Source organism: Ornithodoros turicata, unplaced genomic scaffold (genome assembly GCF_037126465.1).
Source record: "Ornithodoros turicata isolate Travis unplaced genomic scaffold, ASM3712646v1 ctg00000961.1, whole genome shotgun sequence".
Taxonomy (NCBI): Eukaryota; Metazoa; Arthropoda; class Arachnida; order Ixodida; family Argasidae; genus Ornithodoros; species Ornithodoros turicata.
In genome coordinates, this window is record NW_026999429.1 from 328,810 (window position 1) to 399,057 (window position 70,248).

General features: G+C 44.2%; 6 protein-coding genes, 2 long non-coding RNA genes and 1 other non-coding gene across 9 annotated transcripts in view; 5 read left to right on the forward strand and 4 right to left on the reverse strand.

Annotated features, from left to right (window-relative positions):
* Nucleotides 1-26,397: 26,397 nt before the first annotated feature.
* Nucleotides 26,398-29,274, forward strand: LOC135375976 (uncharacterized). Its single transcript, XM_064608608.1, has 7 exons — nucleotides 26,398-26,422; nucleotides 26,772-26,832; nucleotides 27,358-27,577; nucleotides 27,695-28,064; nucleotides 28,126-28,299; nucleotides 28,449-28,524; nucleotides 29,159-29,274. Exons 2-7 carry the CDS (start codon nucleotides 26,793-26,795, stop codon nucleotides 29,272-29,274), a joined length of 996 nt encoding a protein of 331 aa, XP_064464678.1. The 5' UTR covers nucleotides 26,398-26,422; nucleotides 26,772-26,792.
* Nucleotides 29,275-29,296: 22 nt separating this feature from the next.
* Nucleotides 29,297-30,787, forward strand: LOC135375977 (uncharacterized). Its single transcript, XM_064608609.1, has 5 exons — nucleotides 29,297-29,564; nucleotides 29,672-29,843; nucleotides 29,907-30,055; nucleotides 30,125-30,377; nucleotides 30,497-30,787. The coding sequence occupies exons 1-4, from the start codon at nucleotides 29,297-29,299 to the stop codon at nucleotides 30,298-30,300; spliced, it is 765 nt and encodes a 254-aa protein (XP_064464679.1). The 3' UTR covers nucleotides 30,301-30,377; nucleotides 30,497-30,787.
* A 1,129-nt stretch (nucleotides 30,788-31,916) lies between these two features.
* Nucleotides 31,917-33,112, reverse strand: LOC135375970 (uncharacterized). The gene is made up of 3 exons (XR_010417461.1): nucleotides 33,020-33,112; nucleotides 32,549-32,764; nucleotides 31,917-31,980 (listed from the first exon to the last, which is right to left on the reverse strand). It is a non-coding gene; the product is annotated as an uncharacterized LOC135375970 (long non-coding RNA).
* A 4,576-nt stretch (nucleotides 33,113-37,688) lies between these two features.
* LOC135375978 (gastrula zinc finger protein XlCGF26.1-like) lies at nucleotides 37,689-38,347 on the forward strand. The gene is made up of 2 exons (XM_064608610.1): nucleotides 37,689-37,791; nucleotides 37,947-38,347. Exons 1-2 carry the CDS (start codon nucleotides 37,689-37,691, stop codon nucleotides 38,345-38,347), a joined length of 504 nt encoding a protein of 167 aa, XP_064464680.1.
* A 4,677-nt stretch (nucleotides 38,348-43,024) lies between these two features.
* Nucleotides 43,025-43,127, forward strand: LOC135375985 (U6 spliceosomal RNA). Its single transcript, XR_010417467.1, has one exon. It is a non-coding gene; the product is annotated as a U6 spliceosomal RNA (small nuclear RNA).
* A 3,704-nt stretch (nucleotides 43,128-46,831) lies between these two features.
* On the forward strand, nucleotides 46,832-52,122 carry LOC135375979 (uncharacterized). Its single transcript, XM_064608611.1, has 12 exons — nucleotides 46,832-46,857; nucleotides 47,530-47,595; nucleotides 47,654-47,710; nucleotides 47,774-48,050; nucleotides 48,120-48,188; nucleotides 48,330-48,494; nucleotides 48,923-49,109; nucleotides 49,177-49,422; nucleotides 50,521-50,692; nucleotides 50,765-50,907; nucleotides 51,668-51,815; nucleotides 51,899-52,122. Exons 1-12 carry the CDS (start codon nucleotides 46,832-46,834, stop codon nucleotides 51,915-51,917), a joined length of 1,575 nt encoding a protein of 524 aa, XP_064464681.1. The 3' UTR covers nucleotides 51,918-52,122.
* An 843-nt stretch (nucleotides 52,123-52,965) lies between these two features.
* On the reverse strand, nucleotides 52,966-53,837 carry LOC135375980 (P2X purinoceptor 7-like). Its single transcript, XM_064608612.1, has 3 exons — nucleotides 53,662-53,837; nucleotides 53,353-53,574; nucleotides 52,966-53,113 (listed from the first exon to the last, which is right to left on the reverse strand). Exons 1-3 carry the CDS (start codon nucleotides 53,835-53,837, stop codon nucleotides 52,966-52,968), a joined length of 546 nt encoding a protein of 181 aa, XP_064464682.1.
* A 10,849-nt stretch (nucleotides 53,838-64,686) lies between these two features.
* Nucleotides 64,687-67,403, reverse strand: LOC135375971 (uncharacterized). Its single transcript, XM_064608605.1, has 2 exons — nucleotides 67,025-67,403; nucleotides 64,687-66,657 (listed from the first exon to the last, which is right to left on the reverse strand). Exon 2 carries the CDS (start codon nucleotides 65,959-65,961, stop codon nucleotides 64,804-64,806), a length of 1,158 nt encoding a protein of 385 aa, XP_064464675.1. The 5' UTR covers nucleotides 65,962-66,657; nucleotides 67,025-67,403; the 3' UTR covers nucleotides 64,687-64,803.
* Nucleotides 67,404-67,410: 7 nt separating this feature from the next.
* The window catches only part of LOC135375972 (uncharacterized), an 11,749-nt gene continuing 8,911 nt past the window's right edge, over nucleotides 67,411-70,248 (reverse strand). Inside the window, exon 6 of the long non-coding RNA XR_010417462.1 lies at nucleotides 67,411-67,448. This is a non-coding gene — a long non-coding RNA (uncharacterized LOC135375972). The remainder of the gene's footprint in view (nucleotides 67,449-70,248) is intronic.

Sequence of the window (70,248 nt, forward strand, 5' to 3'; positions counted from 1 at the left end):
GGTAATGACACTGAGCTGTAAATGCCCCATTGAGTCACAGTCCATGAGTCACAGTGCACCATCTTGGCGAGAAGTGTTTTGTGGCTTCCAAAAACCAAGCTCTGGGTCAACATTGCTCAGTATAGACGGGAGGAAAATTTCAGTTGTCCATTGACAGGAAGACTATTTATACAATCCATTAATGTGTTGGTGAACGAGATCTGCTGTCTACATGACAACTAACAGTCCTTTGCTATCTTTCACTGATTTAATTAAACACCTCCCTCATGTGACGGTATTCCCGGCACAGTTTTACCTTGCTGAACCACTTTTCGCGGCTCTTATTAAACATAACATTAGCGGTTCTTCGTAGGCTGAGGCCGAGGAACGCAAAAAACGTTTACATGATGTTCACGTTTACCGTCGTGACAAATGGTCGATCGACCATTTGTCACGACGGTAACCACGTAAGCACTCTCTCTCTCTCTCTCTTAAGCACTGATTTTCTCACGTAAAACCGTGCTTAACGATGGACTGCATAGGCCCATTGTGCTTTATTTTGACAGCTTGAATTCCAAAGGATTAGAATTTGAAGGGTGGATTTCTTAGCCTGGATTTCAAAAGTTATTATTAAGAGTGGGTAACAGGGTACACCTGGGGTGCGCTCGAACTCGGACTGTGTACGGCGCTGCCCCGTCATCCTTGTGAACTTGATGTTCGCATGCCGCGTCGCCCTGAGGACTCTCCTGAAGATCGAAGTGCGGGCTCTGGGTCGCGAGGAATTTCGTCGTCGGTGGACGAACCACCAAAACGTCTTCCTGCTCGCGCGGGATGAAGTCGTGGTCAAGTTCTGAACAGGCAGTGGCTTAATGACAGCTGCGGCGATGTAAATGTGTGCACAGCAGAGGTGTAGAGCAGAGGATCGTATGAAGGCCTGTCTTCATACGATTATCTTTTGAACAATGTGTGATACCATGTTCATATTCTTGTAACCTGAAGAAGTGCAGTCTTGTGCACGAGAGTCTCGTCATCATGTGTAAATAAGCAAGTTGCTTCTACCGTTTAATATCACTCTTTGAGTTACTCAAAACCGGCAACTTGACATCGCCTATTTTTCTGCTTTCGTATCTACTATTCCGCTGGTAAGCTTCTATGTAGCGAACAATGACTTTCATATTTCGTGGGACTTCTCCTGTCGTTATGCACTAAGTCACGCAGCAATCAGAACGTTAGTTTTCTCTGACCTTTATTTTCGTGGGAATGATTAGAAGTTGGACTGTTCATTACACCATTCTACGTGGAAAATCCCGTACGTCATTCATGGTTCCTGACGTCCAAGTAAATTATCTATTAAGCGGGAAAGAAAAAAAAAAGATATTTTTACAAGTGGCAGACGCATGGCAAAATGTAATTGCAAATGCCAGAACGGAGTAAATCTTCCTTTTGGTTCTATCGTTGTACAGAGTCGTAGCGCAATGTCGAAAACAGAAAACAACAACACAAGTCCACTCCAATTGCCGGGTTACATGCTTGACGCTTGGCTGTCAAAGACGTGGGTCCGTAACGGATACATCAGGGTGGATGCAAGTAATAGTTCGAGAGAATGCTCGAATGACTGCAGGACTTGACAAGTCGAGAAGCTTAAAGGTATCTTTGAGTAGACGAGGAACCTGCTAGTAAACAGAAACTTGTATGAATTCCGTTTAAGCGCCGTATTGCACAACTAAATGGGACGCTCAACTTTCCGCCGCTTTGAGCACGTTGTTGAGGCTGGGACAATGTGTACCCCACAGGGAAGAGGATCATTCTAGTTCCCGCAGTGTAAAGGTAATATAATGATATCTGTGCGTTGCTGAAACAGGGGAAAGTATTAAATTTATCCAAAGGCATACAAGCGAGCGGTTGTCTCCATTTGCAATGCCATTTACGTTGGGAATAAAAAAATATATGAAGTAAAACCCATTTAGTAAGTAAGTAAGTCCCATTTAGTTATGGAGGATGCCTATTGGATGAGTTACAGAATTTTTACCTAAACGCTATAAGAACAACACAGATATCGTTTCTGCATTTGAGTTATACGCCCATGCTGTCATCCTTTCGAAGACAGTATGTAACAACACAAAGAATAGTTGCCTAAAATCCACCAATAAACTATCTGCAAGTCCTGAGCAAGTTTCTGTTGGTCCGCCGAGAGCAAGCTTGTTCTATTGCCAGATTAAGAACAGTACTGAAATCCTCCAATCTGAGCTTTGGAGCGGCCTCCAAGCCAAAGTCGCTGCAAGTAGCAACCCAGACTACTCCACCAAAACAGGCAGATTCAATTGGAGCTATCCGTGACGTACCACTTGTCGCTAGCACTTCCCATCCCCTGTGTCTCCTGCGCTTAAATGGCCGCTTCGCAGAGCATCTCCCACGTGACTGATGTTTAGTCTGAATGGAGAAATGGAGAATGGAGAAGTGAAAGCAAGGACGATGACTGGGAAGTCGCTGTCGCTTGTAAACGTTCCCTGGATGACATGTTTTTCGGTCATTCAGACAGATAGTCATTCACGTGTGTGCAGGTAGCGGGACGAAAAATATTACTTTGTATAGTTTAGCTGCCCATGCAGAATCCCTAAACATATCTGTTTTAAAGATGAAAGATGGAAGTCATTGAAGAGGTTCGCCAGATGTAGGACTCGAACCCACATCTTCCAGGGCTCTGCCAATTGAGCTAAGCTAACACATCTCCATAGCGACTTCCAAGGGCGCGTCATCTGAAGGGACAAATCAATCATCCTCTCTCACTGATCCCCCTTTCAATCTTACATTTTTCTCACTCATACGCACTGTCATACGACGGTATCCACGCAAGCGGCAACTGTTGAACATCAGATAAGTGATGTTCTGAGGCCGGAACACATAGAAAGGACAAACACAAAAGATGAGTTAGAGTCCTACAGCTGGCGAACTTTTCCAGTGACTTCCACCTTCACCGTTAATTTCTTAGGCACTTGAGGCTTCGTGTTCGTCCTTCCTATGTGTTCATGCCTCAGAATATCAGTTCTCTCACGCTTTTGTTTTTCGGACCGCTCCTAGGACATGATGGACATTTTTTTTTCTGAAATAACGGGATGCTCCAGAGTAAAACTCTCTGCCTCCAAAAAGGATGACTGCCTATGACAAATGGAGCATTTATCGTGGAAAGGATGAATCATGGACTCTGTTGCACTGCTTTTGACTTGTGTTACCTGAACCCGTAACAAGGTCGTCGGGGCAGTACCGCTTCCGGTGCTGTTCCGGGAGCATCTTTTCTTAGATCTTACCTGAATGTCTCAACCCTGTTTTTCTTTTTCTTCGCATAATGAAAAGAAGCATTGACAGGTCACCCTTCTTTTTGTGTCTCAGGCGTGCAGGACCTTCGAATTTATGGAAGGACGCGTAATAAGCAATTATCAATTATAAGCAGTAAGCAATTAATAAGCCAAACCAATCAGGTTTGACGCTCCTGGGAATGTTATCTGTGTCCATGCATGACGCTCCTCGGATGTCCCTGGGATGACAGTGTGCTCTTGAGAGCCAATTAGTGCTATGACTCAGATTACTCCCCGACGATGGTCCCTATTACTGTGGTGGATCCTAATTACAACATTTGCATCTCGTTGGCATCTACAGGTCTTTACTCCCAGCAAACCAAAGTTCGTACTTGTGAACCCCGAACTACGCATTCGTTCGCGGAACGGACGCATTGCATTGAGTGTTTCATGAACCCTCGTCAGTAAAATGACGCACGTCAGTACAACACAGAAAAACATAACCAGCAACGGGGTAGACTACCGCACATGGCGACGAAACTTCCCTTCCCAAGTTGTTGCGAACCATTGTGCTGCACGAGAGCATGTAAAGAATAAAGCCTTTTTTTTCAGCACTTATCGTGGAGCAGCTCCCTACGTGTTTTGTGCCTCGACCTCTAATGCATCATGAAAATATTTCTCAGAACATTTAATGCAGATTCAGTTGATATGGAAGTTGCGTCATTTGCCAGGATGCAAACACATTCGTGACAGTGCTGTCCTAGTTCTTTTTCCTGTCCATGTGGTAGCGAAGACAAACGACTACGATATTGGCGTGCTGGGTCGTTAACAGTGATGGCTTCCTTACCTAAGACCACGTTAGCATTTATTTCGAACGCTAATATCACACATCGAACATCTCATATTAAAAGCGCTACAATGACAGTGAACAAAATACAGAGAGAGCAAAGTTGCATCCTCTGTCTGTGCTATACAGTAAAACCCGCACACAACGATCATCTGTCCAGCAATATACCCCGTAGAACGATCGTTCTTACTTTCCCATTAAAATATACATAATCCCTATGGAGGATGGACCCGCGTATAGCGATAAAGTTCGCCGTTTTGAGTGTTCGTACAGGGATAGCTGACGCCCTCACACTAGGTGGCCAACTCTGGCAGCGCCTTGTCCGGCTTTGCACGCTTACCGCGAATCGTAGGACACTGCCGGAACGGCACGTCACGAGCATGCACGATGTACCCTCCCACTTTTTCTGTGCGGATATTCCCTCAGGGGAGACGGAGACGGTCAGGCGTACTGGTGACATTCTAAGAATAAGGAAGGATGGTGCTATTATATAGAGACTGATTTGTTCCCCAAGAGCGATTGTCAGATAGATAATCTTGCTGAACTACATGCAAAATGTATTCCTTCGAGTTACGCATTGATGATGAATATGAGAATATCTTCTTTATTGTGGTCAATCGTGCTAAATAATTGAAAATTAAAAATACGACTGACAATAATTATTAGAATGCGAAGTAGTTAATCTACTAGAGACCAAGCGCAGCCGGTCTTCACAAAGAGGAACGTTGTCAATGTCCACATGGGATATATTGTGTACCCAGTACTCTTGCTCTTGTTGAATTCACAGATCCGGATCGACGTTCCACACGTTACCACCATTGACTTCTTCTTCTGTGCAACGAAAGCCGCTGCACTCTCATCGCCGCATCCTTTGTTTTGTAGTACTCTCGGTACGCACTCCTTACTGTACTCGATGGAACTGGAAAGGATTACATTCAAAGGCATACAAAAAGCCGTTGAATTAAAGTGCGACTGCAGCCCCTGATTTCTTTCCGGACGAGAAGAAGCGCATGGAGCTTTTCACGAGACAGGATACAATTAACAGGTGTAAAGTCAATGACTGAAGTGCCGGTACCCTCGTATCAAACCAGGCTAGAATACATGGTAGCATATATGCCCGAGACTATGGAGATAACGACAACACTATGTCCGTTTCTATCAGTCTTGAGGCTCTACTGCCAACGGACATTTCGTTAGTGCCACATATCAACCACATTGGCATGGCTGCTCGTGTGTTCCAGTGGCTCAAGTGAAGGGTCGTAGAAGTTCATATTCTTTCTATGTCTTTGCCAGTAACTCATCTCCCCGAACACAAGGCGGGTGGCGTCTAATGCAAGGTACTCCATATATACCAAGCTGATTCGCGTATCCTACCAATGACAGGGGTGGGGGCCGAATACAGGTAAGCAGCACATCATCTTGGCAAACCTTGGCCCTTGTATTGCTTTATGGTACGCATAACGTAGGTACCAGAAGAACATCACTCTTAATGTTAACCATCAATAACTTATGAAGCCTTACCCTTCTTCGCACACTGTTTTAATTTTTGCCGCCCTTCAATGGGTCAAGAAATTCACTGAACGCTGTACGCTGGGTGGTCCGCCAAACATGATAAAATTTCAGGCCTCCACGAACGTTCGCCACATATTGACACACTTTCATTTAATTTCAATTGGTTGATTGGTTGATCGAGATTTAATTTCAGAAACTCCAAAATCGCATAAATCAAATTTAGGTTTTTTTTCTTTGCGGAAATGGGTTCCTCATGGCCAGGTGGTTAGTCAGTATAGCCCCTGATAAGGCACATAACGCTACGGCAATTGCTGAAATTAGTTCGAAATTGCGGAAGTCAGCCCTTGGCTCCGCACCTAGATCGGGCACAGACAATTAATTTCCTCCCGTGGCTGTGAAAACGTCGTGGTGGCCTCGCTTTTAATAGGATAGCTACGACCTCACACGACCAATTACCTGGCCTGTTTGCTATGCGGGTTGGGACTCCGACCATCTCCCCGTCGTATGGACTGTCAATGTAACTTCCTTTTGTCCCACTTCGACGCTCGAACTGGAGCGGATGCAAAAGAGGCGGAACTAAGGACTCATTTCTGGAAATTTTTGGCGAATTTATATCAGTGGTCGCGGTAGGGTTGCTATCTTATTGGGTAGTATATTGGGTGAAATGGGCACGGGGAACCCATTTCCGCAAAGAAAACGTTAGGTTAACTTCGGAAAATTCGGAGTTCGATTAAAAAAAAATTCTACTAATTAAACTGAAATAAGAGTGGCACCGATATCTGACAAGTGTTAGTGTTGTTGAAAAAAAAAGCTCCTTGACCGCACGTCCCCCTGTTACTTAGGTTATTTACTACCAATTTCCATCATAGCTGGTGGACAACCCTCTGCTGCTAAAGATGAAAACGCTAGGCTGAGGGAAGTATGTTGCCAGTAGAGGTAGAATATAAGGTACCTCGGCAGGGCATTTGAAAACTGGCTGGCTCGATATCTGTACCCAGTATTGGCCCGTTATCGTCTATATCGGTTTCCAATATCAGTCCAATACCCGTCCAATATCGGTATGGTGCTTGCAAGTTTGGTTTGCGTTCATTATCATGTCTGTGGATCGGTCATCCGCTCATGAGGAAAAGCACTTACCAGCACTGTTGTTCCTTCATCTCGGGGCCCACATCTGCTTGTCCTGACTTTTCATCAGGCCTTGGTGTTGCAAGACTGTGTTCCTGCCTGTATTTTGTGTCGCATTCAGTGTCTGCGGCGGACACTGTTTCCTTGTTGCACTTGGGTGCAACTGGAACATCGCCTGAAAGGAAAATTGATCGCGAGCTTTGCACGAAAGAAAGTAGATATCGGTATCGGTATTACACCGTAGTCTCGGCTATTTTTCATTATACCTAATTAATCAGACGAAATAATTGGAGGATATGTGGATGGGAAAAGTTCCAAAAGCATATTGGGAGCACTTGGCATAAGTTTTTCTTTTTTTTAGTAAGGTACGCGTCATGCATCTTTCTTCTGGCCTTAAGGGAAAGCCAGCGAAGCTAACTAAAATGCCGCACCCTCGCCGTATCGTTACTCTGGACGCATTGCTCACACTACATGAAAACGCGCCAGCTAATTTTTAGCGGCATTTTATTGCAACCTACGGATTGCATCGCCGCACAATTTCTCCGCGTACACAATAATTCAGTACTGTTCCCAGCCTAACGCGCCTAAGCTGTCGCACAGGTAATCTCTCTTTTTTTTCTCTCTCTCTTCTTAAATACAAGTCCGTTCGCACACATGATCTGCCGTGAGACAATTGATGTTCGGTACTGGGTTCGGTACGGGACTGGTAATCCAAAAGATGTGGGTTCGAGTCCTACAACTGGCTAACTGTTTCACTGACTTCCATCTTTCATCAGGATCTACCGTGTTAGTTTTTGCGTTCTGCCTTAACAGCCCATCCTTTTTCTCCCGTGAAGTAGAGCGATGATGTGAAATGGCAGCAGTCATGTATACACAGATTCTAAAATGTGGATACCTTCGTCACCAATGTCACGAAGACACCATGGAGGACGAAGCATGTACTGTTGTATACTCACAGTTCAAGTCCGGTGTTTTACATTCCGCTATTTGCTTGTTCCACAGTCCTGTAACATGTAGAAGAACGAGATAATCGCATCTTTTTTCTCTGAGTCGAAAGGGCATGAAATGGTCGCCGTAAATCAACATACTCGAAAAGATGGTACACAAAACAATCAATTATTTCTAACCGTACAGCCATGACGTCATAGATGGTGTGTATAAGATATAAACGGGCAAAGTGCAAAAGACGCTGCAACGCGTTACAAAACGAACAGTTGGAGACAAGCAGGAACAAGCGCCCTCGGATTATGTTCGTGCCGACCTTAAGGCGTGTCAATTCCTGCTGTACCGATTTTTGCAGTACTGAATTTTTTTGTGAAGAGACAATTGAAACATTGTAGAGTTTCCGCGCTTACACCTCGACCTAGTTTCTACACGCAAACATGCTCGTGCGCGCGGGCGGGTCGTTGGATCAATTTTCTTAGACATCAAACGCGCCTATGATACCATCTCTTGCACTTTTTTTGTGTATCTAGTGCACCCTTCAGCTGTGTTCAAGATTTCCTTTGGGACCCAACAATCTCTGTCCGCACTCCCCCTGCCAAAGCCCTAAACATCCTGTACAGCAAGGTGTACCCCAGAGAAGCATTCTGAGTTATGTGCTGTTTAATGCGGTAATGGCGGGCTTGAAATCGATAATTCCTCGCAAAGTAGCATTCCCTGTGTATGCCGATGAGGTCGCCCTTTGCACAGAAGGCAAGTTTACGACCAACCCTTCAGCGTCGTTAGTTGTCCATCTGTACCTCACGAGACTTGCGTTGGACCTTTCGCTCGAAAAGTGCGTCGAGCTCCCTTTCACTCACAAGGCTATGAGGAAATTTCGCTTCTTGGGTTGCAAAGAAGCTCGAGCCTGTAGGTTTCCAATGCTTCCTTCGTGTGGTCCTGGACTGAGACCTGCGCTTGGCTCGCCACATTAAGCACATTGAAAAAAAAAAGTGCAGCGACGGCTTCCTCTAATTCAACACCTTTCTCACTTAAGATGGGGCTGTGATCAGCTGGCTCTCCGCATGCCTCGCCGAAACTCTCGTCAAGATACCGCATCGGTTCACCGAATGCGCCTGGATTTCGCTTTTATAGCGCAGTGGAGTTGACGCTTTCGACCAGTTGACGCTCCTCTGGTGAGCTGTATTAGATCTAGAGCACAGTCTTCACCACTGCCTACACCACCAACCTTACGACCCGTACTCTCGGAATCCCATAATGAGCTGGACTCTCCCCCCCGCCATCTCCTTCACAAAACTGTTTGGTCCCGGACCATATCAGGTCCACCTACGTTCTGCTCTCAAAGCTCTCAAGGCCTTTCTGGATACCATAGGACTTGGGACCTTATTGCGAAGGTCTCATTATTTCATCACCATGTGCAATGAGGAAGAGCATCCTCCCTGGCAATGGAACTCCCCATTCCTCGTCTTAAAAAGAAATTTGTTTTTTCTACTTGCGAGGGAACTTAGTGCAGGATATGCACCAGTACAAATATCTCGGGGTCACCATCCCTCTAATTTTAGATGCAATTTTCACGTGCGCCTAATAGGCATTACACTCAAGGGAAAAACTCTTCTATCTTAGAAGAACAGTGCACTATGCTACTCCTCAGCTGGGTCTACCGGTATAGAGAACACTCGCGTTACCAATCGTCACCGAAAGGAAACTTGGGACCCCTCTACCGCGATCCTTTTCCAAGTATCTTTCGAATTAACGTCACAATATGGGTGTGCTATATGTGCATGTTCTAATTAATCTACCTTCCCTACTTCTTCCATGGTCCCTTCGGGAACCAGTAGTATTCTAAAATAAACGATTTATTTCTTGCATTTTCGTGCCGTCCTTTCTCGTGTTCCAGAATTTTCCTTCTATACGGTGCTCATAGGTAGACTGTAAGCAGCAACGCTACCGCTTCCGTTGCTTAGTTGCAATTAGCATATATCTCTGTAGTTGTGTATGACGCGATCCAAACAAAGCGCGAGAGTTATCCTTCGTCTGAGTGTCACATTTCACACGGGCTTGGCACTGAGCAAGTTACTTCTAAAAGAGCATGGAAGGACTCGAGGATAAATAACAAGCGAGAGCGAAAAATTACTATGGATAGGACGGATCTAGAATTTGCCGGGGCCGAATTCACGAGTCTTACGAATGCCGAATCTTTGGAACCTTTTTTTAAAAGAAATTGATATTAAAAAGCCAGGGGCAAAATCTCTGCAGAAAAGTCTGTTGGAGTAGAATGTAATACCCAGTCAACACACTATTGTAAATCCGACATAGATCATAGATCGACATAGAGAAAACGTTGGATATCAACAGAATGAATGTTGGATCGACGATGAAAGCGAACGTGAAATCATGATGCCAAATGTCCGCACGAAAACACATTAATATAACAAGGGCCGATCAACGTAAATTTAACCTATGTGAAATTATGTTTATATGTGAATACAACTTACGAGATTGTACGACATGAGAGCATAAAATAAACAGCGCTTTACAATGTTTCTCCAACGCTCTCATGACGATAAAAATTACACGCTCAATGCAATTTTGCATCTATTTTAGTATACCCCCTTAACACTTTAAATGTCCCTTTAGACATCCCAAGTCTGGTATAGAAATAATTTCGCAGGAAGGTGGGGAATAGAATCACTTTATTACCCAACGCACATATGACAAAGGTGTTGACTTGAATGTGCTATAGCACTTGTGTTCATCCTCTGTATTATTGGCTTGTGGTTGTGCTGGGTCCCCTGCTTATCTGTACACGTAGGCACTTGGGCGTTGCATCTGTAAAAAAATCGTAAAGTGCCAACTGATCAGCTGCTCATACCTGTGTCAAGACCACTTAGTGGTTATTTATGTTTGCAAACCACACAGCGTCCGTTTATACAGATCACGATTACAATATCACCGCCATGTTATTATATATTATATTACCATTATATCACCGCTATATGTACACAAGGATCATCGATGTTACTCACCTGCATAATTAGCTGGTGTCCTTCCTGCTAGCGACGCCACTGTAGCCTCTGGCTACTTGTCGCCTTATGAACGGCTACCGGTTTCATTGTTCCTTCGTAGTTTACTATCTCTAACTCACCGGCCAAGTAGAAGTTCCGCCGTCGAAGCACACTGAGAAAAACGACACAGACATGATACAGGCATGTCAGCGTTAGATAATTTTACTATTTACGTAACATTCTTGCCTGTAGCGCATTAGACGGTAAAAGATTCCAAGCTTGCTCAAAGACACACTTTCCGAGTCCTAAAAGAACACGTAAGATGGAATGTAGAGTGAAACGACCACAAATTAAAAGTAGCACACGCACACTAATGTGCCTACAAGCATAGCCACGATCGTCTTCATTTTCATTTCAGCTCGCTGGACTCAACCGACTGGAAGATGATGATGATGATGATTTGGGGTTTTGTGGCGCAGCGACAACACAGGTCATAATGCGCCAACACTGTGATTCAAATGTGACTAGTTAAAAATAGGTGCGATGTTCAAAAAAGAGAGAAAAACAACTGATAAAAAGCAAGCCTAAAACTACAAAAGATTCACAATTCCAATGTCTTTTAAAAAACTGAAAACTCGACTAAAAGGGGTGATAGCCTCATCACCGAGCAATAGTGCTGGATGAAGAGGTAAGAAATATGTATAAAACTCCTTAAAATGACGCTGACGATGAGTTTCGTGATGTGGACATGTGATGAGTATGTGCATAACAGAAAGAAGCTCACCACAATGCGTGCATTGAGGCGGCTCCTCTCTGTGAAGTAAAAACTTGTGTGTAACGTATGTATGACCTATCCGTAATCTTCATTGTAACAGACTACACAGACGATTTTCCAGGTACTCTCCATGACTTTGAATGTGAGGTTTGATCAAGTGGAGTTTGTTGCATGTCTGTGTATCCCAGAAGCTCTGCCACTTAGCGTGAATTGATTTCTTGAGTGTTGAACTAATATCTTGGATGGGGATTTCAAATGGGGTAATGTCACTGGAAGTTGCAGCTGCAGCAGCCTGGTCTCCTAATTCATTACCCAATATACCAGTGTGGCTCGGCACCCAGCACAGGATAACAGAATAACCCCTCTTCTGTGCAGAGCTGGCCAAGGATTGTGCGCGTTGCACAAGGAAATTCTTTTGTTTCTGTCTGCTACAAATGGCATTAATGGAGCTCAAGGAATCACTGTATATGATGGCTGATTTTATGCAACCTTGAAGAATGTAGCTCAGTGGAAGGATAATGGCATACACCTCTGCAGTAAAAATGGAAGCTATATTTTTTATACGATGTGACCTTGTGCATGTTCCAGAAATCATGGCACAAGTCACTCCTGCGCTAGACTTTGACCCATCAGTATAAATTTCAACATGGTTTCCAAAACTTTCTTTCAGGTGTTCGAATTCCTGTTGTAGTGTTGATGTAGCAGTTTCCTGTTTCCTGTACTTTGTCAATGTAGTATCGGACCTTGGAGGTGGTTCCCAAGGTGGGAGTGCCCCGACTGGAAGAACGATAGAGTCTCAAACAAACGCTTATAAACAAAGACACCACGGTCTTTTACCTGTATAGACCGTGGAGGCATGTGGTGCATCCGTTACCTACGAGGGATAATCACTTAAAGCATCACGAACTTTAACCAGTGCTGGAGCTGTTCGCGCTGGAAATTACAGCACTCCTCCAAGACATTGAGACGCCGTCATGTTCCTCAACCCCATCATCCAGCGGCGTCTGGAACAGTTGGAAATTAACCGCTGCAACGGCGCAACAACCCGCGCAACGGGCTAGGGCATCACGTGATTCTCTCTTCCGCGCCTGACGAAAAAATACGCCTTCTGCGCAGATTTCGCCTGTGACCGGCTGGCCTGGCGCCAGGATGGCGGTGGTATGGTGGTGTGAGGGGTCTCAGACGGAAGGGGGGTAGGGTTAAGGGGATGGGGTGAAGGCGGATGCTGAGAAAAGGGGGCTCGAACGCAAAGACTTTTATTTTTCCTTGAAATCAAGGGAATTTGATTATAGGTAGGGTTTTCAAGATGTTCTGAATTTTATAAAATAACCGTGCATGGATTACTGGGAGAGCAGTTACTGGGTTTCCCATCGGCTATAGGTTTCTCATGTATTGAACTACTACCATATTAACATTTTCTTTGTACAACCTCTTGCAATGTTAACAGTAGCAGAAGCACGCAAAAGCACCCTACGTAAAGCGCTGTTGAACGGCTTGCGCACCTCACCCACATTGTTTGAGCGTTTTTGCTAAGGGTATCAGGCAAAATTTTCGCAAAAGCAAAGTTGTATATTCGACGCCTGTCCTTCTGTGACTTTTCATTACAGTTTTCGACGCTGTTTTTACGTATGACAATCTACTGTTAATTTGCGTGCAACAAATCCACGTTATATTCACGTAAAACATTTCACATGCTGAATTTACTACGTAAAAGCAGCGCGGAACCAATGTTCGCAGTTTGCGTTCTGCATTGTTCAGCCATATTCAACGTTATTTCTGAATTCTACCAACAATGTGTGTTGACTGCGACGTTTGTTTAATGAGAAACAAACTAAATCACAATTCACTTTCAGGAGAAAACATACCCATATACTTCTAAAATGTAATATATTTAAGGCGTTCCTCATCTGACTACAGGAAACACATAAACTCACACATACATAAAATTTGACAAAAAAATCAAACGAAACAAAAAAAAAATCGTGGTAGTTTTAAACTGGTAAGGGTTTCTGGCTCAACTCTTCCAGTCGAGAGCAAAGTAAATACAGAAACAAACAAGAAAACACCCGCCAGCCAATGAGGCTTTCGGCGGTCTCCACAGGTGCAAATTTTATAGAGAAAGCAGCCAACAAAAGTGGATGGTGGATTCCAAATATTCTATTCGGAGTTTTGGGCACTCTGATGCGGGTTCCCCAATCTCGAATTCCTGACTAGGATTTGAAGATTCCTGGTTTCGGTTGTTCCATCCCAAGAAATAACGATTAAAGCCGTGGATCATTTCCGTCACATGATTGTTTTATTTATACTAATTTATGTTTAAAAACAGATATCGGATAAGGCTGCCAAGCCTAGCCTGCGATGCTGTCAGCGATTATACATAATATAAAGCAACGAATGTGCGGTGCATATCCCGGGTGAATTATATCAACAGGGCTAGTTCACCAGATAAGACGCTGGATTACCTTGACAAACACGAAATTACTGGGTAGCTTCATTTATAATCCAATGATGCCCGCCGGTCACATTTTTTATTTCTTTTGAAAAAAAAATGTTGTCCCACCCACAGAGAGGTGCAAAAAGTGCCTGACCGCAGATCACTGCGATATTGTCTTCTCCGTCCACTCTGATATGACTAGAGTAGCTTGATGGGCTTGTTGGTACATGACTCGGAGAACAAGGAGCAGTCTAAACAAGGACAACGACACAAGAAGACACACAAACAGAGGCTCCACTATCAACAAGTTTTTACTGAGCAACACAAGCACATTTATAACCAATGGTAAGGACGGGAAAAGGGGGCAAAACGGAAGACACGTGGGGCCATATAAACACGAGGAACAATCAGATCTAACTACTCACTTCCAGCCTTCAGTCTGCATTCCAAGAACCCAAACTCTTCCAAACTCAATATCGCTAACTAGGGAAGAGTTTGGGTTCTTGGAATGCAGACTGAAGGCTGGAAGTGAGTAGTTAGATCTGATTGTTCCTCGTGTTTATATGGCCCCACGTGTCTTCCGTTTTGCCCCCTTTTCCCGTCCTTACCATTGGTTATAAATGTGCTTGTGTTGCTCAGTAAAAACTTGTTGATAGTGGAGCCTCTGTTTGTGTGTCTTCTTGTGTCGTTGTCCTTGTTTAGACTGCTCCTTGTTCTCCGAGACACTCTGATATGCTCCTGTTCACAGTTTGCTCAATTTCGGTGGGGTCACTGAAGTCAGCATCGTCAGGGCTTGAAGCCGGGAGATCTTGTTCACTTGAAGGCCCTGCGTCAGCAACCTGAAGTCGAAAGTAAAATAAGTAAGAAAGAAAGTAAGTATAAGTTCACACATATTTCGTAGGTGTTGTGACTGCCTCCAAGGTGCTCAACGATACCGGCCAGAAGTTCTTGTTCCAGGGTATTTTTTTCTTGTGTCGTTGAATGTAGTCCGGGCAGTATAGTCGACTTCTGGTGTGGCTACGGCTGGCCATGAGGAGCGCAGAAGTACACGTTACGCCGACGACAAAACGAAATCCATACGTAACATCGAGGAAAGCAAGGCCCTTGTCAATGTAGACAGCGGCGGGAACCCCGCAGACGCCTAAGGACCGTCTTTTCCCACGCAGCGCCCCGAGTTTCTCACCCATTGAAAGGCTAACTCCTTCAAATAACATTTCTAAAAGGAGTTCACCTTGAAGAAATAAGGGACCGGACATGTCCTATCATTCCCAGGAAGACCAGGCGACCAGTCCTTGGGCAATCTGTCGTCATCGTGGCAGATCACCTGAGTGTTTGAAATTCTGTCTTTGTTCACAACTGCAAGAACCCAGCAAATAACAAATCAAAATTACAAGAGAATAGACCTCTCGCGCTTCGTTTCGGCAAAGCCGAAGTATTTACAAATACCATTTTCCCATGTCCGATTTCCTTCAAGCACATAACCTTGAAGGGATTAACCGAGTGGGAAAGCCTAAGCAACGAACTTTTGCTTGTCTGCCATGCTTGTCGGACATCACAGTGATATGTGCATATTACTGTAGTCAGCCTTTGGCATGACGGCACCCTCATCGAAAGCAAAAAATAAATATGTAAAAGACAGGGGGTGGGGTAGAAGTCCACTCTTTGTACGCGTGTCTGACCCCTGCGAGCGCTGCCCCATAGGGGTACGGAAAGAAAATTGCGCGCCCTGTGGGACCAAAATAAGCAAACATTTTATTCTATATCCTGAAAGAAATATGTCTCAGCTATGTCAGAACAAAATATCGGAAAATTTGAAGATGTCCTTTTTGTGTAACAACTGTCGCTAAAATGAGAATTTTCCCCTACACTTCCGCGTTTACAGCATTGTTACAGGGTAATGGCAGAAGATAAAGCAATGTATTTAACATCAAACGAAAGAGCAACAAATAAAAAGAAAGATCTTTCAGCCCACGCAAAGAACATCACAGTTGGAGATCTACGGCCTCGGCCATGACCTTCCAAACGTGCGGTAAAAAGGCTCTCTGTTGCGCTTTCGGGATTTTTTTTCGTATACGTTTTTTGACCATATAAATTTCATAACCAATGGTAGAACGCGCACCATTCACTCTGTCAGCAAAAAAAAAAAAAAAAAAACTTTCGTACAAATGGGACATCTCGTTTAAGGGATACAAGGCCACAAAGTTGGAAAAAATTGAAGCCGCGAAATCGCGCCGGTTGCTTCGAAGCGCCGTGGACGGAGAACAAAATATCGCTGAGACCTGCGGTCAGGCACCTTATGCAGCTCTTTGTGGGTGGGATAACATATATTATGTTCGAGAGAAATGAAAAATGTGACCGGCAGACATCGTTCAATTATAAATGAAACCACCCTCCTGCAACATCACCAAACGCCGCTCCACGTTGTATGACTCCACGAGCCCAAACTGCGGAAGCTTTGATATAAAACAGATGGCTGGAACACACTGTAGCACGCAGTCGGCTCATTCGCAAGGTGACCCACTTTCTCGGAAAACGTGATTTACAACCACGCGGGAACGTGCCAGTATTGACATTAAACAGCCGGCCTCACTGACCGTGTTGGGAGAACGAACCGCGAGGGGTATATTACGCGCCTGCGTTCCGGCTATCTAGTTTTCTGTTCGGATGGCACCCAGCACGGTAAGTTGTAGACATTCTTCTACTCTTTGTAGACTTCGGAGCAGGTTTGTAAGCCTGGAAGATGCGCGATATTTTGATATGTCTGTAACGGCGCATGGGTGTCGCAATCTTGTGTTGTGTATGCGTAGCTACGGCGTGTGAGATGTGTGCGGGCAGGCTAAAACCGTGAGACCTGTCAACGCGGCGGAAATCAATCTTTCCCTGCCCTGCTGTACAGCGTCGCGTGACGGGTTCGTGAATCTATGTGCATGATGTTTGTAACTGTGATGCTCTTAAGGTAAGCTCATTTTTCCGAGATGAACTTGTTCATAATACGACGTTGTGTGACCACCCTGAACTGATATTTCTAATGGTGCTTCCAGTTGTGCTCTGTTTCGAAGGAACGCGTGCGAGCCATATTGCGTGAAATATAAGCTGGCTATGTTTTCCCCGAAATGTTCTGGGAGACCTCTCTAGGCAATGTGTATTGTGTTTCTCTATAGTTAGCTTGGGTTCAGTCTTCTTTTTGAGATCGAGTACGTGCGAAGCTTCACTGCGTGGCATCAACCACTTTGTTTAATAAGCGTTTGCGCGTCAGTGCGATAAATAATCTTGAGCTAGAGCGCAGAGCACCACCATGCTTTGTCATTCGGCTTGATTTAGATAATTTCGTAGGTTCAAGTGCAAAGCACGCTTTCTAAAACAAAAACGAGCCCAAACTTCACAGCTCTATAGGGTTCCTTGATCATTCAAATTGTTTTTCTCTCAAACCAGCTTCTCTGCACAGCATCAACTATCGATGTTTTCTCGATCACGTGGATATTCCTGCTCAGCCTTTTTTTTATTTCGAACGCGTGCGAGCTTCAATAGATAGGTTCACGATGAGTTTTTTGCCCTCTGTTTAATGCACATTGAATGTTTTTTTTTTCCTTGCACTATCTGTGGCAAAATTCGTTCTTAAGAATGAACGCGCTTCACTCCATAGCATCATTTGTGGATTTTCTTTGTCATTCTGCTTGATAACAATTGAAGTCAATTTGTATGTTGAAGCGCAAAGCACGTACTGTACGAAAAACGATCCTAAGCTTGTTCACAGGGGTGGGCTTCACCTTACACACGCGTGCAACCAGGTGAAACCAACTTTACTCGTGTGGGTGGATAGAGCCTGTTCTGAGATATGTGCACCTTACCCTGGACAGTTATTTCTTTTTTTTATTTCCCTCTAGCAAGTGTGGCTATGTGAACAGCAGGAGGCGGCGACATGTTGATGTAAGCTGTATTATTCGTGCTTTGTAATGATCAGCAATGAATGAGACTTCTAGCTCTTTGGCTGAAAGTATAGCATATGTATGTAAGTGAAACTCCTGCTAATTTTTTCCCTGTAAAAAAAAGCCGGAGCTAGCATACGGAGCTGGGAATCTTCCCTAGTATACTTCACTGGCTTTCCACTGGGTTTTCAGCAGTGAGTAAGCTCACCCTGACTGGAGAAATTACGTATTAGGTGACCTTCTGACTCCATCCGCTCAAACTTTGCCTGCCCGCGTACGGTGATGAGGCACAAGAAGGCCGAAAGAGCTGTCCAGTACTATCATGGCGACGTTTGACTTACAAACATATGTTATCAGTGCAGCCAAAGAGCTCCGGCTATTTTCTTTTCTAGTATACTTCACTGCCTTTGCACTGGGCTTTCAGTGGTGACTTAGCTCACCCTGACGGGAGGAATCACGTGTTACGTGACCTTCTGACGCCATCCGCTCAAACGTTGCCTGCCTGCGTACTGCTGATGAGGCCCACCTTATCTTACACAGCAGCCAAAGAGCTCTGGCTATTGTTTCTCTAGTATATAACGGATAGGAGCTACTATTGCTACTATCCGCTAGCTGCTACTATTCTCTAGTAGCAGCGGATATATATATATATATATATATATATATATATATAAGTAAAAAAATAGCCGAAGCTCTGTAGCTGCACGTTGAGCGTATGTTTAAATTTGATCGTGCACTCCCAGCCAAGGACAGCTGTTTCGCTCTACTTGGAGCTCGTCAGCCTGGCGTAGGGAAGTGACACGATCTTGGGTCGGAACAACAGTGCGTCTCGGCGAGACGTCAATGCTCCACGGTGACGACGCCACCTGTGGGGGCCGCAGTGCAAGCCAGCAAGTACATATGAAAAGTAAAAAAATAGCCGAAGCTCTGTAGCTGCACGTTGAGCATATGTTTACAATTTGATCGTGCACTCCCAGCCAAGGACAGCTGTTTCGTTCTACTTGGAGCTCGTCAGCCTGGCGTAGGGAAGTGACACGATCTTGGGTCGGCACAACAGTGCGTCTCGGCGAGACGTCATATATATATATATATATATATATATATATATCATATATATATATATATATATATATATATATATATATATACTCATGGAACGATGCGAGAGCACCAGAGGACACGTGCTTCGCCGTGTTTGCGGCTCGTCAGCTCTGGGTAGCTGCGCATCGTTCGGAATTGGCAAACCAGGGGTCACTCAGCGAGCGATATACACCTGGGAGGGTGACTGAGCACTCCTCAATGCCGCAGTGCAAGCCAGTGAATTATAATGAGGGGAAAAAGCCATTAAATAAACAAGTAAATGATGCTAGACGCGTTTTTAATTCAAAATTACAGATTAAGATGGCTTCTATGGCTGCACGCAGGGAAACAGGGGTCACTCAATTATTGAATTAAAAACACATCTAGCATGACGTTTCCACCGGTACACCGCGCCCCTTCGTACCGGCCACACTTCAGCGCAGGGTCTTCGACACTCTTCACTCCCTTGCCCATGGTGGCGTCCGTGCCACCCACCACCTCACCTCATCATGATACGTCTGGCCTGGCATGCGGAATCATATCCGCAAATGGACCCAGTCTTGCGTCACACGGCCTCCCCCCTTGCCGCCTTCCTGCCCCCGGATCACAGGTTTCACAACATTCACGAGGACATCGTCGGCCCGCTTCCTTCATCCAACGGTTACCGCTACCTACTCACCTGCATAGACAGGTACACTCGGTGGCCCGAGGCCGCTCCTATGGTGGACGCCACCGCCGAAACTGTATGCTCCACCTTTCTGCACACCTGGGTCGGACGTTTCGGGACTCCAGCCGAACTCGTAACTGACCGAGGAGCACAATTTGAATCCTCCCTATTTCGCTGCATGCTCAAAATGTTGGGAACAACCAGGTATCGCACAACCGCCTATCATCCCGCCGCCAACGGGCTCGTCAAGAGATTCCATCGCCATCTGAAAACCGCCATCATGGCATATGAGCATCGCACCCACTGGCATAATCAACTCCCCTTGATACTCCTCGGTATTCGCTGTGCCGTCAAGGCGGACTCACACTGCTCCCCCGCGGACATGGTATACGGATCGAGCCGAATTCTGGGGCAGCTGTTTCTTGCCCCTCGTGACCACTTGGACTCGCCCCTTGACTTCCTCGCCCGACTCCAGTCCACCCTCTCCCAACTTCGGCCTCTCCCGGTCCGAAAATCCGTTGGACGACCATTCTATGTACCCCGAGACCTCGCCTCCGCCACCCACGTTTTCCTACGTTCGCCCCCCCCCCGTACACCGATCCTTGGAAGCCCCCTACACCGGCCCCTGCCGCGTCATCGCCCGCGGTGATAAGACTTTCCGTACCCTAGTCTACGGTAAAGAGCAAACAGTCGACATCGATAGGCTCAAGCCCGCCTACCTCCAAGACGATCCACCGCCAGACGCAACTACTACCGCTTCGAGCTACTACCCCGCAACGCCTCAGCCACCCCCCTCGACCCGTCATGTGACCTGGGCTAGACCCCTCCGGTCTTCTGGGAAGGGGAAACTGTAGCGCCACTCATTGCATGCCGGTAGCCTTCGACGACGATGAATCGACCCGTTTGTTTTCTCGTGCACAGCTCGCATGCACATCGGCAGTTCAGTTCTGTGCCGCGAAGATTAAACCGACCTAACCTGGCTCCTGGTGTTTGAGTCTTTTTCTCTTTAGGACTTCAGTAACTACAAACTGACGAAGATGGTCACGCGCCTGGAGCACCTGCCTCCGTTCCACCGGCGCGGCCATGGAGATAGGCCACCGTCATCGCCTCTCCGTGGTATACCATCATCGCCGGTCGGGACTCATGTAAAGGAAGACCATCGTCCTCTACAGCCGTAGTGAAGTGTGGGTGAAACACAGACTGGGCAAGGGCAAGTGCAAACAAAATTCGACCAATTTCAATCATTTGGCGCTTCCTAAATGCGGTTTCAGCAGGCATGTTTCTGCCTCTTTTATTTCAAATGCACAAAGAAAGCCATACAGGTATGTTCTTTTCATGCTGACCCACATGAGGACGCCTGGCTCTTTACTGTGTAAGGGGATTCTATAAGTTCACATGCGCATGTTCGGACTTATCCTGTAGCGTCGTGCACGGTGGTGGTGGTGGTGATGATGGTGAAAGGGCTTGCCGTTGTCGGCCTCACGTATGTGGGCAAAGTCACGACTGACGCCCTGGGGGAATGTGCGTCCTGGGCCGACGTCTAAGGGAACCGTGCCGACATTTGTCTGAGAGCGTCTGAGGAAAACCCAGCAAAAAAACCCCAGACAGCACGACCGGCACCAGAATTCGAACCAGGGTACCTCCCAGTCTCGACGTGACATGGCAGCGTCGTACACACGGACAGATGCTGTATCTGGGTTCAGGTAGTTTGCTTTCTTACACCACTGCACACGGAAGAAGACGAAACAAGAGAAAAGGCAAACAAAGAAGAGAACATTTGAAAGACCTGAGGTCACACAGCCGACGGCATTTGTATGTATGTACAGGGTGCCTGCGATAACTGTGGAGATGATATAAAACACACTAGCCCTGTCAATAAAAACAACAACAAAATACACACAAAAACTGACATGTTTGTGTTGCAAACGAACTGGTCCTACAATACAGCGCCCGTTTGTGACACAAACGTCGTGGGAGAGTGGCAGTTTGGCTTTGACGGTGCTATGTGCCAGCGATTATTTTTATTTCGATTATTGCTAGGGTGGACACCCTGTGTATAGCTGAGTCTGATTAGTATATATTATAGTATATGTCACTTATGGACTACTGCCCAATACTGTCGCAGATTCGCCTAATTCTTATATGTATTCATGTATAAGTCATAGACATTAGCACTCCTAACAGTTTGCAGAACTTTACTATATGTTGCTATTTCGTAACTCGAGAAAATCCAGTCATTGTTTCAGGGCACGACTTTTTCGGCATGCAAGAGGAAGTCTAAAAAGATAGTAAATAAAGAAAAAATACGAAAAATAGTTTTTATGTTCATGCACAACACGCCAAGTTTTGCACTTAATTTCCTGTGAATCGTTATTTGAACCGATAACCGGTATTTTTTACCGGTTTAGTTCCGGTTCAGCTCCAAGATGGCGTCGGCTCTTTCGGTTCGGTTCAGTTCCGGTTTTGGTTCAAGTTCGGATTCAGTTCGACTCTCTGTGACAGTGAACGGTCTCCGTTCGAAATATCAGTGGCTGTGGTCTTCAGACCCTTCCCTTCGTATTGTCTGCTTGTTTGGCTCATTTTGGCTAACTACCCCTTGCAAGGTAAATATAAATGGTAGTGAAGGCTGGAAAGATACGAAATATGTGTTAGCAACCCTGCTCCCTTCATGATACACATGCGAGCGTAGTTGTTGAGGGGCAAACTACGAAGGTAAACAAAAATAATTTAATCGTAGGCGCGAATAATACGTGTACTACTGCAATATGCATGTTTTTAATATAGCAATTCGCGCGGTCTGCCAGTAATACGTAAGATTATAGACAAAGCCGAGTACGATTCCGGTTCCTGTCCCTCTCCATGTTGTTAGATGAGTTTGCCGTACGTTGACTACGCACTTTGTGACTGTTCATAGCCGTTTTCTTCGCCATCGTCGTCTTTTGAATTCCAAACTACCAAGTCCAACATGGGACATTCTTCGGAGGAAGGCAGGACAGTAGCCAGCTATTGCTTTATTTGAGTGTCAAGAATGTGGACAGTACTGACTTTGGAGCTGTCGGTTCCTCTTCCTGCCTTTGCGACGTTTGTGGGTGCGTGTGAAGAAGCCTTCAAAGCCAACGTCAAGACATTCCTCACGTCCTAAGGGGTCAGGTCCAAGCTGCGTGAAGTGTTGGACACACTTGTGCCAAACACATTGAGTTTGTATTCTTCATCGGTGTATGATGATCTATTTCACTTTTTTCTGAGGTGACTGTTCTGGTTTGCACGACAAAGGAATTAGGAAGTACGAAGTAGTACGTTATGTCAGAAGGCACTGCAGCAGGCAGCGAGACTAAGTTCGTAATCTCTGCACGTTGCAGTGATGTAACCAGAAGTTTCTTTTCATGCAAAAGGATATGCATGGTTCTGTTGTCTATCCAATGCTTTCAGTTGTAACCTAGATCACACATGATCTCCCGTAATTCTATAATTCCTGTGTAGCACACGATTTGTCAAAGTTCACTTTTGCACATAGCTCTTGTGTTATGTGTAACTTGACAGCCATGCAGAGTTCAGTAGTCTGCGCCTATTATGTTTAGTGTGTGTACACCTGTGTACATAGATCCTTAGCACGTAATTTTATATTTTAAATCATGCGCTGAGTTCAGTACTTGTCTGGACAACCGCCAGTATGTAGGGGCACTTATGTGCAGGGCTAAGCACCTTGTGCAGCTTGAAAATCTACACCACATGGCAAAATGTGCACAAAATAGCAGAAGCACAGAACGCTGTCGATGCTTTGACATGCCTTTAATACAAAAATGCTGTTGTAATCAAAGTAGAAGTAGTCATCAGCAGGGTGTGTACACACTGAACAACGTTGTCATAGCTGTAGGCTGATATTACAATGCATAGCATTTGTTACAATGCCAAAAACTGTGGGCAGACATAGCACCACACAGCATGCAAATATCATATAATGTGATCTTCACGTGCCAAATATGTTCACTTCCACCCTCTTTGTACGAGAGATATGTGGAAAGTTTCCGATGTGCGTGGGGACAGCTATAGCAGCATGCATTGGACATTAAGGTGCTGGGCCCCACCTGTGTTTGCAGGAAGTTGTACATTATCCGTTCGTGCTTATTCAGTACATGGACTGTCATACTGGTTATTTTGCACATTATTCTGTCATGGGTATTTATGATGGAAGATGGAAGTCACTGAAAAGTCACTGCGTTCCAGCCTCAGAACATCAATTGTCTCATGTTGGTATTTATACTGTTTACAACGGCATGGCGAATTTACTTGTGATAAAAGAAAGCAAGCCCCCACCTGGTCTCCTTTGTCCTTTGTTGCACGCATGTCGCTAGTGTTGATTCTTCTCTGTTTACATATTGTTTAAGAGTTTTTGCTCTTGGATTTGCTTTCAACAGCGATTGTGATATTCCGCGGCTCGACATCGCGACGGAAGCAACGCGCAGCGCGAGCGCCCGGCCCGCGCTATACGTAATGGTGGTGTACCAGGTGACGTCATTATGACGGAATTTGTAGTTTAGATGGATGGCGCTGACGGTCTTTATCATGACCGCCCTTGAAGACGTGGTGGCCAATGCAAGCTTCGCTACCATTTATATTTACCTTGCCCTTGTCTACAGGAACTTGTCTGATGTCTGTTGCACCTTCTTCTTTTCCTTGCCCTGCCCGTACCTACTACTAACTGGAAATCGTTTCTCCGTCTTACAGGCGTCAAAGGCTCCCATTGCGAACACTCAATCGGCCCAGAGGAGTCTCCAGGAAAGCGACAGAGGAAAGAGACTCACCGCTGTCGCTTCAGAAGTTACTCTATCACACGCCCAACGTTAAAAAGCACGACGGAATTCACACCGGAGAGAGGCATTACGTGTGTCAACTGTGCTTCAGTGGATTTTCGGAACAGAGCAACTTGTACGGGCATTCAACAAGAGTTCATCAATCTCAGAAGAGTCGCACCTACTCGGAGTGAAAAACCGGGCGTGTTGGTGTTGACCTTGCATGGCGAACTGGTACTGGGAACGGGACAGAGAGAAGAGACGCACCTACTCTGTCTGCGGGAGTGCACTCGTACGGGAGGATCAGACACAGTACCATTCGGATGAGGTATACCGCCGTTAGGGTTGAAGTCTGTGGTTCAGGGTGACCACCAACCTGGAAGACCTGGGAAACAGGGAATTGCCCGGGAATTTTGACGCGACCGGAAAAGTCGGGGGTATTGTCAGAGAAATTTGGCCAAAAACTGGCTAAAGTCGGGGAAAATCGCAGGCAAGTGCCGATATGATGTGCGGCGGATCATGAGCGTCGACCGGTGCTTGAGAGGCGATGCCGCGGCAGTGTTACCGCGAGTAGCAGTTCGCCAGTATACGATGATGGCAGAAAAGTGGGAAAGCCTCGCTAATACTTAAAGGGGCCGTAAACAGGTATGCAAGGTGCGCATTTCTCTGAGTCATATTATTCAAACTTGTACAGTGAAAGCTCCTTGTAATTACTAGCGCTCAAATTCAAAAGGCACTTGAATACGGATGAAATATTCACTGCACTCTTTCGCTTGTTAGCTCCGCCCTGTGCTCTAACTTTACGTCATTTTGACGTAGCACTTTTCTCACCAATTACAATCAAGAAATCAACGTATGATTTTATTTTGCTTGCGGAAATTGATTAGATGATCGTGAGTCTTATTCCATTCAAAGTCTGACCAGTTACAGACTCAAACTGGAAAAGAAATGCGTTCAATTTGGATATCACACGCGCACTACGTTTTCCGCGCAACAGCACGCAGCACAGCGCGAGCCGACGCCACAGTTGCGGAATCTCACGTGCGCGTTGTGGAGTTGTGAGTTCTAGTTTGCTTTCGCTTCATGCTCGTTTTGCTCTAAGTTCCTCTGTGGTGTCTTGTTTTGTTTGTTTTCGTGTAAATATATAAATTTCAAAGTTAATTGTAAGTAATACTTGTATATAGCTGTTTTTCTGTAGTTAGCATTTGCGAAATATGCCTCCAGTGTGCATAGTCGCAACGTGCCCCCACCGACGCGTAAAGAATCAACCGCCGAAGCTGAGATTTCACCGTGTGCCGAATGACGAACCTCGTAGGTCGTCATGGTTAGAACTTACTGGACAGCAGAATGTGTCTGTGGAGAACCTGCCAAAGACAATGTTTGTATGCGAGGACCACTTCGATGCGAAAGCGTACCGCATGGCCATAATGGGACCTGTCAGCAAAAAACTTCGCGATGATGCTGTCCCATCACTACAACTGCCCAAGGATGCCGACGACGGTCCATCGAAACACCGTGTTGTTTTGGTAAGTCCTGTTTATAGTGAGTATCGTTCATTCTAGAAATCAGGTGCTTCAGAAAATATCGCCTGCCTACAACTCAGTTTCGCATATCCCTGTCAAAACATGTGCTGTAATTCTACTGCACGGTAGTTGTACATTAGCTAGCTGTAGTTTTGGTGCACCCTGCTGGAAATAGCAGGGCAAACCAAGCAGCAGCAGCATATCACTTTTCTAACATGACCGCGTGAGGGTGCGTTGAAATTACTGTTTCGTGAGAACCATAGGTAATCTCGTTTCTTCCATTATCCAGGCCCCAAAACAAGTGCAACTCAGCCAACATTCACCACTGTTGCGGCATCCACCCGTGTGTTCTCTGCAAACAGTAAGACAGCTTCTTTCACTGAATTTCAGTAAATCACATAAATCACATAATAATAAATCACATTATTCTTTTTCAGCCTCCTCAAATGCCAGCAAGTCCAGTGCTGCAAGAGAACGCCATCCCATCATCACGACGCATGTTTGTGGTGGTCCCACGTAAATTGGTGAGCTTTGGCTTTGTCATTTGAATATGCTCACATATGCATCATAGACATTGGGAAATTTTTGTAAACACGTTAATTTCAGCTTTGAGTGAACTAGTACAGCCCTACAATTAAAGCCGCTAGTCGGTGTAAGGTTAGTACAGCCCTACAATTAAAGCCGCTAGTCGGTGTAAGGTTAACCAGAAAAAAGGGTACCAGCATCCTGTAATGCAATTATTGTGACACAGCTGAAAATAATGTGCTTCAAGATGTTGTGGCAGCACATGCCTGTGACAGAACACATTTGAAAGCTAAAGAAATTGAAATATATTGTTAAAGAAATAAAATATCACCTCATGTGTTTTTACAGGAGTATCGTTCACCTACAAGCATGACAAAAACAAAACCAGTTGTGGTGCACCGATCAACATGTAAGTACAACTCAAGCATGTTACGTAGCAAACTCCAAAGTGAGAACTGTAGGGAACAGGTCTTCTTTGGAAAAGCTTCAGGGAGTTTTGGATTCAGACAGAAGCAATACACACAACAGAACAAGATTCACACGAGCGGAAAAACCTATATTGCAAAAACAAGAGGTCAGAGGAAACGTGGAGGGAGAATTGAATACTGTAAGCAGAAAGTCAGAGACGTTGACAACATGGCCATAACATCTCACAATTTATGACAACATTGCCACTGTCTCCTGGCTGTTGCCAAGAGTATGTTCATTGCTCCCTTTGCATTTTCCTTGATCCTTTGGTTTTGTATAATAAAGAACCTTTTGCTAATGTGAGCCTTGTTCTTGTTCTGTTGTGTGCACTTGAAATTGTTGTCATGTATTTTTCACGTTCCTGCAGCTCAGATGTTTGTGATCACCAACTTGTCTGCTTCCATGTCATTCTTTCCAATATAATAAGCATGCAGCCATTTCACTAGATCTCCACCTGAAATTGCAGATACACAGACAGACGTAGCTGCGAAAGCACTGCAGGAACGGGGTTGTCAGACAGAGCCATGGGAACTGCCAGTTGAAAGAAACGCCACTGTCAACACGAGCTGCACAACAGCCCCGACTCCCGCAAACTCAAACACAGGAAGCCAGCCTGCTGAAACTGATGATGATGATGATGAAGATGACGACGACTACAGTCCGTCACAGGAAGAGAGTAGTAGTGGGTGAGTTTTAGTCTATAAGCCGTAGACACTAGTACGGAGTACAAGTTGGAGTGCAAGTAAAAAAGTGTGACATGATGTATATTTTGTATCTTCATGTACTCCCTTGTTTGTTCCTAGTGAGGAAGATGTTCCCCCGCCACTTACGCTTCAGAATGAAAGAAAGTTTTTGGTGTTTGAGACGTGCCTCCTGGAGTTATTCCAAAACTGCCGGAAATGCTTATCCCGTTGCTCTGCCGAGGTAACAGCTACAGGCACAATGATAAGTGTGAAAACCCGGTGCCACGATGGACATGAGCTGACATGGGAGAGTCAACCTGTGGTCAATGGAAGGCCAGCCGGAAACCTTCTGCTGTCAGGTTCCATATTCTTCTCTGGAGCAAATGCAGCACCAACTCTGCGAATGCTGAAGCACATAAACGTGCAAACGTTCAGCCTCACAACATTTTACAGATACCAAAGCTGCTTTCTTGTTCCAGCCGTAGAGAAGGTTAGTAAGAAATCTTCATCACTTTTACGCCCATATGCACTGTAAATATGCTTTTTTACAGGTCTGGTCATTGGAGCAGAGGCAACTTCTAGACCAGCTGGATGACCAGGCAGTAGATGTATCGGCAGATGGGAGGTGTGACTCTCCTGGGTTCTGTGCAAAATATATGACATATAGTATCCATGTGGATCAACTGAACAAAATAATTCATTCCGTCCAAGTTCAACTGGCAGAGGTACGTGTATAAATTGTCTTTCCAACTTATTAGACTTCAGCAGGTTGGAAGTATAGATATAACCATCGAGATCTTTGTTTGGAATGTATGCTTTGGTGAAGCATGAACATGGGCATCATACTTTTTATTTTCACCACTTTCACATGCAGAACGAGAGGGTGACAGCAAGTGTCAACATGGAAAAAGAGGCGCTCATCAGGAGTATTCAGTTTCTAAAGGAGCGAGGTGAATGCTTTGAATGTTCATTTGCATACATTGCGTGCAGTTTACGTTTTCCTTATGTGTTGATGTCGTATGAATGCAATAGTGTACAGGTCTCGTGGAAGCATGTGTGACGATATCAACTCTGCCGGTCAATGAGCAGGTTAATTCTTAGGAGCTTATACGAGCTCTCGCTCTATCTATACTTCCATTCTGTATGGCTTTGTTGTAGCACGCAATGAGATCAAAGCATCACAGCTGAGAGGCAGCAAACGAAAAGAAACCAATGTAATGCTTGCGAGTAAAACCCCACGGTACCAGTGTTCCAAGGAGCTCATTCTGTCACAAATACTGTGTCCGGTTGTCATTCACTGTGCACATAATCTGCAATTGCTCTCACATTTCACGTACGCCAGAATGTTGAATTATGCTAAACTTTATTTTCCATTCCCAAGCCATTTCTCACTGGCTTTTACCTGTCGAGGCCTGCTAAAATGAATGCTTTTCGATATAAATGCTGCATATTTCCCTGCATGTTTCTGAGTTTTTGTTGCATAAATGCCTACATGTTTTATCAATTTTTAGTGCGTTTAAATCTGTGGTGTAGTGATTACCTACAGTGTGAATTTTCTTGCTTATGCTTTGTTTGTTCGAGCAGGCATAAAGCTGAACTCCATAACAACAGACCGTCACCCTGCCATAAGAAAGTACCTTGAGAAGGAAGAACCAGCGATAAGGCACTTTTTCGACATTTGGCATATCTCAAAAAGTTAGTTGAATCACGTTGTGCGGTATGATGTCCTTCACAGTGCATTGTTTCAGGTGTAAAAAAAAGCTGACCGCGATCAGCAAAAGCGCCAACTGCCACAGCCTAGAGAGGTGGATCCAGGCAACGTCTAACCACCTGTACTGGTGTGCAAAAGCCAGTGGAGGAGATGCTCGGCTGACAACAGATGCATGGCTAAGCATCCAGAATCATGTTGTGGATATTCACAGTCACCATAATGGATCCTACCCACGCTGCCTTCATGGTCCAATCACAGATGGAGACTGGCTTGACCCCGGTAAGAAAAAAAAAAAAAAAAGCAGTATTGCTTTTTATGTTTTTGTTTCTTGTTATACTGCAATGGTAGATGTTTAATCATAATACAATATGTAATAATTGCTGCAGATTCTTTGGCTTACAAAAAATTCAAAGAAGTGACTGGGAACCCACGCCTTCTCAAAGATGTTGCCCAGATGTCTGCCAACACTCAAACTTATGCCCTTGAAAGCTTCCACAGCCTCCTGATCAGGTTCGCGCCAAAATCTGTGGCGTTTTCTCCCGAGGGCATGCTTTGCAGGTGAGTCATTTGGCATCTATTATTTCATAGGAGAAGACAGTGACCAGCATCAAATTCTAACAGGACTAGACTGGCTGCTCTGCATTATAATGAAAATGCCCAACGCAGCCAAGCGGAGACACTACGTGGGGACCTACGTTGGAAAATCAAGAACTCCAAAGCGAAGCAGGGACACCAAGTGGCTTGTCCTGTCAAGACTGCCCCTACATTTGGTACACACATTGTTTTACATTGACGTTCAGATTCTCTAATATGTCATTTGTCCTCTCCTTTTCCTTCAGCCTACATTGCAAAGCTGCTTGCTGAAGCAGAAGTGCAGTGCAGGTCGCATGCGTCATTTCAGGAGGCAAGCAAGCAAAAGCAGACACGGAGCTTCCCAGCGCCGATGAGCCACTCGAGGCAACAACTGCCTAAAGAAGTCATCGTGGCTGCCAGGGTGTCAAGACTAGGCACCTGATAGAGGCACCTGGTCATGATCACATTGCATATCTGCTGCTTTCAAGCTTGTTGTCTGTTTGAGGCTCAGATTTGTAGGTGAGTTATGCTTATGTAAAGTAATTGTGGTAATCACTTTTCTGTAATTAGGGCTATCTTGCTTTCTGTTGCAGCTGTAGTGCAGAGGATATGTCATTTTTGTCATATTTTTGTTTCAGTGTTGTTACAACAACGAAGAACAGCTGAGGGTGGCTATAAAAGCAGACACAACCAATACACAGGCCTCGGAGACAGACTTGGGGGAGGGGGGGCTTGCTTGGAGATGACGGCGCGTTGCACAATGGTAAAATAGAGGAAGTCGTGGAACAGGAGATGGAGGGAGATGCAGTTCCCTTTGCTCTCTGGTACTGACTGGCGACTGCAGAAAACACATGATCATTCCTCAGCTAGCCTTCATTGGGGAGCTTACTGTACCGGGTTACCATCAGGGTACATGGTATGTCAGATACTGCACAAAACAGACCTATACTCAAGAAACGTCCTGACGTAGGTAGACAGATTGAAACCGAAACAAATTGGAGGAGGAGGGCTGGGTTCTACGAATGGGCATTTGCTACTGAAAGAAAGTAGGACTGAAGCTTGCGTCCCTTTCTGGGACCATCATAACACCCTCAAGACCATGGCTTTCAGGTGCATCCATGTTCGCCCCTAGCTCTGAGCGTAGCTGTAGCGCTGTCGAACACTAGGATGTCATTTGTTTACAAGCAGGGAGGTCTGTTGTTTTCTGTATGCTTTATGGTTATACAAATACCATAGTTCAGCATTCGAAATGCACGAAAATGCGTATCAGGTGCTTTAGTACATATATTGATAAACAGTGCATGGTTTCGCATAAGTCTGCCATTCGATGATATTTGTTGGGAGCTACCATATACATCACCCTCAGAAGTGCCCTGAGACCATTGATCACGTACATATGGAATAAGCTGCAAACTGTTATGGAGAGGGTGCTTGCACTGTCACTGTCAACATGCTCCCATTACATCAGACCGCTTCCTCTTCTGCTGCATATCTGAACGCGTATGCTACCAGTTTTTCATTAAACAAAAGGCATGTCACACATATCACTTGGGGTTTGCTCTCGGCAACAGCAATGGTGGTGCACATCTCATACTGGCATCCAGAATTGTTTCAAACACATACTTGACTTGTGTGACAATTTGTTTTATTCATGTAATTTCCAAGACTATTGGCAGTACAATCAAAAATATAAGGATGCACGCAACTTACACATTTCTGTCAGTTGTACAAGTAGTACTTGTTAGTTGCTGCAACCCATTTCCACAAACACTCTGTTTCAGATATAAAAAAAATTGCTGTAAATAAAGCATTAGCAAGTTCTTGCCAGCTACACTTAGTGTGTGCAATGTTGCAATGTTCTGCTCAATCTGCAGACCCTACACCGTACACGGAAACTACCTTTTTCAATCGTGGAAATAAAGAAATGAATACGGTGATATGCAAGACTCTTTATTCAGCTACATTTTCCTTTCTAGGAAAGCGAAAACCTCTATAAGCTCTCGAAGGAAACTGTTTCCTTATTTTATTTACCACGCATGATGGCACGGGTTTCCTATTGAATTTTCCCAAGTACTCCCACACCCACAGAATAAACTGTCGGTAGGATGTGTATCGGTACTGCCTGAAAAAAAATGTTGTGGATGACATATGATAATAGATAAAGTAGAATCCTGCAATGGGTGCTAACTACTTTGATAGATCTTTTATCTACAACTACCAATTACTTCTGCAGAGTATAATTATAGCTACAGAGTAACTACATTTTACATTAGACTCACAACTACTGCAAGCACTTTGAACTAGATTTGCAATTCCACTCTTAATTATTTAGATGCACAAGTTTTATCTGACAGCATGACAAACAAACCTCAGCTTCACATGCAGTTGAACTACCAAAAAATAAGGTAGCTACACACGTCCAATTACTCCTTGTAAGGTAAATGCAGTAGCTGCACAATTATTCGTAATGTACTGTAATTAGTAGTTTAGCTATAAACGTGGTTGACCTACTGTTCATCACTGGAGGAATCCTATGTATGGCTGCATTATTATCTCCGAATGTCAAAACCAACTGATGAACGTACCACATGAGTGCAGGGTGTACTATGCAGTTTTATATGAGTATACTTGTCTTCGTGCTGTATAACGTCATAGTAAGAGTTCCTGCGCTTTGTACTATGTATACTTACTCGTTCCTGGCTTTCCCCGTCTTTACTCCGCGTTGCCGAAGATCTCGGTTCGCCAGACGGAGCACAACCTCATTTAGACACGCGGTAGCGAATTCCTCGTGTTCCGTTATGCATTTGAGTTCGTGTTCCTCGATCATTTCGCAGGTTGTCGGGTAATCGAAGCAGCACACGGATTCCGTGGACGTTGGCATGTTGATGCAGAGTCCGCATCGGCACCTATAAAATTAGGATTAAAGTTACCATACGTGTGCGGTGCGGTCTCACATATAGTAGTCAAGTAGAGATAAGAAATGTGGTGCCATAAGATTGGGAGAAGATGCGCCAGTATGCACGCTGGAGGTGCCGGGAATATTGAAGCCGGCGCAGAGCCTAAACTCCCTTTTGTTCATGTTACTACCGACCAGTTGCAACACAAGGCAAGCTTTGTCTTTGCACGTAATACAACGAGCTGTATTAGCTATATGCACTCACCAGTTTGTGTTTCCGATCCGTGCAGCGTGGTCTTGCACGTCATCTGCGAATGGTTCCGACGACTGGGTTGCCGATGACTGGGTTGTCGACGTACTTTGGTGCGAACCACGGGGCGTCGCGTCATATGATAACAGCCCAATTGTTGACGTTCGCATCAGCATTAGGCGCTCAGTATCACTCAGTTCACTCGGAAATGCCATGGCGCTGGATCTCGGAACCACGGAGCGCAAAATGTAGCTCCACACAAACACACGGAGCACTCCGCCGCACAGCTGATATTGAAGCCTGTTTATTGGTTGGTAAATCGGAACGTCATATTCGGAGCTCGGCCCACCGATTGGACGGCAAAATGCGACGTAGCCCTTATGACGTATGCGTAGTGGAGAGAGGCGCGCTGGTTACTCATCTTTGAAAGCATTTATATGGGTCACTGATCTGGCACGAGCCGAACGAAATGTATATTTGGGTATTATGACCTGCGTTCTTTCATGGGGTACCGTTTTTTTTTAAATGTTAGTCGTCCTGTTTACGGCCCCTTTAATGTAGATGGACTGAGGGATCTGTATCAGAACATAGGAGCATGTACCAAGTTCCCTTTTATTTTTCGTCAGGGAATTCGCTCGAAATAGTCAAGGAAAACCTGGAACAGTCAGGGAATTTGAAGTCTGTAGTTTGGTAGACACCCTGGTGGGTGGGTTTATTTCCTTGACTCGAGGTGCTTAAGAGTAAGCGCTGGACGTGCTCAAGAGTTGACTCCCGATACCCTCTTCTCGGTGCGGGACACTGGAATCGATCACGTGTTACAGTTCTCGTACGTCACGACTCCCATGCGTAGGTCCCACGAGGTGAATAAATGAGTACAAGGTGTGGCGAGCTGTTGAGGCTGTCGTCTGCATCAATATATAATTTGTTGTTGTCCTGAGGGAAAGCTTTTTCACTATTTCTCATGCGTTCAGTCTGTTATGTGTATGAATACGTACTTTGCATTGTTAACCTTAGACAAACTTTTGTGTTTAACTTTGGGAGGCATCAACGTGTCTTCTTGCACTGGTATCCCTGGAGCAACTTTTTTTCATTGCATATTTGAGGCATGAAGCATCAACATGTTCTCTTGGGTTCTTGCTCCAGTTGACAAGGTTGTGATTTTCTTTTTCTTGCGGGTTTTTAAAAGAAAGTCTGCTTCATGTATCTTCCACTTAACATTGTGTTTGCATCTTAAGTGTAGCTGGCAAAGGTTCACGAGACAGAGCTATTCCACGAGTGAGGAAGGCAGCAGTGCTCGTTTGGCAACTGTTCCGATGATAACCAAAAGGAATGTTCAATTGCATGATGGCTCTCTTCATACAGGAACCATATGTCCATAATGAGTTAAAAGCATCACCAGCGAGGAGAAGGAAGATAAGTGCTCTACAAGCAGATGCAGACCCAATGACGAATGTGTTCTACAAGTATGTGCGAGACTTCGCTGAAAACGACACTCATATTATATAGGGTAAAGTGGTCTATGTTGAAGACAGTTGAAATATTTGGTTAATAGCGGTCAGAATATTCGCCTAAATTGTACAATAACTCGTTAACTGAATCCCCAAACCTTTGAGAAATGATCCACATTATTGTGGTGCTAAACCAGATATTTATTGCGTACGAGCCAAAAATGACAAGCTACATATTTTCATCAACTTACCCCACCCTACGGATAAGTTGAGGACATCAAAAAATTAATGCCGGGTTTAGATTTTGTCTTTTGTTTGTGCCAGCCGAAACGGTCAGCCACGTGTAGTGCACATGGAAACACAGGGCAGTGACACAGCATCATAACGGTGAGGTCATAATTTATTAGCCGAGGAGCAGAGATGAGCAAATTGGAAGTAAATGCTCGCAAAGTTACAGATGGGACAAAAAAAGGCCCCTCTTACCTCGACCACATCTGCAAAACAGCGTCTCATGTCTTTCTAAAAAGCCACGTGCAGAACATCAACACGTTACTTCAATGCCTAGACAACGACTGTGCTCACACTGGTGTCACAGACGAGAAAAAAGTATTGCGAAGAAAATGTCACGCGAAAAACCCAAACAGTCCTCAACTTGCCCCCGTCTTCAAGTAGCCCCACTTTACCCTATCACTCATAACATTATATATAATGATATGTGTTATAATATGTGTGTATATATAATGTGATAACACTCATATCATAGGATTGCTCACAAATGATTTAACGCACAAACATCCATATTCCTGCATATATAGAGTGGGTGACGTCACCGGGTCAGACTCGCTCATGAGTGTACACGTATCTTTTTCGTGGCAAGGATGTACCTTAAATGTTAATTATGTTAAAAATGCGTTATTTGCTTAGCAAGATTACTTTTTGATTACAGAGATTTACTTTTTTATTCATTGCACACATTGAAGAGGTTGCTTCTCGCAAACGCTTTGACACACAAACGTCCATATTCCTGCATATTGGATGTGAACAACCTTACGTGGTCAAGGTTGCTGGTGATTATGCACATGCCTGTTCATGGCAAGGATGTATTCTTAAATGTGAAAGGCGAGCTTTGATTTACATAGCAAGTGTACTAAGTAGAAAATCAGCATGCACGTGTTTGGTATGCAGTTTGTAACCTTTCTTTTTCGTCATTTTAACATCACCTTCATACATCACAAGAATATATATATATATAATGCAGGGGAAAAAGCCATTAAAGGAACAAATAAATGATACTAGATGTGTTTGTAATTCAAACTTACAGATTAACATGGCTTCTATGGCTGCACGCAGAAAAACAGATACTCATGGAACGATGCGGCAGCACCAGAGGACACGTGTTTCGCCGTGTTTGCGGCTCGTCGCGCAGCTACCCAGGGCCGACGAGCCGCAAACACGGCGAAACACGTGTCCTCTGGTGCTGCCGCATCGTTCCATGAGTATCTATATATATATATATATATATATTTCTTGTTTCTGTTTGCGTCGAGATTTGATATGCTGCCCTTATCTTCAAGGGCACTTTTTTTTGTCTTTGTATAATGTTCACCGTGAAATACACGTGCCTCCATATTTACAGTGTGCAACATTATGTGACACCCTTTGTTTTTTATTTGTTTTTATTTTTTATTTTTGTCTTTTTGCTCTCGTACTGGTACCGTTTTGATCAAGAACATGAACTTTTTTTTTACTCATTGAGTACCAAAGCATCATACCTGTCCCTTTTAGCCCTGCAAATCTGTGTAATGTTGAGATGCTAATGATGTTGTTACCGATGTATTTCTCAAAGTTGCTTTCTGAGAAACGTGTGCATGCATTGGATGCATAAGAGTATGTAAGGCAGATATTTCCAATCTCTGACTTACTATTTAGATGACCCTTAGCGTCATAGTTGTGATAGTTCCCTGTTTGTGAACTTTATCGTTGGCCTTTGGTTGCTGCTTTCACTGTTCGTTTGATGTGTGTTGATGTCGTGGTTAGAGATCCAAAATTTCCGAAAATTTTGAATTACTCGGAAAAAGAGTTCCCTTTTTTTCCGAAAAACTGGAAAAATGGATACAAACACGCTTACTGCTGAGTCGATGCATTGCCGGCCAAGCCGCAGTATACAATGAGCTATAAATTTTAATAGTGTTCACCCTCTCGGCATAAATTCAGAGCAGAGCACCCCATGAGACCACTGTCTACTCAGTGATAGGTCAATGGAACAACCCGTCCTCTCCGACGAGAACTCCGAGATTGTGTGAACGCGATGGCGATCGCTTGGAGAAGCCAGACGGATCTCTAAGTTGGTGGTTGCTGACGGATTACACGCACCTAAGGCACTGTTGCCGGGCTGGAAAGCATCGAAGGCACGAAAATTTACATTTTTGAATTTTGTCTCCTGGAAATTCTGGGCAGTTTTTCCGGAGACGAGATAAAAAACTTTTTTTTCCGAAAAGTTCCGTTGTTCTTTGTTTTTTGTTTTTTTTTCCTTGGGGGGGGGGGGGCATCTCTAGCCATGGTGCAATGAATTCTTGTTCCTCAGACTCGGCTGCTTTCAAGAACCACACATATTATGGAAATGCAGCATAAGATGTCAACTTGCAAAACGAGTGCACTGTTATCGCTTCAAGATAGGCTACTGCATAGTGAAGGCTGGACAGTAGGGATGTAGAAAAGCTCTTTTGCCCCGATCATGTAACTTTTCCTGCACCGCCCCCAACCTCTTTGCACGGCCAACGGTCTCCTACACTCACCACACATAAAAAAAGCATGCGCTAGAGAGTCCACAAAAAAGCATTGAAAGCCCATCAATTGAACCCCCTTCCTCCATTTTTGAGAAGGAATTCTGCACAAAATCCCCGGCCACGCAGTGCTTCAAATGACCTTAGATGGTGTATACGGCGTGTGGTCCAAGACTTGGATCTTTGCCTGCCTTTGTCCGTGTCTTTTGGTGACGCCTTTGACGGCTGCTTGAAAAAACAAAAAAACAAAAAAAACAATCAGTTTTGAAAGCTCAACGGTTAGAAAAATAAGCGTTCAAAAGAATAATGCTGGAATTTGTGAGTGGAATCGCTGGACTACAACGTACGGAACGGACCAACCTATTTAAAGCTACGGTGACTTTATTTGATGATGAAGATTGGGCTGGGGGAGTTTCATCACCAGCGGGGGCAGTGCATATGCTAAATCGTGTCATGTGGGTGTCAGATGTTTTTCAGCTGGCTCACGTGATGCGATTTAGCGGACCCTGGTTTATTTACTTCTTTCTTCTTTTACGTGTCTGTGTGTGCGTTGCAGGTAAGGAACACGAATGCAGTATGTGTAACCACTTATGTGTAACCAATTATGTAACTACATCACTGTCGCCCCTGCCTCGTTGCCCCCCTGTTGTATTTTTCGGCATAAATGACATTGGTCGGCATACTTAGTCGTGTCTGTCCTTCCTCCTGCAGGTTTGAACCGCCGCGCCCGCACGCCTCCTGCGCCTGCTGCCCAGGAGCCTCCAGGGAGGCACAGGCACAGGTGCAGCTTCTGCGATTACTCCAGTCCCTACAAGGCTCACACTAGGGTCCACGAGAGAACACACACCGGGGAGAAGCCCTTCGTGTGCCCAGTGTGCTCGAAAGGATTTTCGCAAAAGGTCTCCCTGGACAAACACCTGGTAGCGATCCACAAGGGCCAGAGGAACTTCGCATGCTCCGTCTGTGAGAGCGCCTTTTCCTCCAAGGACACCCTGGACAGACATTCCAAAGAGGTGCACGAGGACCAGAGGAACTTCACATGCTCCATCTGCGGGTGGCCGTTCCACCGGAAGGACCAACTACTACGTCATCAGAGGGCGCACCTTAAATGAGGTGGAGCACATTAAGTCCGTGCGAGGGCACTGAGGCCTCTCCTCTGCATTGAGATGCCTTCTGCTGCTGACGTCATTGGAAGAACTTTTCTGATTAAGTTTCCTGTTCCTAGTACACCTTTCGTATGGGCATCTGTTGCATGGTTATTGAAGAGTACCCGTGTCACCTTTTCTGATTAGAATATTGAACAGTGGTTCACGGAACACGTCAGCACGATATTCCATATATATTTTGTGTCATCGTTTTTACATTACTGCTTGTCACGTGCGCTCACTCGATCTCATCCCTGCTTTGTGCGCGCAATACTGTGTCAGCATCTCAAGTTTACGTCCAGGTACTTCCGGGTACGTCCGGGTACACTAAGCCTCTAGTGAACCGGACAGTCAAATACTGAATTAAAGATATTGCATTCAAATTGAATGCCATTTGCATCTAAATTATAAAAAAAAAATATCTGGAGCTGCGCGCATAGCATGAGATGAAGCAAAAACTAACGAATGCGAGTAAATTAAGACATATACGAAAAATTAAAACACAAAAATACACAGAGAAATACACAAAAAAGGAGCAAGAAAAAAAAGCATGCAACTGCATAGTTGCAATAGCATACATTGTAGCAAAAATAAGTGGTGAATGGTATAACTGTTATCCACTATATGAAATGTTGCTTGAGTGCGCGAGGGTATGTGGTCTCGAGATTGATAATTCCGCGTATAATGCTGATCCCTGCACACTCAAGACATTTTTTTTTTTAGTATACCTGCCCTCTTAATGCGTCGAAGTGGCATTTCAGCGAGGAAGGTGCTTCAGTTAGTCTTTCTTCCATCCCCAAGAAAGGCACCTGCCAAAAAAGGTCCCAAAAGCCCAGCAATTGCAAAAGCTGTGTATGAGCAAAAGCTCATACACTCAGCTTGAAATTGAATTCAAATAATGGGTTTCACGGGAAACGGACGTACGCAAGATACAATGCATTCATCTCGAGTTTGATGATTTTTTTTTAATTCGTTAGGGGAAGACTTGGGTGCTATTTGCGCACGAGAATTCGGGAAGAAATCGGCGCTATGGTCTCTGTTTGATATGTCGTCGGGGAATCTTCGAATGAAACGAAGTGCACAGGTAGGCAAGCCACTGCTGTGACACCGTGAGGATAAACAATAATCTTCGCATTTCTGCTCGGAATTGGGGCAGTGAATGACTGCGGTATTCAAACGCTTGTGCGAGCTCAACAGAAGCTTGTTCTTTTTTCTCCTGCAGCAGAGAATAATAAAAGGAGAACAAATAGGTTGCCACAAATAGCTCTCTTGGCTGAGATTATGATTCGCTTTTCTGACAGTTTACCGAGAACGACGAGTTGAAGGACTGCGAAGATTTCGGGGTAGATATTGGGTTCTACTTCAATTCTTGAAAATTTCTTCAGGAGCGAACCATCGTGAAACATCGGGTTTAACACGAAAACCGAGATCCCTGTGGACATATTCGCAAGTGTGAACGTAACAATTTCTGCACTTCTGCTTTCTCCTCTCCGAAGAAAAGGGACACACTTGTGTGTTTGTGGTTTCTCTTGGGAAAATACCCTTTGTCTGACGTTACGGTTACTTGAGTGATGTTTGCTGTAGCTCGGTACCTGCTTCTTCTGTCCCCTGCAACAGGAACGGGGATGTAGAGCAGAGATTGCGCAATGTGTAGCCACATAGTTCGTCACTGGTGCCCCTGCCAACGCCACCCAGACACAGGCCTGATTAATGCCTGCTGTCTCTCATTCGCTGCGTGGACACGTATTGTCAGAATTCTTCTGCTACCGCAATTTGCCATTCTGCGAATTCAATAACTTGCAAATGATTGCAGCCAACTTCGAAACTCATTCAGCCAACTTCCGCCAACTTGAACCTGTCGACAAGTGCAACACGCTTTCCAGAAAGTTAGGCTGGAGAAAAAATAACGAACCGTTTCGGGCTTCATTTTGTTTTCCTGTTTAGTACGTGGGGACGTTCATTAGTCGCAGACGACAGTGGCTGCCCATGCGGCAGACGGCGGCTCGTCTCCATGGCAACGACCGCTGAAAGCATATTCGTGGTTGGCTGCGGCCGTTGAGAACACGATCCTTATTGGATGACTCCTAGTCGTTACGTCACGTCGACGAGTAGGCAGGCTTGCACTGCCTAGATGGCGTTGCCCCTGTCTTGTTTCCCCTGCTTGTATTCGTCGTCACTGTGCAATGTACAATGTTAGCATAATATGTGGGTGTTGGTCGCCACATTATAATCATTCTTATTGTCGCAGCTGTGAACCGCTCTGAGCACAGCTTCGTGCTTGGCAAAGATACAAACAGGGACCGGTGCAGTTTCTGTGACTACTCCAGTTATTACCAGGGGTCGGAATCGTAACCGAACCGTAACTGAAAACCTCAAAAAAACGTGATTTTTTGCCGAACCGAACCGAACCGTAAACATTTTTTCTTTCTCCTTGAACGAACCGGAACTGAACAAAAAAAATATGATGCGGTAACCGGTTCGCGAGACTTTAAAAACGCCCATACCTTCCCTCTCGGCTGACGCGCATAAGCTCCCTGCATCGCTCGGCATCGCCGAATTTATAGAACAGACAAATTAATAAACGAAGAACTGTTAAGTCCATGCACCTCCTACAGCTTCACCTCCAAAAGGTTCACGACATCCCTGTACATTTTTGTAACTGGAGGCGTAAAAAAAGATATGCTACACGACAGGTACATTTTGTAATATTGCCTCGGTGTCTTCCTTTCATTCAGCACCGCTGTGTGAAGGCGGCGTAAATTTTAATAGTTCACAGTGACATCCACAAGCAACGCAGACCTCTAGCGACAAAGGGAAAGAGGCTGGCGTGTGGTCCAGCGCATGGAGGAAGGGAACACAGGATTGGCCTCCAGCCCTCTTTTCAACGGGGAGCATGCTGGCCTGCGAATGGGACTCTGAGATACTCCTATCTACCACGTGACCGCTTTCTTCCTTTTTTCCTGAGAAATTGGCGATAGCCTTTTGCAATGAAGTTCAATGGTACACCGTGCGTCATTTCCCAGCACTTTTTCAGTACAGTAAAGGATGATCTGCTGTGAACTGCATGGTTCTCTGTCGAGGGAGTAAGATGTAGGAACGAGGTGGAAGACGTCGCCGGAACTAGATATTACCTTTCACATGTGATATACTAATTAGCATAGGTAGAGAAGTTACCCGTAAAAAAGAACTCGTTACGAGTTAAGTTAATGTATGAAAAACGCAACTAAGGTAATATCCGAGTTCTTCAGCCTGAAATGTAACTCGCAGTTCCTTAGAAACAAGAACGAGTTACTTCCAAGTTACTTCGGACACAAACTAGCACTACAGAGCTGCTGGACGTGTGAGCAGTTGAGTTCAACGTTCAGCTGCCTGCGGAGGAGTGCAACATGCTTAGATCATTTTCGTTTATTGTTAACAATTCGAACGCTTTGCATCTTAGTCCCTGTGGGCGCACAATGGTTCAGCTTCATTTCAATGGCAGCGGTGCTTACTTCCTGAATAGAATACCGTCTTTGATTGGAAATCACGTTTTATGGCATAGAATTCCTTGAAAGAACCGGAGAGAAAGCAAGAAACTGAGTGTACGTGAGTGAAAAAATAATTAAAATTGTAACTTAGTTTAAGTTACCCTGGCAAAGTTGCCCGAAAAAGAAACGAGTCCCCCTGAAAGTTACCACGGCGTAAAAGTATCGAGTTATTAAGTTACATTTAGTGTTACGGGTTTTATTTCTGGCATTTACAGGAGGATATTTTTCGGATTTCATTGGTTTTTCGAAGAACGACGTTTTTCGGAGTGTATGATTTACAGCTCAGTTAATATCCGGAATTTACAGAAAACTTAACCGCGCACGTACGGTTGTGCAACGAAAAGGCAACACTAAAGACCACAAGCTTAAAAATACATTTCGTGCGACGCACACTGAAGTGTTCTCCAAAATGAATGAATGAATGAATTCGAAACGCACATTTTCCGTGTACTGTGGTCACTGTTATAGCAATGCTTACATACGACAACCTCTACATTGAGATCTCGGGATAATGTGAACACCTCGAAATCACAGTACTCCTTGACGTTGTCTCAGCGCAGCTCTCTGTTACGTCCCATCTTCTCGTCAGCCCTGCAACTAGTTGCCCTTCCAAAAAGATCACTTCGTATGACCTCGGTTCGATGCTCATTTTACTGCTTATGTCAATGTAGGATAAGGAAATAGGGAACCAGACTGGGGAAAAACACGGGCTGTGAATCCTCAAAGTGGTCGGTATGACCGCCGAACGAAACGCTAGGTCGCGGAGGTCATTATCATGCTCCGGCGGGGCCGGTATCCGATGTCAGAAGAAACCCAGGACACAAAAGGTGGCCAAGAACAATAACCCAGTTATCCGAAAAAAAAAAACATATGTCAATAGGAGTTTTTCGGATGAATCCGAATTGCTTAAAATTTCACCGGGCTATATGTTTTTCGGATTTTTTCCGATAAGTTCGACAACCCGGAGCTCTAGTACAAGTTACTAATAAAAGGAACTTTATTTTGGCTGCGCTGAACCCGAACCCGAACCGATAAACTTGAACCGAAACTTGAAGCGAACCCCAAAAAATAACGGTTCCGAGCCCTGATAAATAATAGCACGGGGTGCATGTAAGACGTAGTTCCAAAGTACATATACTAAAATTGGAACGATACAGAGAAGATTAGCATGGCCCCTGCGCAAGGATGACACGCAAAATCGTGAAGCGTTCCATATTTTTTTTCTAAATCGTCCGCCGAAGCCGATTGCCAGATGTCTTTCCCGGACCATGGAAAGAAAAATCCCGTTTTTTTGCTGTAGTTTTTTTATTATTTTCTTGTGTATATATGTAAGCGTGTATTTGCTTCCGGAGGTTTTTGGGTAATATGGTTGCTGTTGGTTAAATTTGTTGCTGTGTAAGGAGAATTTGTTTGTACTCCTTCTCCGGGGTTTATTTCGCAGTTTGTATTGAATCCAGCGCAGCTAATGCATCCGGGTGTACGTCGGGTTATTCTTTTTCTCCCTCTCTCTTCCTGTTATGTAATCGAGCTGCTGTTAGAGCTCATATATTGGCCAAGCATGCAAACATGCCAAAACATAGTGACATGATACAACTAGACGTTGCTCCACTGCAAACTTCAAAAAATAATACGATACCGCTAACAAACAAAAGTTTCGTGCAAAGCAAACAGTCACATCGCGAGAACACAAAATCGAATTAAATTTCCCGCGCGTCCGGAATGATAAATGCAAACGCATCGAGATGGCGCCACATTAATGGTGAGAAGCAGTGAAGACTTTTACTGGGCGTTTGTTTCGCAGCACTTTCAGGTACGCCGTTCCAACTGCCATGGAAGGAACTACCCATGTTGTATCCGCATGTGGTCGTCGGAACGCTTGACTGGTACATGATCTCTTGACAGTACTAAGACTTTCGTTCACTAAGACTAAGTTTTTCGAGGTGTGTAGAATGCGATAATTTCCCCTACCGGGTGGCATGTGAAGTGGCATCCGGAAGCTATTATATTTATCGCTAAGACCTCCGCCGTGCCTGTGGATGCATTGAGTTGGTTTATGTAGAACTGTTCAGCTGTATAGCTTTATCAACTTTGGACATTCGCTTTGGCTGTTTCTCGTACATTTAGCCTATGTTTGCGATCAGTTATAAACGCGGTCCATGTTCGCTTCGACTGTGCTGTGCTGTGCTTGTATCTGCTTCAGTGCCGCGGAATCGAGCAATTTTGTCCTTTTTCGGCGGCATTTCTCTTATGTTCTAACGACATCCGGGGAGCCGGAGCGGGCGTAGCCAGAGCCAAAGTGGCTAAAATTGTCGCGTACACGTGGTTCGGTTTGCTCGGAGAAGGGTTGTTTACAATAGAAGTATTATTCTCAGTCTTGATGGGACAAGCACTTAGGCAGGTACGTAGACGTGGTAAATTGATACCAGACGTTACTGAAGGCTTATGCCGTCCCCACCAATTGCGGAAGTCTCATACCTGTATGAAAAACACATGTAGCGAATTCCCTTTGAACACCCGCAGCTAGTTAAAGGGACTATCGCATCCGGGAACGTGTGTATGAGACCCATACCATAATGTTCGGTATCATTTCACAATCTACTTGGCCAAATTTCTCTTTCGAGAACGCCGTACATATTGAGTAAACGAATTTTAAATATTCCCGCCGCCTCTGAAGCTAAGGAAGCCCAGCGATAGTAACATCATGATGACGTAACGCAGCCGCACGAATGGGAGGGCTGCGCAGACGACAGTCTCCGAGCTCGTCTGCTTCGGGTTTGAGTCGCCATCGTCGCCATTTACCTCGCGAAAAGTCATCGATAAATACGCCGACTTCCGCTTGTGATTGCGAGTTCTGACGCGACCATGTCGCGTGAAACACGGTGTTACGTTCCTGGGTGTACGAACACTTCGGGCTCTAACCCAGAAGTGACATTCCACAAGCCGAGGGACAGTGACACGAAGCGAAAATGGGAGGCAGTAGTCGCCAGCAGACATCCTGACGTACAAGGAGAAATACATGTGTCCCGCGTTTGTTCTTCACACTTTGCGGAGGATGCGTACATGGAAACGGATGTTCTACAAATCCGACTTGGAGTTCCGAAACGAAAGCGGCTGAAGGCTGACGCCGTGCCCACAATATTTCCGGAACCAACTCGGCCGCGGTCTGCTGAGGTGGGTCACAGTTCTCGTATATGTCAAATGGGACCCCGCAAAAGGACATAATAATTGATAGGATCTAGCCCTGAAAAGCGTGCCTGCAACGCAGTTTACACGCTTTTCTCGGCATTGGCACAGCCGGCGAAGTTCGATCCCTAAAACTAAGCAATGTGGGTTTTGCAAGGGAAACCCATGAGCTGAGATTGCCATTCTCGTAGTGCTTGCTGGAAATGTCGCTTACCGATGGGATGGATTATTATGAGAACATATATAATGAAGGGGCGTATGCACGTTTTCATTTAGCCGCGCGTCATATACGAACACGAACGGTACTTTGTCCATTTGTGGGCTCCCATTCAGCGAGCAAATTTGCGCGTGAGGTTTCATTTTCTCTACTGCATTAATGCATGCTGGAAATACAGGTTGCATGTTCGAAAAACAAGTGACAACTTTATTTTGAGATTGTGAATGGGGAGTTTGTCGCCATGGGCGATACTCTACCCCATTGCTTCTGGTAATGTGGGGTATGGAACAATACGAGTCCATTTTCATAAGAGGTATCTGTACAAGGAATGGTTTTTCTAGGCAGATTTGTGAAAACCAATCTATTACATATCTTATGAGATGTTGACTTATGAATTGGAACCACAAGTAAATAGTTTTGTTTACAGGTCCAGTCCACCAGCTTCACTGAAGCCACTGCAAGTGGTACGTTCCGTAGAAAGCTCTTATTAGGCATTGCTGCACACTCATGCTCCCGCCTATCTGTTCCAGTTTAAGATGTTTTTGTCGTACTTGTCCTGTACCAGCCTGTTACAGTGATAGGTGTGATAATGTGTTTGTATTGTAGACGTGGAAAGGATGGAATCAGCAAGCGATGCGGGTGAATGTTTCAGCCTACAACAATCCATGTCATCAGCGGGTCCAGAAAATGGTACATGCCCAATTCATTTATGCTCACTCTCGATAAAATCCATGGTGGTTAAAATGAATGCATAGGCAATTACTCTTGAGATTCATAGCTCCTCCTTGTAAACACAGGAGAGCAGTAATCACATTATATCCCATATTGTTTTTTCATAGCTGTATTGCATAATTGCCTTTCTGCATTTTTTGTATGTGTCATGTTGGTATTGCTCTATTTCTTCAGTGCTAGTGCTGGATGGACTGCCCCTTGAACCATTTGTGCCCTACCAGATAGTCAGCCAATATGGGTTCCATTACACATTAGTACCGCACAAGCCAGAATCTGTAGCGGAAAAGGTTCAGGACAAGCAAACACAAACAGCTATTCCGACATCCACGCTTGGTAATATTGTAATATCATTTACAGGGAACAGACCTTTTACACACGTAGCCTACTACCAATTTGGTTTGCAGGCACTCAAACTGGGTTCCACATGCAAAGTAGGGAAAGCCAGACAGGCATGAGCCTTCCCCCTTCCAGCTCCCTTCTGTTGACATCATCTGAACTAGCAACTTGGTGTCCAGAAGACAGCAACATTGAAAGCGTGGAGGTCTCTGCAGGACAGGCTTCCCTGCAGCATATAGGTGCACCAGCATTTGAGGAACTGATGCCAACAGATATGCTTTACATGCCTCTTTCGCCCGTCCACTGCTCCACCCCAGCTAGAGCAGAACTTGATACAACCTTGGGATCTACATGGTATGCCGTAGTACAAGTGTATTATATTTACACAAAATTGTTAATAGCTCTGGTGATCTAGTGATTACAAAAAGGAAAGCTATGACGTCCATTTAAGTTAATATGAATTACATTCTGACCGTTGTGAGGCAAGTGTGACAGAGTTACAGCATATTTGTCTACCCACAGATTAATATTGCCTCTTGATGTGTTTTACTATCCATGTGGGTGGTGAGCCTAAACAGCTTGTACCCTATCATGAAGTTGCTACTATCTGTGTCGGGTCTGAACCCATGATAATTGGGTCAGTAGGTGAACATGCTAGCAATCAATTGATAGGAGCCACCTTGAAATGAATACCACAGATGCTAACAGCATATGTTACAACAGCAGTCAAGGTGGTGGATAAAGCTTGAAGATAAAAAAGCTTAGGAAGAACAACAGACATACACACGGATAGCTCATAGCAGCAATATAACACGTAACACAGACATGACAGAAGTTATAACAACAAAATACATGGGAACAGAAGGGGTAAGGAAGCTGTGGCCAACAAACTAGGCCACCATGACCACGCTGGGGAACAGGTCATTTTAACCTTGGTGAAACAGACCTACAGGGAAGGATGTACAGGGATTTTATGAAAAAGTCATCCTAGAAACAGCACCGCAAAGTGTGCTGCCCTGACGAATAGGCCGTGCATTCCAAGACATAGATGCCTTCCTAGACTGAATAGCAAAGGCTTTCTACTTCACACACAGCATTGTATTACACATATACGTTTCGCAAAGGTGAATAACTTCTTTTCTTTCTCGATGTAGCCAGCCTGATCCGAAGGACGTGACGGTCCACTCATCTGAATTAACAGAGGGATCAGAGACTGAAGAGTAAGCTTTGCGCTTGAAAGCCGTGGGAATTCTTACATTGCAACTATTTTTTTCCTAGTGACGAATATGAGAAGGAACATGAGGGACATCATTCTAAATCCCATGTGCATCGAACGTAAGTACAGCATGCTCCAGTATGCTGTGTTTTAAGACATAGAAATATGTGATTGCTTTTCAGGCTAAATCCAGAGGAACGTCTCTTCCTGGTGGCGGAGTCAAGTCTGCGAGAGCTCCTGTCACAGTGTCCTTGTGGCAGCAGCGATGCTGAAACAGACATCTCAACAAGGGGCACATGGCTGAGAGCAGCAACAGCTTGCAGCTGTGGGAAACTGCGTACATGGTCCAGCCAGCCTTGGGTGGAAGACAGGCCACTCGGAAACATTCTGCTCTGTAGTGCGATTCTGTTTTCCGGCGTGAACATAACCAAGGCATTTCGTATGTTTGCCATGATGAAGGTACAAATACTGGCACTTTTCTAGTGTTAATGTAACCAAGGCATTTTGTACATGTTCCATACGATGCAGGTGCCAACACTGACTTTGTCGCAGTACTTCAGAACACAGAAACAGCACCTCTTTCCTGCCGTGAATGATGTGAGTACATTTATAAAGTATGTGCCTATTATCGTTCAAGAACACAAGTAACATATCCTAGCGGTAGCTCGAAAGTCACAGAATGTTTTCACCCAATGTTCCTTTTAGTATGTGATCTTATCTTATCTACAACTGTTGTAGGTCTTCCTGAGCAGACAAGCTGAGCTACTGGACCGGCTCCGCCCAGTGCCCCTGACCCTTGCGGGAGATGGCAGATGTGATTCGCCAGGCCACACAGCCCTCTATGGCACTTACACACTGCTTGAGACAGTTGCCAATAGGATCATCCACTTTGAATTGGTCAAGGTATCTCATACCAAATCTTTCTGTAACAGTATCGTAAACATTGCATCATGCAATTCATACTTTTTTGGGTAATACCCGATATTTACCCTCAAGCTTCCAATTTTCAGCCTTAATCCAGTTTCTCCCTAAAAAAATGTGGTTCTAATTTATTAGATTTTGTCATTGCGGAACTGGCAGAGCTTACTCACAATGTTGTACTAAAATCCTTAACACTACGAGCTCAGGACTAATTGCTGCTATTCAGAGAGTGGAAGAAGTGTTGACGCTGTACAGGCCTACAAGTGTTGAAGTTCCACAGCCTAATTGAGCACATCAAAACATAGCTCTGTTGTTTCTGTTGTCAAATGACCATACCTCTAGGGGGCAACACTACCCTGTATATGGGTATCACATGTCTAATACGTCGATCTTGGTGTTTTATGTAACAGTCAACAGAAGTCTCAAGCAGCAATGCCATGGAGGTACATGGTCTAAAGAACTGCCTTGCCTACCTTGAAGCACATGACATGGTTGTGGACACCATAGTGACTGACCGCCACACTGCAATAAAGTCTGTGTTAAGGGAACTGTGTCCACACATCAAACACCGTTTTGACGTGTGGCACGTTGCGAAAGGTGAGCACTCTCAACAAGCATGGAAAGTTGCTTTCGGTATTGAAACTCATGTGGTAACTTTGAACAGGGATCAAGAAAAAGCTTGTGTCTCTCAGCCGCTCCACAAAGCACCACGTTGTGAAGTTCTGGATAGAGAGCCTTATCCGACACATATACTGGTGTCCAAAGTACAGTGGGGAAAGTGGTGACCTTTGTCTGGCGAAGTGGGTATCGGCAGTGAACCACATTGTCGATGTCCATGAGCATGACAACCCACTGTACCCAGTTTGTTATCATGGCCCAGTTTCAGAACCACGAGAATGGCTCAAAGAAGGTAAGTACAAATAGATAAACCAATGGGTGCAGTCAGGCGATAAGTCAAGAAATCTCTGAGAAAACTTTGAATGAATATTTGGTAAAGTAATTGCATCTGTGTTTTCTGGAGTAACACAAATGCAAAATGTGTGACATATATGCGTGTGTCTACTCTACATGCATGCCCTGTTATCATTGTTTTGGGAAGTGTCATTTTTAGCTGTAACTGAACAAAATTCAGGAAAACTGCTTACCTTTCTTAAATATAGCACTGCATGCAAATGGTTTTGGTGCTTAAAAAATACAGTTCTCACAACTTGGACCTCAGTGGCTGAACGATGGTGATGACAGGCAGGGTGAAGTGACCCGACGAGACTGATTGTGGCATTAAACCAGCACACTCTTGAAAATGGTGTCCTAAGATTAACTGTACAGTATGACTTCAAGTCTGAAGTCACACTGTGCAGTTAATCTTAGGACACCATTTTCAAGAGTGTGCCTGTTTATGAATGCATTCTTTTAAATTATATACAGTGCTTATTAGCACTGCTGACACAATCACGTGAGGTAGGTTTTTTGAGTGGAAGCTGAAGTTAATTTCCGCGTTGTATCAAAATTTAAGCTACACCATTTTTATGCGTGTGTAGGAAAGGAGCCTTATTGGACTGTTCATCCCATTGACACACATGGATTTTTCATTGCTTGCCCTCCTGTAGAGGGCCCAATAAATAGCACTATGGTCCTAAGTTTTCTTTGGCAGGCATGTACTAGTACGTAGACATAGCAACAAAAATACTAAAGAGTGGACAAGTTGATTTATCCCTGTCTTACACCCACGAGTTCTGTCGTTTGCTATGTCGTGGTTGCATCTCCAAGCATTGAGCTTATAGGTAATTTTACATAATAAGTGGTCGAGCTGGTGGATGAACTCCAATGTCAGGAAGCCTGACCAGCGAGTGACAAGGGAAAGCAAGCACAACACAAGTGGCTTGTTTTGTCTGTTTTTTTTTTTGTTTTTTTTTCTGTTGTCGGTCGCTCACGCTTTCTCAAGATGGAGTAGTAGTTTTGTTAACTTTGTTGACAGAGCTAGAATTAAGCTTATCATTTACAATTACAGATAGTGAGACGTACGCAAAGGTCAAGGACATCTTGACAGCACCCGCACTGCTCAGGGATGTCCCTATGCTTTCTACAAAACAACAGACATATGGCCTGGAGTCATACCACAGTGTCCTGAACCACTTCGTTCCGAAATCCTATTCGTTTTCTGACGAGGGGATGGTGGCCAGGTATTAAACCTTCATAAAATCATGTCACACATACAGAACTTGTACCATCTACATTACAAAACTGGGTTTTAGGACACAGTTGGCAATACTCCATTACAACGAGAATGCTGACCGTGTGCAAGTGGAAAGAGAGGGCTCCAAGCAGTTCCGACTGAAGCCATCCAAGCTGAAAAAGACGTGGGTGGCCGTACCCCTCAAAGAAAATGCTACCTATGGTATATTTTCACCACTGCGTGCATCATGTTCTGTGTCAATACATGGATGTAGTTATTGTGGCTAGTTTGAAGATAGCACTAGTTATAGTGTTTTATCCTTTGCAGAATTTTTTTATTGAAAAGCTATGAGAGCAGCATATATAGATCTCATTTTTGCCTGATTACTTTAAAAAATTTAGTTAGGTGATTCCAGACAAAAGCAAGCGGAATGAGGGTATCCTTGTTTAGAGCTATTTCAGGTCTAACAAATCCTAAAATACACATGTGCCTTAAAATATCCATCCTTGAATATTGATATGAAAATGAGCTGAAACCACGCTGGCGGGGAATGCAGGAAGCACAGCGCTAACTTCATGCAAGAGCTCAACATAATTTGAAGTAATGGAAATCATCAGAGTAGGTGCTGATCTACTGGCTAAATAAACCACTTCTGTTGCCGTAGATGGCTCTTGAGGAGCACTTTTTCAGTCTCTCATCATCTGCATACCAAAATTCAGCAATAGATATTTCACGGCATGCTTTTAAGGATTTTTAAAAGATAGAATGGCTTTCAATGTGGATTTTCTCCTGTTCTGCTTGCTATTGCTCAAAGGTCACATATACCCCCTTCCAAATGATGTCCGCCTTGCAGTATAACTCAATTGAAAAAGTGATGTCTGTGCTGCTCCCATAGCTTTTTCATAAAAACACCCAGTATTAAGCATAGTCCTTCAAGTTCACCTAACACATTCATTGTCAACCTATGCTTATCCATCAACAGATTATGCGGCAACACTGATTGCAGAGGTTCTGACTCGCATTCAAGAACACCAAACGCAGTCAGCAGCTGCAGAAACTCGGCCAGCTCGTTCAGCAACATATGGCGAGAAGCCAACTCTTAGGCAAGCTGTGGAACAACACCAAACACGGTACGCAAAATATTGGTTCTACAAAGTTGCACCCACCCTGCTTGCTCCTGATGACTTAACTCTATTCTGAATTTTACATGTAGGTTCCAGAAGGGAAAGTAGGCCATGTCCACACCGGCTGAGGACCACGGACAGCTGGCCATCTTGACATATGACACCACAAACGGCCCTTTTCAGGGCCAACCAATGCTTTACGCAAAGACAAGCGTTGCTTGTAGATCAACCCACCTCATATGACATTGCATATTAATTCTCAAACCCATTTTGATAACTGCATAACTAAAATCATTAAAGGGACTATCGCATCCATGTGTGTACGTTAGTCGCCGCTTAACAGTTAACTTGGCCAAAATTCACTTCCATAAACAGCTGAAGACAAATTTGTCACTCTCAGCCGCTATCAGCCTTGTGTGTGTGACGTTTGCTCCAATACTCTAATATCCGTCATCCGCTCTTGCCCACATGATTGTCAGTGAGCAACGTAGAAAAAAATGTCACTGCAGTGGCACAATCAATTGGGACGGATGCGGCAGCCCCTTTAAGCAGTACCTGTTGTACTAAAAGAAGTCTTACGGATATGCTGAATTGTAAAACTATATTTTATTATAACCAAGTTAACATTTTTTTTTCATTCCAGCACATGGGCAGTTCCGAGAAGACAGCAGCCTGGAATCTACTGAAATTGCGAACAACAGTATCATCACCATCTGTGCATGGATATTAAATACCACTGTAGCATTTTGTTATGCAAAGGAAATATTAAAACGAAAAACACGAAAGAATTTATATTCGTGCTATCCGGGAGGTTTTTCGGTATGTGTGGTGCATGTACTGCTTTCGACACAGCAGCTTGTGGCTCTTGATTTTCATCACATTTGAAAAAAGGTACATGATCTTTTTATGAGCATTAGCTTAATGAGTTAGATGTTTCAAAAAAAGGAAGTGAGGTATATGGCTTTGAAGCCTTACAGTGTGATAAATGTACAGGAATGTACACTCATGCCAATAATATCAGGTCGACACCCTCTAGCTTACCTACTCCTTTTATGTTCACTGAAGTATACAGCCTTGTTAATATGAAGGTATAACCATGAAAAGGGAATCAGCCAGCAGATGCATATAATATATGTATGCTGAAAACATACCATTCTTAAGAAAGAAACCCTTGGTATGAAGGCGACGGGTGCTCTCTTCGAATCGCTCGCACAGCGCAGCCTGGAATTTCTCGCCTATTTCTAGGTCCGAGGTAGCCCCAGACCCAACTGGCAAATATAGAGTAGGCTGTGAACCTCAGACACCTATGTAAAGATATAAGGCCAGTCAATTTCAGCGATACTGCAGCAAAAAAGGATGACCAACTCGCATACCTAAGAGGTGACCAAAAGACAACTGCAAATATCCTAGTATATTCCAACATATCTATAGAACATTGCATTAAAAGGTTGCATTAAAAGATGAAACTCCTACATATCGGTTAAAATACAGCTGTGGTTGCAGTAAGGGACTATTACCGTACCCGCCCTAGGAAACGACATACCTGTTGGCTGTCGGATCCAACAGCCGCAGCCGATAGTCGTAGCGGCAGTACTGGCGTGCATTCACCGCCAGCATTTCTCTCCGCAGACAGAAGTCGTGGAACAGACGGTGCTCGGTGATGCACCGCACGCCAGCACTGTCACACAGAGCTGCAACCTGGCTCACTGAGGTGCAGCACAAGTATTCGTCTGGTTGCTCCGGACTGCAGACGCCGCACAGACACCTGTCGTTTTTGAAGTACCAGTCCAACAATCGGTTGATAGCGCAATTGCAGTGGGTGCGATGCGTACAATGTGATAATCTGACTTACCGAAAGTCATCGTTTTGCGCGACTTCGCGAACAACTGCATCCCTGTTGATCGGAGGATGAAGCGGAAGTGGGTCCGTTGAATACGGATCATCGTCTGACACCACGTCGTCCGAGCTGTCCTCACTGAATTCATCCAGCAGCGACGAAGAAAAACTTTCGCTTTCGACGTCCGACATGATCACAGCTAGGCTCTACGCGGTTTCCCAGGCAGACGACGTCCCGACAGTCGCTCCCTGATTGGTGCGGCTGCGTGACGTTTGCGGAGAGGGAATACTAGAAAACCCTCAACGTCCGTCGTCTGCTACGGCTATGTTTTCCATCAAACTGCACAGAAACTACTCCACTTTTTCGTGTCGGACTTTTTGTGTAATTGTTGGCGACGAACGACGAGTAAAACGGCGCTATAGTTTCGGAATCAACCGGGACGGATGCGATAGTCCCTTTAAGAGCCAATGCCTGCAGTGGACCTTAGGGGTTTCCTCCTCCTCCGTTGTTTACCAGTTGTGACCGTCCACTTCTGTGAAAAATGAAAGTACATTGTAAGAAGTGTTTGTTAGGCGCCAGATGTATGTGGCGTCGGTGACTCACAAATACGTTGAAGCCGTGCGAGACAGAATAAAGCTCTCGGGGACCCCTGTTTCGGAGCAGTCGGTAAACATGTGACCAGAAGTCGGACGTCTCAGCACCAGCTCCCCAAAATTCAATTTCAAAACAGTTATTTCCATTGCGATGGTTCGTCAATATCGTTTGGTGAAGTGAAGTGTGTGCAGTGATTATCCAATTGGACTTTGTCTGCCAGCCACATCAAGATGACCCTGTGAAGACTGCCATCATCAATACCAATCATCTAAGACTTCGATTGTATTCCCTTCCTATAAGTACCCGAGCTCTAAACGACCAATTATTTCGACCTGACTGTTGTATGCTTTTCCCTTTGTACAAATGCTATCATGTTGTTGCTAGTATTTTCCTAATTCTAGTTAGAAAGTGTTGTGTTAATTAAATTAGTTGTTTTTAACGTTACTAGCATCTCTCCTTTGTCTCATTGTGTGGCGCATCTCTTCTCTGAGAATTGGCGATCCCAATTTTGTCGTCTCTTTATTTATCAGATCCTTGTTCATGTGTTGTTCGTTATCCACAGTTTGCTTGTTTCATTAGAGTTTTAGTACATCGTACTCAAAGGCGATCGCTTACATAACAGATAGCTTTCGTTGTTGTAGTTGTGCGCGAAGGTTCTTCTATTATGACGTGCCCAGAACCATCAACAGCTTACCTACGCAAAGGCGACGGCGTACGAATTACTAAAACTCTATATTGTTTATAAGTCCCAAACGTCGCCACACCAGCATTGGACAGCTGTTTCGGCCTGATTGGGCCTTCATCAACAATGCGTAGGTAGGCGAAGTTTGAGCGAGTGACGTCGGAAGGTCATGTGGAACATGATGTCCTCACGTCATTGTCCTCCCTACGCATCCTCCCCTACGCATTGCTGATGAAGGCCCAATAAGGCCGAAACAGCTGTCCAATGCTGGTATGGTGACGTTTGGGACTTGTAAACATATCTCAACCGTGCAGCCAAAGAGCCTCTGCTAATTTTCTTCTCTTAATACTTTACTGGCTTCGCACTGGGCTTTCAGAGGTGAGTTCCTCACCCTGACGGGAGGACATCACGTTCCACGTGGCCTTCCGACGCCACTCGCTCAAACGTCGCCCACCTACGCATTGCTGATGAAGGCCCAATAAGGCAGCTGTCCAATGCTGGTGTGGCGACGTTGGCGACTTATAAACACATGTTAAACGGGCAGCCAATGAGCCTGTGCTAATTTTCTTCTCTTAAAACTCTCTATTGTTCGTTGAGGACGGCGTCACCCGGTAAGGCATCAAACAGAAAGAGCTGCTTACGCTCTAAGTCTGGCGCAGTGGTTTATCCAGACCCCCTACACCCACTTAACACCCCCAAATGGTCAGTGACACCCCCTAACTTTTACATCAGTTAATCCTTTAGAGAGGGCGCCCTGACGATTTCAGCTTTAGACACATGTCGTTAATGATATGTTAAGCTGTAATGACGTAACTCTAATAATGACCTCCCATTTTTTTCCAACACCCCTCCGTGCTTGAGATTCTGGATAAACCATCGGCCTTGCGACAGCGGCATAGGGCATTGGGCATTAGACATAAAGCATTCAAATGGGCTGGGGCTTCGACATTCTTCGGCTTGTTTCTTGTACCGCATAATTTACAGCTTGCGTGTTTGAAAACTTATCGCGAAACTAGAATGGCCTGCCGTATTGCATTGCTATTAGATATGCATACAATCTTTATTGCTTTTTCGAAACGTGTCCGAAGGTCCTGCAACACCATGAAGTTTTTTTATGTAATAAAACGGGCGTTACATGAGAACTGCAATATGCGTCATAAAGTGGCTGAACGATGTACAGGCACTCTAAAGGACGAGAGGGTAAACAACTAAGCGCGAGCAACAGACAAGTTACGGACATCGCACGTTATTTGTTGCACAATCCGGCGTTGCCCTGCCCTCCCCCGCCCCCCCCAAAAAAAAGATCAATGTGAAGACTCCTACGTTTTAAATCTAAAGGTCGAATGATCTCTTCTCAGATTCATCATCATGGACATACAGGGCGTCCCTGCAGCCGGCTGACGGATATGGTGACCGTGTGCTGACTCTTGTGGCTAGCCAGCACATGAGCGTTGGCTATTTGATGCGTAACTTGGGGTTTCAGTGGCTCGTACGCTGTCGCTTTGTGTGGGCTATGACAAGATGCGTACAACGTCCGACACAGCAAAGACGTGATTGGTGTCAGCAAACAGGGAAGTCAATAGACTAAGTAATATTAATAAGTATTAAGTAATAATATTAATAATAAGCATATTAACATTATTCAACAACAATCGATGCGTTCTGGGAGAGTAAAATGAAGTTCCTACCGGGGTTCCACGGACGCAACCGTAAGGAATGGCCAGTCCGAGGTGATCAATTACGCGCGATCTAGATATACCAGAGGTGAGTCGGAACAAAAAGAACGGCATCTATCAAAAGAAATATTCAGTTTTATCTTTAATGATCGAGTGAGAAGTCCTGAGAGAGAGGGCACGGACTAAGTGGAATGAGACCAAGATCGTGTAACTCCGTACTTGGCGAAAACAAAGGGTCGTACCTCGCCAAGATAAGTCTGCCTGCCTTACTCTGCACCTGCTCGAGCTTTTCTATAGCAGAATTGCGGTAAGGGTTCCAGGCTTCGCAAGCATATGCCAGAAGTGGGTCTACCAGTATACCGTGACGGACTGTATACCGTATTACCGGTATTCATACACGATCGATGTGTAAAATGATATTCTTACCCGAATCATCACTTCTACGGCGACGAAGCACTCCATCAGGCCAGAGATCAACTACTGCCACTGCAACGGAATTCTTACAGCACGGTAAACGTGTGAGATTAGCCTCGCAGCCAATGACGCCATAATGACCTCAATAACGATGTCATTAACCATCGATAATGACGAAACCAGTCGGGTCACAACGACCCAAAGCCACAGCCTTTCCGCTGTTATATGAGTGACGTAATTCGGTAGGATATGACTGATAATCAGTGATATCGATTATATCATTGAGAAGTATATTAGACCTCATTAATAACCTCATCTAGGAAGTTGTAATGACCAGGAATATGGTTAAAGCTATCAGTGACATTTTGATTTGTAAAGGATTGATTGTAAAACATCCGCATCAGCCACAGCAATTTCCCAGTTTGCATCTAATTGCACAAACTATTTGATTCGGTTTTAAGTTAACTCTGTTTAAATGCTTAACTCTGTATTTGCTCACTGTGTTACTGGGAAATACATGGCTCGAGGCTTTGATGGGTAAATTAACAGGATGGTCATTGTTTTCCTCTCTGATGGAGGTAGCCGACTAAGGTTCATTCATTAAACCCTGTTCTGTACACTCTAAAAAAACAGAACTTCACCACAAAGCATGCTGTGCGCCAAAAAAACGCGCCAAACCATTGCCGCGAATGATATGGTTATCGCTTCTGATTTAAAGAAAGGCATAACCCCCCCCCCCCTTCTCTTCGAATCGGTAGCGATAACCATATCATTCGCCGCAATGGTAGGCGCATAGCGTGCTATGGGGTGACGTTCTGTTTTTTAGAGTGTAGTATTCATCTACACCTTTAAAAATGAACTTGACCGCATAGCACACTGCTAGCCAACCATCATCTCGAAATATCGTTATCTCCTCATTTGTTCAACAACGGGGGGGGGGCGTATGCCTTTTCTGTGACAATTACGAACAGCGTAATTGTCACTGTGGAAGTCGTAGGCCTCATATTTTCAAAAAAATCGGGGCACATAACGATATCATTGCAGATGATGGCTGGCTAGGAGAGAGTTATGTGGTCCAGTCCATTTCTAAGTGTGTACGATCTATGTGTAAAATGATAATCTTACCCGGATCAGCACTTCTCCTGGCACGGCTGGCAGTCCAGGGATCAGCTGCTGCCACTGCAACAGAATTATTACAGCATGGTAAACATGTGGACATGCTGCACACACGTCGACATGGATGCTCAGTAGTGAGGAGATTAGCCTTGTAGTCAATGGCGTCATAATGATTTCAGTAACCAAAACAACGACGTCACAACGACCCAAAGCCAGAGCAGTTCCGTCTTCATGTCAGCGACGTTGTTCTGTGGTAATCACCAGTGGCTAAGATGTGACTGATAATCACTGATATCGATCATGTCATCGATAAGCATACATTAACATCATTAATAGCATCACCGCGGAAGTTTTAATGGCCAGGAATACAGATAACGATATCACTGACATTTTGAATTGTAAATGGCACACTCCCATTAGCCAGAGCAACTTCCCACTTTGCATCTAATTGCACCAACTGTTTGACTCGGTTTAAGTTAACTCCGTTTAAAGGCTTCATTCTGCAGTTGCTCAATGTGGTATTGGGAAATAGTAGTCAGAAAAACTAGCGTATCTCGCAGTGCCTATCTAGAAAAACAATTGCTAGATACGCTAGCTAGCGTATTTAGCATCAACAAGACCGCCCCCGTCCCCGCCCCATCCCGCTCTTGCGAATGTTAATTTGGGCTAAACCACGTGAGCGACAGCCCACAGATACCGACCTCACTGTATCATCTGAGGAATTAACCACGTGGGCACCAGCCCACTTTCACGACTCTATCTGATAAGCCATCCCTGCAACATGCCTTTCTTAATATTATAATTAGGTGCACGCCCTACTGTGTTGGAGTAAACCCCGTCAGAGTGATACCGACCTCACTGTGTCATCTGAGGAATTAACCACGTGGGCACCAGCCCCCATATCGTAAGCCAGCCTCCAGCAAGTCCCTCGCACGCGCAACACGCGCTTCTTATTATAATTAGGTTGGACATGGCATGCACACCTACTACGTAAATAACTAAGACTGGGCACGCGCCTCAGTCTTATAAAAACGGTGAATGCAAACGGAAATTAGTCAGAACAATAAAAAATGGCAGACCAGTTCTACATCAATTTACTCTCAAACGCTTCCACCGATGTATTTCCTAATAACACGATGAGTAAGTTCAGAGTTAAACTTGCTCATCCCGTGCACTTAGATGGGAAGTGGGAAGTTGCCCTGACAGAGGTGAATGTCCCGTTTGTAATTAAGAACGTCACGGACACTGTTAACGCTATATCTGAAACTAGTCTCTTTGCTCCTACACTCACAACAGAGCAAATTAAGTTTCGCGCAGGAGAAAACATTATCTTACCAATTCGACAATTCCTAACGAAACATTTAAAAAGCCAAGCAAGGATTCTACGTGTGAGCTACAACTGCCACTCAATACCGGACTTGAGTTGAGCCTAGCTCTCTCTGCCAAGCTTGGTTTTCCTGAAAAGATTATTGGATGTTCGGAAGTGGATGAAGGTCAACCAGTAAAAGTATTGAAGTATCAAGAGGATACAGAAGAAAAAATTAGTTTAATCACGTACCGCTCACGTACAACAAAATATGAAATTCCAGAAGGGTATTACGAGTCGGGAAAGGACCTAGTTGATGCAATAAATCATGCATACCGAACAAAGCTAGGGCTACCAGAAAGTGCACGTGTTTTGTTTTATAATCCATACAATGGAGTTTGTCAGCTGGAAGGTCGTAGCGAGGGTTATGTCACAATTCATCCATATTTGGCTCTGATGCTTGGATTCAGAAAAAGGACAACCTTCTCAAGTTTTGCTGTAGCCCAGCGGGATGTCTGTCTTTTTCCAGCACAAAATTATATCTTTATTTACAGTGACATCATCGAGAATGAAGCTGTCGGTGATATCACGGCACCTCTTCTCCGTTTACTCCCTTTCAGAGTGCAGAGTCGGAATGAAGTGATTTCATATACTTTCACTAATCTTTACTATAAATATGTGATAGCAAAAGAACTGACCACCATTCAAATCGAGCTGGTAAACGAGATAGGTGATTTCATTCCATTCATTGCCGGCTCAGGACGTGTTGGAGTGACACTGCATTTTCGAAAATGTATATAACACAGGCACCTGTTGCATAGCACATTATGGTACGGGCAGACGTGATCAACCACTGCCACATTATTCAGCTCCTCTTTATCAAGTCGGATCTGGTTATTTCTCTGATTTAGTGCAGCAGTTTATACCTATACTAACGAAGAAGGTAGCTCCCTACGTGAGTCGAAAGCTCCTCGACACTGGACGACACATAGCAGAAGAAGTTAAGCAGGGATCAACGTTTAGAGAAGCTCTAAGGAAAGGAGTTGGTCGTACAATCCATTCAACACGTGACGAGTTGCTTCAGAGGCTCAGAGGAAAAGGAAGGAAAAGAAAACAATCTGTCAACAATAAAAGCAAACGTAAGAGGGTGGGTCGGTCAGTAAAATCCCTGAAGAAGCGAAGAAAGGTCGATTTTTTTACTACAGAAAATGTCTAGCATCGCAATAGTACATAAGAATTCCTGCCCCTGCACCACAAACCAATTGGAACTGTTTTCTCTTCCTCCAACAAACTTTTCCTTGGAGAAGTCAGAATATGTGGAGTTTTTTCCAGTTTCTGCCCCTACAGCAAGTGGTGTAATCGAATATAATGTTCCAGGTCTCGGAGGTGGATTCTTTGACTTGCAGTCTAGTTTTCTACACATTCAATGTAAAATTGTACGGAAAAATGGAGATACAGCATCAAGTACAGTTGGCAGTACAGTGACACCAGATAGTGTGATACCTGTGCAAGCATTTGCATCCTCGCTCTTTCATCATGTCCACGTCTACCTTAATTCGACACTGGTTTCGAACTTCGAAAAGTATGCATATCGTTCATACTTGGACATAATAACAAATGCTAATAATGTTACTCAAACTCACACCCTCTCTGCAATGCTCTACGAACCAGATCCAGTGGGAGAATCTGAAAATTTTGCCGCTCCTGTTGAGGCAAAAGGAATTTTTGCACGCACCAAACAAACAGACACAAACGGACCAAAGGTTTGACACTCTGCGATCTTTATTCCCCTATCTTCAGTGATATATGTCAACAGGAAAAGTTTCTTCTCAATGGAGTCGACATAAGAGTTGTCCTTCGTCAGAACACAGATGATTTTCGACTTCTTGCACCTGCCAGTGAGACTGAAAAACACACTATAGAGTTTTCACGAATTGTGTTGTACCTGCGACGTGTGCAGGTTTCTCCAAGTGTACTCGTCGGCATCGAACGAAGACTTCAGACAACTCCAGCATCATACCTCCTTCGAGGATTAGAGATTAAGTACAGGACAATTGCTCCAAATCAATCTCAAGTGATTTTCGATGACCTTTACAGTGAACGAGTTCCCTCAAAGCTGACAGTATTGATGGTTAGAAGTGAAGCCTACCAGGGTAACAGACAAAGGAATCCATTTAAACTTGAAAATTTCAAGCTTAAGAGAGCTGTGCTTGATGTTGGTGGACAACAGTACACAGATGACTTTGACTTTCAACGATCGATCTACTCTAAAGGATATATGAATTTGCTTCACAAGCTGAAGCGGAAAGACATACCTCTAGCTCCGGCTGCATATGAGAAAGAAACGTTTATGCTCTACTACCGTCTCACTCCAGATGTGGAAGTGCAGTCGCTGAGTCCAGTGGTACAAGCCAATGTTCGTCTCACCCTAACATTTGGTGGAAATCTTACAGAGGCTGTTACAGTTCTCTTTGTTTCAGAAACACCTCGTGTGCTAGAAATCAACAAAGACAGACGAGTCAAATTCGTATAGAAAAAAAATGGAGGAATGGGAATTTTATGCAGCCTTTGCTCGAAATCACTGCACAAGGCCACTCTTTCGTGGAACATTTGCATGCAATGAAATTGCAAGTCAAAAAGCTGAACCAGGGCTGTATGTTGTAAACACAGCTCCTAGATCCTCTCCTGGAGAACACTGGACCTTATGTTACATCTCTAAGAACAACAGCATTTCTTATTTCGACAGCTACGGCATACGACCAGTTTGCAAAGAAATCTACCAGTTTATTCACCCAACATCTTCCTTTCACTACAATGCAAAACGACTTCAGGGATATGGATCTGCTACATGTGGACTGTACTGCTTGTATGTAGGTAGTCTTCTAGCCTGTGGTTTCTCTCTTCAAGAGTGCACTCAGAAGTTTTCACCAACCAACTTCAGATACAATGACAGATTGATAGAAACACTTGTTCGAAAAAATTTCCCAAGAAAAACAGAGGATATGTCATGCTGTAGTGTACTATGAGCATTCAATAAAATTTCAGTTTGCCTGAAAAAGAGCTTTATTTGTCAACTTAATTTGCACACTATATAATGAATCATTGGTAATAAAAAAAAATCTCATCTGAGATAGGCTATTTACAAACAGTGACTTGCAAACAAAGACATTGTTGATGATTACATACATGCTATTAGAAACTGGTTATTTCATACACATACAGTCAAACTCCTTTATAGTGAACACCTTTTTAACGAAAATACCACTACAGCAAATTTTTTTTCGGTCCTGCTGGAGCCCTATAGGTCCAATAATGGACATCCTTTTTAACGAAAATACCTTTACTGCAAATTTTTTTTGCTGTCCCCTGAGTTTCGTTGTAAAGAGTTTGACTGTATAATCAAAAATTTTCTGACACGGATCATTTACAAACAGTGACTCTCATCTGAGACAGGCTATTTGCAAACACTGACTTGCAAACAAAGACGTTGTTATAGATTACATACATGCTATTAGAAACTGGTTATCACATACTCTTATAATCAAATTCTTAGAAAACAGGTTATTTCACACACATATAATCAAATTCGTCTGAGACGGTCCATTTACAAACAGTGACTTGCAGACAAAGTCAGTTGTTATTTCCATCGCAAATGCATGCAGCAATATGGGAAAGCAAACTGTCTCTTTCACTCACATCAAGAGCTACACATTACTTCAGGAAGACATGAAATTCATCAGACCAGGTCTCAGCTTAGTCATCACTCGTGGCTAACAAATATCCTCTAGCTCCTAACTCACAGTTGTAAGTAATCCCACACGGACAACCATAGATGTGGAATAATGCAGTAGCTTTAGTTCATGGTTCTAACATGACATTGTTCTAATATATGACAAACCATAGCTATATGGATGTAACATCTTTATTACAATTTTTTTCTGTGGGACCAGGAATAGAAGGGCAACATCTGTTGCGGGGGTGATAACAGATGAGTTCCCTCCTACTCCCGTATGCCAACTCTGTAATGAAACCTCGTGACGGTGCACACCCCAACACCATCGCTTCATTAGAGAGACCAATCCGTACACATTAAAAAAATTCAACCATAGCCAAAAGGTAGCGTGTCAATTCCATCATCACAAATGAAGCGTTTCGTATCCAGTGGATTGAGGGCTATTTTTGTCACTGACACACTTTTGTTGACATTGTCCTTGTACACAATGAGGTTCTGTTTAACTTTATGCATTGTGCCCTGCTCGAGAGCATTCGTGTACATAGAGAAGTGGAGTTTTTGTGCTTCACATTGTTTAACACCCTTAGTGCGATTGTACTGCTTTTTGCTGCACAGATCGAGGGCGTACAGCTTTGGCTTCAGACAACAGAAGCCAAGAATGTGATCACGAGGAAGCTCATTTTTAAACTTTCCTAGTACCATCCTGTTTTTTGTCGAATAGAGTGGGTGATCAGGGTCATATCCAGAGTTGTCTAGATGCTCGTCAGCTAGTTCGTGGAGTACTTTATCGTCACTCAGCGTCACAATGTAAGAATCAGTGTCCATGTATAGCAGTCGTGTATCAGGGGCTACACGGAGAAGATGGTTATGATAAAAATCAAACATCTTCAGCTTAGACAATTCCAATATTGTGAAGCCCAGGTACAGCGGTTGCTTCATGCGAAGAACAGACTGACTAAATTGGAACAAGATGACGTGAGAGCTCAGAGGGCGGAACTGTTTCAAGTTTGGTTTACGTAGAAGCTTCAACACTTGCTCATCTGTTACTGTGAGGCGACAATTTACGAATTTCCTGACTTGCATACATGTCCTGCCATATACACTATTAATCATTAGCTTTGATTGCTGTTTCTCAAATGCGTTTGTAGCTCGCTTCCGAAGTTCGTGATTGAAGTCGACATAGGATCGCAGAAAGGGCTTTTGATGGAACTTGAGAACCCTGTGAACTTTAGTGAGACGCAACCCCAATTGCAGATACAGTTGCAAATTGCGATAGTGGAGAAAGTACCTCTCTTTATCAAATAATGTTAGCAACAGTTTTGCTTCGGTAGCTTTCTGTGGAAGATTGAACTTCTTCATGAGCGCCTTCTGATAGTCTGACAATAGCTCATAACGAACGGACATTTTTTCAGGGGCAACGGGAAGATCTCTGTGGCAACGGGAAGATCTGTGGTTCATGAGTTGCTCGGTCATACACTAGGTCTACCTCAAGAAAGTAACCCACAGGGGCTATCATCTCGTATCTGAGCTATATCCAAGTTAACAATTTCCTCCTCAGTGAGCCACTCAAATCCTCCGTAAGGCAATGGTTCTCTCATGACTGCTCCATACAGGCCATTTACATCAATGTAGTTAATTATTTTTTTTCTTTTTCGGGATCAAACTGTTCTGTTCCTGGCACATTCGCAGTTGCTTTTCTCAGGGAGCACTGTGTGACACCTCCTCGTAAGCCATTCTCGATGAGCAGGTACGCGTTGGGGTCGTTAATTAGTTCTAGTTCTACCTGACTCATTTTTAGTGCACAAGACATGCTTAATCCTGGAAGGGATACAAAATGAAACGGTTCAATCTTGTGCACATCGAGTGTCCACTTTCGAAAGTTCTGAAACACATCTGCTAGAAGCAGTGTGTCTGTCAGAAGGTATAAGTCCGAATACTCTCCAAGACTCTTGAGCCGAAATTTTTCATACACATTCTGCGCGTGGTTGTAGTCTTGTTCACTTACTTCGGTTCCATTCAAAATGTTAAAGAACTTATCTCGAGGTGGTAGCGAAGGCTCATCATAGGCTTCAAAACTGGTGACAAAGTTATAACAGAAGACCCCCTTACGAACAACCAGCTGAAAGTGTTCCTCATTTGGAAAAAACTGGCGAAGGCATTGAAAGTTGGATTCACCTTTATCACGTAGATTTTTCACCAGTGTTTCAAGGCTTGCGTTCAGAAAACTCAAACTGTCCAAGAATCGATAAGAGCCGATGTCAATTGCTTTAAATTTTTGACAGCTGGTGGCAATCACGCTGATGTCTGACTTCTTAAGCAGATCTAAATGAGACAGGAGAAAACTCATGTCATAGTTAGCATTATGTGCAATGATTGGAATCTTGGGTGGCACTCTCAGTTTCAGGTTACACGTCTGACATAGTGTTTGTCGAAATTCTCCGCTTACATGGTCATGGTCTCGAACTTTTTGTCTTTTAGCAAAGGATTCTTTGCAGATATTACAATGAGTGGCTGCTGTATGTTGACGCTCATTCTCTTCAGTCATTTCTAGAGGTGCAAAAGCATGTATCCATCCTAAAATTTCGTCATGCAATTTCCGCAGCAGCTCCATAAATACTGTGACACAATTAGGACCACGGAAAAGATGCTTTTGCAACACGTGTGAGTCGGATGCACGTATAACCAAAAGGCAAAATGAGGAAGGACAGTGATCCTCATACACGTTTGTTTCCTCCAAACAAGGTGACAAAACACTTTCAAAATCATATACACAGTAGAAAGGGACTTCCGACATGAGATGTTCCCCGGCAAATGCTACCGTCTCTCCCTTCTTAGGGTAAATTGTCTTAGCAACCTTCTGATGGCAAACACATCTTTAAATGATCACTGAGGATTCTGTCTGATGAGAAGCCCATCATACACCTCTTGCAATGAAACCGTCCGCTAGGTTGAAATAATCCATTAAAATTTGTGATAAGCAGAAAATGAGAGTCGATTAGCAACAGATCCACATGTTTCTCACGCTCGTCATCGACAACCTTGATGGGGTACAGAGATTTGTCTTCCCTTTCGTAGGCGTACACATTGATACTGATACCATTATTTTTTTCGAATGCTTCAACCTCTTTTGGGAAAGCTGCCGGGAATGTTTTCGGAAAAACATACTCAGAAATATATGGTCTGTATGAAGATGCCCTACGCCTGCGATAACCAGTAGCAGGATGCAGTGCAGCTATTACAGAGAAGGCAAAACACATGTTCTGCTCATCTTCATGCAAACCAAAGTCCACACACAACAGAGAACGAAACTTATGCTTCAATTCTTGCGGTAACTCAAACTGGGCACATCCAATCAGTTGAGGCATCAAACGTCCAATGTTCATGATACAGGCATGAATGCGAAAGAGAAAAAAACCTGAACCTTCTACTTCGAGGTTTTCCAAATTTTGTGCTATTTCAGCAGTCACTTGAGTGATAGAAGGTTCTACATCTGCCTCTGACCATACTGTCACTACTTTGGAAGGCACGAAACTAATTTCGAGCTGTAACTCATCGTCTGGCGTGTGACGACCAAGTTCCACTTTAAGCAATACAAAATAGCGCAGTGGGAACCAAAGTGTCGTAAGACATCAGCAATGTACTGTCTGTACTCGTGAAAAAAGGTTGTAACATCATGTCCGCTAACGTCCCTGTCGTGTAAATGTAGCTCGAACCGATTAGTATAGTTTCGCAGTGTGCACAAAGTCTCACAAAAAGGAATGCAGGGGGCTTGAAGATTGTGAACATTTGCCAAGTGAATCTGAAGACCTAATGCTGTTGCATAATACTGCCGTTCGTGCTGGGAGCATAAGTGACACGTCACCATATCTCATCACTTTCTCTTCGAATTGGTGAAGATAATATCTGGCGAAATGACTTTTTTACCATCTTTGGTAAACCGTTCTTTCTTCTCCATTTTGAGATTTGGAAGCAGTCGCATTTCCTCTAGCTCTTCCTCCGACAATTTTTTGAAGCGTCCAGGTAGATACACTTTCACTGGCTTGTCGTTTTCCATGCGGAGCTCCACGTATACTGCCTCGCCATACATAGTGTCAATTTTCTGAATGTCCAGCACTTCGAACTTTTCGTTTTTGGGTATGTTGCTCATTTTCTGAATTTCACCGTCACCACATTTTTTCAGTTTATCCAACTTTTCCATGACGGATGACATAGCTTACTTGTGTTATGGAGGCTTCGCTGTTATATGACAATTTGCTTTCTCCTCTTGCTGTATAGAATGAACTGAAAGAGAAGAATAGATTTGTAAACTCTTACATCTTCCACAGGAATATGTAACACACCTCCTCAGTCTGACGTTCTGAATGAAGAACCACTCTCTATGTCCGCTCTTATATAGCGATTGCATGCAGCTCTCTAACATGTGTGCACAGCCTTGAACGTCTACATCCTTGCAACGTTATACGTGAAGACATGTTTCAGCGTGTCCTATCTAACTTCATTGGTCTGGTAACTAACATACCTGCGTGCACAACCTTGAATGTCTACAACCTTGAACGTGTGTACTTCGACTTTGGGCAAGCTTAGAGCACAGACTTGTCTTTGCTTTTTGTTGTAACCTTCCATTATGGAATGCTCCTGGTCTGATAACTAACACGGCTGTGCGCAACCTTGAATGTCTACAACCTTGAAGGTCTGTATTTCAGTTTAGCCAATCTGAGAGTGATGTACAGGCTTGTCTTTGCTGTAACCTTCCTTTATGTAATGTTGTGATTTCATAGCATGCTTCATTCGTTTGCAAAAGATGGCTGAGGTTGGACCTTATAGGTTTACCACTCCGGTCTCAATGACCATATCAGGTCAAAGCCAGAGTGGAAAGACGACACTTGTTACACGTCTAATTAAACATAGAGCTGCTGTCTTCGACAAACCATTTGATCATATATTGTACATATACTTGTACAAACAACCAATCTTTGATAATTTTCCAGAGGTAACCTTCAGTCAGGATATTCCTACTAATCTTGATACTGTAAGAAATTCTTTAATTATATTTGATGATTGCTTAGCCGACAAACAAAGGCTCAAAGAAATCTGCAATTTTTATGTAGCTGGCTGTCACCACCTCAACTGTTCAGCTATTTTCATAACACAATATTTATTTATTAATGATCCTCTGTATAGATGCATTCAGTTTAACAGCAGTGCCTTAATTTTATGTCGTTCCGCCCGCACTGCGGACCAAATGCAAATACTTTCACGACAACTGTTTGGTCGAAAGAAAAGTGAACTACTGCCAAGTATATATAAAGATGCTTGCAAGAAACCATATTCATACCTTGTAATTGACCTATCCCAAAACTGTTCAGACCAATTTAGGGTGTGGAGTAATATATTTCCAGACGACCAGCGACAAATAGTATATAAAACATGAAACGTGTCAAGAAGAATATTCATTTCCTTCAGTTGCTTGCTGATGTAAAGTTGCCGGAGCAACGTTATTTTCTCCTGGAACATGCTACGAGAGAGCAACTAACTGCTATTCGAGATATTTGTATGAATCTTTGTAAAGGAAACATTAAGGTAGCTCCAAGAGTGAGAAATCAGTTGCAACCTTATGCAACGCCTATCCGCTTCTTGGCAAAACGGCACACTACAGGAGTGAGAAAGTTCGAAAGGTATTGCAACAATCTGGTGGTTTTCTACAGTTCCTTTTGCCACCTTTGCTGGGTCTCCTCTCGACTTTAGGTGGAAGGGCGATAGCAAAAGCAATCGGAGTGTAGTCGATGCAGAAATACGAGCTTGTGCCTTACCGGGAAACCCCCATCCCACAGATATTGAAGAAGATGAACCAGACGATATCAAAGCAAAAGAGATAATCCAATATCTTCACTCCTTGCTACATCCCACTGTGAGTGAGAGCACACCTACACTGGGTTCAACAACAGCGAGAGAAGAGGAAACACAGACCGAGGAAAAAAGTAATACTGTCGTTGATTTCATGAGCAGTGGCTATAAAATCAGATCAGAAAACCTATTACGTCTTCTGGAACCAACGATCTCATGGGATAGGAAAACATTTCAGATAATTGTCGACGGTGAGCGAGTAGACAATACTAATATAATTGACCTCGTATACTATCTCGTGACGAAAGCAAGAAATGTTCAAAGACCACCCTATTTTGATCGGATTTTGCCGCTATTGGTCAAGCTAAACTTCCCAGCACTTATTCTGCACCCATCTCGTCTTCAAAAACATACAGCAGAGAAAACTCTGGCCACTCCTTCACCTCATTCCGTAAGTGAAGCTTCCACACCTTGACGTGCGTCACCACCGCTCACACGAGCCGCGAAGCGCGCACGACAGCTCACATGGACACCGTACTGAACTCCGAGGAGAGAGGCTACTTCGAAGAAGAAAAAATAGTGTCACACTTCCCTCCAAGACATCATAAAAAGGTATTAGCTATGCTTCAGCTGATGACAACGGTTCTGGCTTACGACGAGTACGGAAGAGTTATCTGTCACGGAAAGGTGGTGCCACACTCATCTATTGTTGAGCTTTTGAAGTACGAACTTCACAACAGGCAACCTCCCTGGATGAGAGGAGACGTTTCAGCTACAATCAACGCTTATCTATCACTCGATGCTCTTAGAGTTTGCAGTAGGAAGAAGTACTAATGGCAGCCTACTATGACCCGCAACATGTCGGCAGCTTTGGTGGAGTGCAGAGACTTGCTCGAGCCATTGGCGAAAAGAAGGACAAAGTCACTAAATTTCTGGAGACAAGTGATGTGTACAGTTTGCATAAGGAATACAAGCGACCCACGAAGTTTCGAAAAACCATTGCACTTGGACTTCGTGAACTATTCCAGGCTGACCTAAAGGATTTGCAAAGTCTAAAGAACCAGAACGATAGTTTTCGCTATTTGCTCTTTTGTATAGATGCTTTCTCTCGGCTTCTTGCCATTGTACCTATTCGTAATAAACGATCTCCCGAGGTTATTCGAGCTTTTAAACTTGCCTTTAAAAGAATTGGGACACCCAAGCTATTGCACACAGATCGTGGAACAGAATCTACAAA

Coding starts and splice junctions, on each gene's coding strand:
- LOC135375976 (XM_064608608.1), top strand. CDS start 26,793: ATGACAAAAACAAAACCAGTTGTGGTGCACCGATCAACAT. Junction 26,833..27,357: donor TGTGGTGCACCGATCAACAT/GTAAGTACAACT, acceptor CTGAAATTGCAG/ATACACAGACAGACGTAGCT. Junction 28,525..29,158: donor TCAGTTTCTAAAGGAGCGAG/GTGAATGCTTTG, acceptor TTGTTCGAGCAG/GCATAAAGCTGAACTCCATA.
- LOC135375977 (XM_064608609.1), top strand. CDS start 29,297: ATGTCCTTCACAGTGCATTGTTTCAGGTGTAAAAAAAAGCTGACCGCG. Junction 29,844..29,906: donor CCCGAGGGCATGCTTTGCAG/GTGAGTCATTTG, acceptor AAATTCTAACAG/GACTAGACTGGCTGCTCTGC. Junction 30,056..30,124: donor CAAGACTGCCCCTACATTTG/GTACACACATTG, acceptor CTTTTCCTTCAG/CCTACATTGCAAAGCTGCTT.
- LOC135375978 (XM_064608610.1), top strand. CDS start 37,689: ATGTGGGTGTCAGATGTTTTTCAGCTGGCTCACGTGATGCGATTTAGC. Junction 37,792..37,946: donor TGTCTGTGTGTGCGTTGCAG/GTAAGGAACACG, acceptor TTCCTCCTGCAG/GTTTGAACCGCCGCGCCCGC.
- LOC135375979 (XM_064608611.1), top strand. CDS start 46,832: ATGAATTACATTCTGACCGTTGTGAG. Junction 47,596..47,653: donor GAGGGATCAGAGACTGAAGA/GTAAGCTTTGCG, acceptor TTTTTTTCCTAG/TGACGAATATGAGAAGGAAC. Junction 50,908..51,667: donor CAAAGAAAATGCTACCTATG/GTATATTTTCAC, acceptor ATCCATCAACAG/ATTATGCGGCAACACTGATT.
- LOC135375980 (XM_064608612.1), bottom strand. CDS start 53,837: ATGTCGGACGTCGAAAGCGAAAGTTTTTCTTCGTCGCTGCTGGATGAA. Junction 53,575..53,661: donor GCGCAAAACGATGACTTTCG/GTAAGTCAGATT, acceptor CAAAAACGACAG/GTGTCTGTGCGGCGTCTGCA. Junction 53,114..53,352: donor TTGGATCCGACAGCCAACAG/GTATGTCGTTTC, acceptor ATCTTTACATAG/GTGTCTGAGGTTCACAGCCT.
- LOC135375971 (XM_064608605.1), bottom strand. CDS start 65,961: ATGTCGGAAGTCCCTTTCTACTGTGTATATGATTTTGAAAGTGTTTTG.